Source organism: Oncorhynchus mykiss, chromosome 25, assembly GCF_013265735.2.
Source record: "Oncorhynchus mykiss isolate Arlee chromosome 25, USDA_OmykA_1.1, whole genome shotgun sequence".
NCBI lineage: Eukaryota > Metazoa > Chordata > Actinopteri > Salmoniformes > Salmonidae > Oncorhynchus > Oncorhynchus mykiss.
The window spans coordinates 5,487,222-5,559,310 of record NC_048589.1 but is presented as its reverse complement, the minus strand read 5'-3'; the positions used below and the strand labels follow the sequence as shown (position 1 = coordinate 5,559,310).

At 41.3% G+C, this 72,089-nt stretch overlaps 2 protein-coding genes and 1 pseudogene across 5 annotated transcripts; all 3 read right to left on the bottom strand.

Annotated features, from left to right (window-relative positions):
* Positions 1-9,898: 9,898 nt before the first annotated feature.
* si:ch211-266g18.9 (transforming growth factor-beta receptor-associated protein 1) lies at positions 9,899-18,064 on the bottom strand. Its single transcript, XM_021584358.2, has 12 exons — positions 17,938-18,064; positions 17,000-17,744; positions 16,389-16,583; positions 14,785-14,939; positions 13,348-13,430; positions 12,808-13,152; positions 12,644-12,701; positions 12,243-12,386; positions 11,964-12,104; positions 11,691-11,850; positions 10,973-11,394; positions 9,899-10,827 (listed from the first exon to the last, which is right to left on the bottom strand). The coding sequence occupies exons 2-12, from the start codon at positions 17,685-17,687 to the stop codon at positions 10,687-10,689; spliced, it is 2,532 nt and encodes an 843-aa protein (XP_021440033.2). The 5' UTR covers positions 17,688-17,744; positions 17,938-18,064; the 3' UTR covers positions 9,899-10,686.
* Positions 18,065-47,243: 29,179 nt separating this feature from the next.
* LOC110505253 (4-galactosyl-N-acetylglucosaminide 3-alpha-L-fucosyltransferase 9) lies at positions 47,244-65,915 on the bottom strand. 4 transcript variants are annotated; one of them, XM_021584363.2, is made up of 4 exons: positions 65,775-65,915; positions 51,296-51,358; positions 49,629-49,841; positions 47,244-48,699 (listed from the first exon to the last, which is right to left on the bottom strand). In XM_021584363.2, exon 4 carries the CDS (start codon positions 48,689-48,691, stop codon positions 47,603-47,605), a length of 1,089 nt encoding a protein of 362 aa, XP_021440038.1. In that variant the 5' UTR covers positions 48,692-48,699; positions 49,629-49,841; positions 51,296-51,358; positions 65,775-65,915; the 3' UTR covers positions 47,244-47,602. The 4 variants fall into 4 exon arrangements, with proteins under 4 accessions (XP_021440038.1, XP_021440035.1, XP_021440036.1 ...); XM_021584360.2 differs by lacking the exon at positions 51,296-51,358; XM_021584361.2 differs by lacking the exon at positions 65,775-65,915 and having other exon boundaries at positions 51,296-52,402.
* Positions 65,916-68,980: 3,065 nt separating this feature from the next.
* LOC110504174 lies at positions 68,981-71,603 on the bottom strand (annotated as a pseudogene).
* Positions 71,604-72,089: the final 486 nt, after the last annotated feature.

Here is a 72,089-nt window from a genome sequence, read left to right as displayed (position 1 = left end):
TACAATTATACAATTAGTGTGTGGAAATGTTGTGCTCTTAGTACTGTAACCTACTGCTGAACCGAGGAGGCGTACTGGAGACCAGGAGCGCTGAGCCGGCACAACTCATCCTGGCTGGATGCTCATTTTCGCACGGCAAGTACGGGGAGTTGGCACCGAGCGCACCGGACTGTCACTTTGTACAGCGCCATATTTTCCATTCCATCTTTCCACTCCATTTTTCTTGGAATAGAAACACCATAATATTAATCAAATTCATTAAGCAAAATTTCTTAAAATCAGTCCCATATACTATGTTCTTACAAAAAAGATGTTAAATTCTCTAGTACAGCCACTATTGAAGGCTATCAAGTGCTTCTCAAAGATGCCTTCTGGTGGTCAAACTAGCACTAACTAGCATTAATGGTTCCAGTGGTTGGCCATGCAAGCTGTGCTGCAGTACGCTACAACTTTTTCTTTTTGTGAAGAATCAACAACAAGTGGGACACAATCATGAAGTGGAAAGACATTTATTGGATATTTCAAACTTTTTTAACAAATCAAAAACTGAAAAATTGGGCGTGCAAAATTATTCAGCCCCCTTAAGTTAATACTTTGTAGCGCCACCTTTTGCTGCGATTACAGCTGTAAGTCGCTTGGGGTATGTCTCTATCAGTTTTGCACATCGAGAGACTGACATTTTTTCCCATTCCTCCTTGCAAAACAGCTCGAGCTCAGTGAGGTTGGATGGAGAGCATTTGTGAACAGCAGTTTTCAGTTCTTTCCACAGATTCTCGATTGGATTCAGGTCTGGACTTTGACTTGGCCATTCTAACACCTGGATATGTTTATTTTTGAACCATTCCATTGTAGATTTTGCTTTATGTTTTGGATCATTGTCTTGTTGGAAGACAAATCTCCATCCCAGTCTCAGGTCTTTTGCAGACTCCATCAGGTTTTCTTCCAGAATGGTCCTGTATTTGGCTCCATCCATCTTCCCATCAATTTTAACCATCTTCCCTGTCCCTACTGAAGAAAAGCAGGCCCAAACCATGATGCTGCCACCACCATGTTTGACTGTGGGGATAGGGTGTGTTCAGGGTGATGAGCTGTGTTGCTTTTACGCCAAACATAACGTTTTGCATTGTTGCCAAAAAGTTCAATTTTGGTTTCATCTGACCAGAGCACCTTCTTCCACATGTTTGGTGTGTCTCCCAGGTGGCTTGTGGCAAACTTTAAACGACACTTTTTATGGATATCTTTAAGAAATGGCTTTCTTCTTGCCACTCTTCCATAAAGGCCAGATTTGTGCAATATACGACTGATTGTTGTCCTATGGAAGGAGTCTCCCACCTCAGCTGTAGATCTCTGCAGTTCATCCAGAGTGATCATGGGCCTCTTGGCTGCATCTCTGATCAGTCTTCTCCTTGTATGAGCTGAACGTTTAGAGGGACGGCCAGGTCTTGGTAGATTTGCAGTGGTCTGATTCTCCTTCCATTTCAATATTATCGCTTGCACAGTGCTCCTTGGGATGTTTAAAGCTTGGGAAATCTTTTTGTATCCAAATCCGGCTTTAAACTTCTCCACAACAGTATCTCAGACCTGCCTGGTGTGTTCCTTGTTCTTCATGATGCTCTCTGCGCTTTTAACGGACCTCTGAGACTATCACAGTGCAGGTGCATTTATACGGAAACTTGATTACACACAGGTGGATTGTATTTATCATCATTAGTCATTTAGGTCAACATTGGATCAGAGATCCTCACTGAACTTCTGGAGAGAGTTTGCTGCACTGAAAGTAAAGGGGCTGAATAATTTTGCACGCCCAATTTTTCAGTTTTTGATTTGTTAAAAAAGTTTGAAATATCCAATAAATGTCGTTCCACTTCATGATTGTGTCCCACTTGTTATTGATTCTTCACAAAAAAATACAGTTTTATATCTTTATGTTTGAAGCCTGAAATGTGACAAAAGGTCGCAAAGTTCAAGGGGGCCGAATACTTTCGCAAGGCACTGTATATATAGGATTAGATGGCAGTGCAATTTCCTTTTTTCCCCATTTCCCATTTCCCTTTTTTGTGAACAAATGTGTAATGCACTTTCCAAACTGTGAAAGGCAGCAATGAGTAACAAAGTGTCGTCTTCTGGGAAATCCACACAAAGAGGTAAAAGATTCAAGTTTGAGCATGTCCGTTGACAGTTCTTTGTAAATTCTGATATAAGAACATGTGACAATAAAGAATTGTAAATAATATTGTAACGCCCTTAACCCAACATTGAGCAACCTTGTCATAACGGTTAAAAGTACTATATGAGGTGTTATTGCCTAACACTGACATAGTGTAACAGTGTTAGCACCAAGCGCTGTTAATTTAACAGTGTTAATTTAACACTGCAATGCGTGGACCCATATACACATTGGCCCAGAGTTAAATTTAAAACTATCAGTGTTGATTCAATACTGTAGATTCTGCTGTGCAGAAACACCAATGAGCTAGAGCTAGAGATGAGAAGTGGACATGAAACACGTTTGACAATTCAGGACCCATGTGGATCCCATTGCCTCAGGAATGGTTCTGTTGCTTTCAAAATTACTCATTGTAGATCCTCCAGCTCTCAACGACTTCTGAATGTTATGAAAATGATGGGTTAGGTACAGAATCTGATAAAACAAACAATGGAGGGCCCTATGCAAAACCGGTAGGGTGCCAGTAGGTGTCATTTGCCATAAACCAAGGCTTATTCTTGTATAAAATGGAGTCATTACATGTACAGTACAGACCATTAAGCTAATATCACTTAAGTAGCTGAGAAACAGATTTATGGCTGACTTCAGGACACGGAATGAACTAAAATGATTTGTTTATAACAGCTATTTCTATTTTTGTACAATTTATCCTGGCATGATCTCCGAAGAGATAAACATGGTCCATTTGTGGGAGTACACCTCAAATACAACTCACACTGCCATGGAATGATTTTTCCCCTCCATGTGGAAGGATGTTAACTTTCTCTATCGTCAATAGTTATAGTCATTGCTTAACCTTTTGAGTTCCATTTTTACAACTCCCTCCCTGACTAGCACCATGACTAGCACGAATCTCTTGTGAGATTAGCCAATATTCAAATAATAATATACCTAAGTGTTCCAAACTGATTTACAGTATATCACCTCAACATGGACAGAGGAAAATCCGTTCTTCGATACTGAGTCCTTGAGATCAACCCACCAGATGTGGCATACATGATAAAGCATAATATGTCTCGACACGGGAGGACTGGGTGGGTCTCCAGTGGGTCACACTACACATTTCCCAGAGTGCCACTTCTCCAAACCCAAAGTTAAAGAAAGCTATGGAAATTACAGAGTTGCCTTAGAAGGAAAAAATAGATACGTTTTGATCATCCTTAAGGCTATTTATTAACGTACTTACTGTGCTCAGCTATAGCATTAGTTTTGTCAGGGATAGTAGAAATGAAAGAAGATTCAATCCTAGGTTTTCTTGTAGCTTACCATTAATGCTACCAAGATTTGCAAATTAAGATTTGCCTTGTCTTTCAGTGATCACTAAGAGACAGAACAATTCATCATAAGAGACATGATGCAGTAATTGGTGGCTAAATGTCTAAAAATGGGTAGGATGCACACCATCTTATATTCATTCTTCACATGGGTTCCGCATAGGTTTTATTTATTTATTTAAATATATATATATATATATTTAACCTTTATTTATCTACCTGCTGTTACCAAATTGGAAACAACAGTTATTGTCCCTTTCCCTGTAACAGATCATATATGTGATTGGAATTGTTTTGGAACTGGAACAATGATTGGATTTGGAAAAGTGGAGGCTGCGAAGGGGAGGACGGAGTGAATGGAATGGCATCAAACACATAGAAACCATGTGTTTGAAACCATTCCACTTATTCTGCCCCAGCCATTACCACGAGCCAGTCTTCCGCAATTAAGGTGCTACCAACCTCCTGTGATTTGGAAATATATTGGAACAAACTCTGCAGAATTATAAAGTAAAGTAGAGCCATTAAAAATAGCTTCTAATAGCACAATGACTGAGAACCGCATTTAAACCTCAGATCTCTGACAGCTCATAGAGAATATGATTCTATACAACTAATCTAATACATGGATTGTAAAGACATTAGAAGAAATTAGCCTACAACAATAAAGGTGCATGCACAAACTAAAACAAAACAGTTTCATTTTCAGATGCAGAGTGCCTTTACATTTAGAAAAGCACAAGAAGTGAATGTTGTTTTTCCTCCTTCCTTTGTCTGTGGTGTGGATATGTATAATGGGAGACCAATGTCTGGTTCCTAACCATACTTTGCTCTATAACTGTTGATTTTTGCATCCATCCTGTTCCCTCATGTGTGAAATGACCGTCTGGTCTGGGCCATTTAAAGATCCAGGGCCAAACTCCAGGGGAGCTGTCGCCTGCCCAGACACACACGTGTAACATAGCACCAGATTGCATACACAGGCCATTAACAGCGGGAGGAAAAGCCATTTCACTCCAGTTAACTCCAATATCGAAGCAGTATCTGTCCTTACATACATACTTTTTTTTAATCATAGTGAGACCCATACCCCAGGATACTTTGTTGCTTATGTTGAAGTTGTTTTTTAAAAAACTGTTGCGGGACATCAAATAAAAAACATTTGTTGGGTTGCACAACCATTCAAAAACAACATTAGCATTATTCCAGGAGGTGTCTCTGAAAGGAGGGGAGTGGACACGGTCCCAGATTGACCCCTTGCAGGGTACACCCAGTGGTCATCAGACACAGCTGAACACAGCCGGTCAGTGAGCTTAACTAGAATCAGTGTTAAACAGAACCCACGAAGGAGGGAAACTTGCACAAGACCTAAAACACACGTAGAGCTCATCCAGGCCAGGTTTGAAACTTATCGACCATATCGAAACACACTTAGGTCTAATAAAAAGTGCAAGAGTAAAATGCCCTCCGTCCACGTGAAAACACTGGCGTTAACTGAAGTGTGGTAAAAACTCTTGCCAGATGTATGTCAGACTTCTGCTCCTGGGCACTTTTCCCAAAAACTATGAGCATAAAGAAATACTTGCACTTATGATTGGCCTAAATTACTTAATTGTGACAGAAATAGATACATGTCTCCTTCCTTCTAGCTCATTTACAAGTGTTAAAGATTATTCATAACAATACTCTCTATATTTACTGAAGCTGGGTTTTAAAATGAGGAATACTTGATGTCAAAGCAAACTCAGTGGTTGTAGAATTACACAGTATTTAGTGTTCAAACACAATGAGTTTTTATTTTTGAACAATTAATTTGCAACATAAATTAGTATTTCCTTAATATAGAGTAATTAATACTTTTATTTTCAGCCATGTCCATTTTCATAAAGTCTGCTGCCTAAGTGTCTTCAGAAATTTTTGTCAGATGTTACTATGGAATACTGAAGTATAATTACAAGCATTTCATAAGTGTTAAAGGCTTTTATTGACAATTACATGAAGTTGATGCAAAGAGTCAATATTTGCAGTGTTGACCCTTCTTTTTCAAGACCTCTGCAATCCGCCCTTAACTTCTGGGCCATATCCTGACTGATGGCAGCCCATTCTTGCATAATCAATGCTTGGAGTTTGTCAGAATTTGTGGGTTTTTGTTTGTCCACCCGCCTCTTGAGGATTGGCCACAAGCTCTCAATGGGATTAAGGTCTGGGGAGTTTCCTGGCCATGGACCCAAAATATCGATGTTTTGTTCCCTGAGCCACTTAGTTATCACTTTTGCCTTATAGCAAGGTGCTCCATCATGCTGGAAAAGGAATTGTTCGTCACCAAACTGGTTGGGAGAAGTTTCTCTCAGAGAATGTGTTGGTAGCATTCTTTATTCATGGCTGTGTTCTTAGGCAAAATTGTGAGTGAGCCCACTCCCTTGGCTGAGAAGCAACCCCACACATGAATGGTCTCAGGATGCTTTACTGTTGGCATGACACAGGACTGATGGTAGTGCTCACCTTGTCTTCTCTGGACAAGCTTTTTTCCAGATGCCCCAAACAATCGGAAATGAGATTCATCAGAGAAAATGACTTTAACCCAGTCCTCAGCAGTCCAATCCCTGTACCTTTTGCAGAATATCAGTCTGTCCCTGATGTTTTTCCTGGAGAGAAGTGGCTTCTTTGCTGCCCTTCTTGACACCAGGCCATCCTCCAAAAGTCTTCGCCTCACTGTGCGTGCAGATGCACTCACACCTGCCTGCTGCCATTCCTGAGCAAGCTCTGTACTGTTGGTGCCCCGATCCCGCAGCTGAATCAACTTTAGGAGACGGTCCTGGCGCTTGCTGGACTTTCTTGTGCGCCCTGAAGCCTTCTTCACAACAATTGAACTGCTCTCCTTGAATTTCTTGATGATCCGATAAATTGTTGATTTAGATGCAATCTTACTGGCAGCAATATCCTTGCCTGTGAAGCTCTTTTTGTGCAAAGCAATGATGACGACACGTATTTCCTTGCAGGTAACCATGGTTGACAGAGGAAGAACAATGATTCCAAGCACCACCCTCCTTTTGAAGCTTCCAGTATGTTATTCAAACTCAATCAGCATGACAGAGGGATCTCCAGCCTTGTCCTCGTCAACACTCACACCTGTGTTAACAAGAGAATCACTGACATGATGTCATCTGGTCCTTTTGTAGCAGTGCTAAAATGCAGTGGAAATGTTTTTGGGGGTTTTAGTTCATTTGCATGGCAAAGAGGGACTTTGCAATTCATTTCAATTCATCTGATCACTCTTCATAACATTCTGGAGTATATGCAAATTGCCATGATACAAACTGAGGCAGCAGACTGTGAAAATTAATATTTGTGTCATTCTCAAAACTTTTGGCCACGACTGTACACAGTAACTGCAGTAGAAAACTTTCACATGCATATGGTCGTTTACACACCAAACATTCTATTTCCATCTTCATATGTATGTACACAGTGGAAATTGAGGGTGGAGACATAGAGCAGGACAGGATGGCCAAATGGTCAAATTTATTTCAGGATGGCCAAATTCTACCCTTTGTGGTTTCCATATTCAAAATATCGGTCTGATCATTGAATTCAGTATGTCCCACAGAGTCCTCAATGTGGATTTACATTATAACTATTGCTGTCTATGGTTTTAAAGGAAATGGTTTAGACATACCACAGTGAACATGTGCATTGCGTGCTGTATCATGGGCAATGGTGTACTTCCTCAAACAAGTTATTGTATAATTTGGTTATTTAAACATTTTATTTACTTTATTCTAATTGGGGAATGTGTCTGGTGAATGGTCCTTAAATTGGAGTACTACACTGAGTCCACAGACACTGTTAGTATGCAATAAATATTACACACTGAGCATATAAAACATTAAGAACACCTGCTCTCTCCTTGACATAGACTGACCAGGTGAATCCAGGTGAAAGCTATTATCCCTTATTGACGTCACCTGTTAAATCCACTTCAATCAGTGTAGAGCAGGTATTCCCAAACTGGGGTAGGTACGCGCAATGCCGTCGGGGGTACGCCAAATAAAAATGTGATTCATATTTTAATTTTTTTATTTTTCGACACATTTTCAAACAGTACATTTATATTTTCCAACGGGATATACATTTGGGTGAATATTCTTCTCGCCTGAGTAGCCTCGTTTTACGGCCCAAAATGAAATTAAACCATCTACTGTTCTAGGAAATAACAACACAATGTCAAATACATGTATCCTAGTCAAATAATTAACATCCAATCACATCAACTGTTATTCTCTCGTGGAAAACCTTCACTCTTGTGCAGACATTTAGAAACGAAACATGACAATTTGAAAAATAAGCCACAGGAGTTTTTTGAGCAAGAATAAAGATGACTTTTGAGTATTAGGACATGTATAAAAGCAACAGACACCATTAATAAGAAGGGGCTAGACGCATTTTATATGGTGAGCTATCGAGTGGCTAGGACAGGCAAGACCCATATTATTGTGGAGGACTTAATTCTTCCTGCTGCCACAGATATGGCTGGGACAATGCTGGTGGAAAGGGCCAAAAAACTATACAGACAATTACTTAATCAAACAACACTGTTTCACAACACATCAGTGAAATGGCAGGAGATGTTTTTCAACAATTACTGCTTTCGCATACAAGCCAGTGAATTCTATGCATTACAGCGGATGAGTCAACAGACGTGGCGGGCCCGGCACAGTTCCTGGTATATGTCCGTTACGTTCATGGGTGGTCAATTAAGGAAGACATCCTCTTTTGCAAACCACTGGAAATTGGGACAACATGAGAGAATATTTTTAAAGTACTGGACAGCTTTGTGACATGAAATGGACTTTGGTGGTCAAGATATGTTGGTATTTGTACTGATGGTGCAAAAGCCATGACAGGGAGACATAGTGGAGTGGTAACTCGTGTGCAAGCAGTTGCTCCTGAAGCCACTTGGGTACACTGCAGCATCTACCGAGAGGCTCTTGCTGCCAAGGGAATGCCTGACAGCTTGAAAGACGTTTTGGACACTACAGTGAAAATTATCAACTTTGTTAAAGCAAGGCCGCTAAACTCTTGTCTATATTCTGCATCATGAAATTATATGTGCAGTGTTTTTACAACATACAGAAGTGCGATGGTTATCAAGGGGCAAAGTATTGACATGTTTTTTTGAATTGAGAGACAAGCTTAAAGTTTTCTTCGCTGACTATAATTTTCACTTGTCTGACCGCTTGCGTGATGACAAGGCTATGATTAAGAAGTTGGAGCTCTTTTTTTCTGCATTAGCAAGGACAACACACAGCTCTTTCCGTCATTGTATGATTGTTTGTGTGCAAATGAACTCAAGTTTACGGACACTGTCAAATGTGATATAGCGAAGCACCTGAGAGAGCTGGGTGCGCAATTACACAAGTACTTTCCAAAAACGGATGACACAAACAACTGGATTCGTTATCCCTTTCATGCCCTGCCTCTGGTCCACTTACCAATATCTGAACAAGAGCGCCTCCTCATAATTGTAAAAAATAGAATTTAATCAGAAGCCACTGCCAGATTTCTGGATTGGGCTGCACTCGGAGTATCCTGCCTTTGCAAATTGTGCTGTTAAGACACTGATGCCCTTTGCAATCACGTACCTATGTGAGAGTGGATTCTCGGCCCTCGTTAGAATGAAAACGAAATACAGGCACAGACTGTGTGTGGAAAAGGATATAAGACTGAGACTCTCTCCAATACAACCCAAGGTTGCAGAGTTATGTGCATCCTTTCAAGCACACCCTTCACCATTTTTGATGAACAAAAAATGTTTTATATGTAAGATCGCTAAATAAAGAAAGAAAATTATTGAGTATTATTCAATTATAATTTGTGCCCTGGTCCTTCAAGAGCTCTTTGTCACTTCCCACGAGCCGGGTTGTGACAAAAACTCACACTCATTCTTATGTTTAATAAATGTATCGTATAGTGTTTGTGTGGCAGGCTTACAATGATGGCAAAAAACAACATTTGAGAGTGCGTTGACCCTGGTGCTAGAGAGGGTACGCAGCTGGAGGTTGAATGTTTGAAGTGGTACGGGACTAGAAACATTTTGGGAACCACTGGTGTAGAGGGAGGGGACAGGTTAAAGAAGGATTTTTAAGCCTTGAGACATGAATTGTGTTTGTGTACCACTTAAAAGGTCAATGGGCAAGACAAAAGATTGAAGTGCCTTTAAACGGGGTATGGTAGTAGATGCCTGGCGCACCGGTTTGAGTGTGTCAAGAACTGCAACGCTGCTCGGTTTTTCACGTTCAACAGTTTCCTGTGTGTATCAAGAATTGTCCACCACCCAAAGGACATCCAGCCAATTGACACAACTGTGGGAAGCATTGGAGTAAACATGGGCCAGCATCCCTGTGGAAGGCTTTCGACACCTAGTAGAGTCCATGCCCTGACAAATTGAGGCTGTTCTGAGGGCAAAAGGGAATGCAACTCAATATTAGGAGGTGTTCCTAATGTTTAGTATAACTCAATGTGTTTGGACCAGTAAGATTGCAAATTCCCCATAAAACGTGAAACTAATGATTGGGTAAGAAGCAGACACAGTGCCTAGTGGAATTCGTCACACCCCTTGCACGGCTGTCGAATGTTGCTGCCTTAAAGGGATAGTTCATCCTAATTGCAAAATGGCATATTAGTTTTTTCCCTGTAAGCAGTCTATCAACAAGGTATGACAGCAATCCATGCTTTGGCTTTGTTTCCCTGACCACTGTTTCAAATGCTAACTTTTTAGCAATTGTGGCACAAATTCAATGCAAATAATTGGATTTGGGGCGGCAGGTAGCCTAGTGGTCAGACTGTTGGGCCAGTAACCGAAAAGTTGCTGGATCGTAATCCCCGTGGTGACAAGGTAAAAATCTGTCGTTCTGCCCCTGAACAAGGCAGTTTACCCATTGTTCCAAGGTAGGCCGTCATTGTAAATAAGGATTTATTCTTAACTGACTTGCCTAGTTAAATAAAGGTTCAATAAAAAAACAATGGTACCTATAATTATTATCATTTCCGCGCATTATGTCCAAATCATCCTAAAGTATCTAAAAATGGATTGTGTAACTGAATGAAGTTACTTATAGAGGATTATGAAGTGAAATTAGAAAATGCTAATATAGGTACCATTGACTTGCATTGGATTTGTGGAAGCTACTCTGTGTAGCTTCCACAGTTAGTGTGAACCAGCTCACCCCTAAGACTACACACAAACTCTGGCTCTGTGAGATCCTTCTGGCAGGTATTGCACACCAGACCCTTATCCAATTTCAGCATTCTTTTTGAGGCTTGGGCCTGAGGGGACAAGAGACGAATATGAATGCAATGCACAACATGTACTAATAAAACAGAGTCTACTTCCGCATTACTGAAACCCTGAAGATTCCCATTGTAAACAAAGCAAGTGCATCCCTGAGAAAATATTGAAGCGTGTGCTCACCCAAGTGTACTTGTGTCTAAGGAGTTCTACCTGGGCCAGGCCCCTCTCTACCCCTGCCATTCGTCTTTGATGGAAAGTCCCTCGAAGGGACCCCAACACGAACTGGGAGACCAGCTGAACAGACCAGGAATCCGGCAGAACCTGGAGGACTGTATCCAGGTCAAAAGCAGCAGCGTTGGCATTCAACAGGTCCACGGCCGCACTCGCTAGCTCATTGGAGCCCAGGTAGATCCGGAGCAGGGTGAGGAAAAGGGTGTGTTCCAGTTCCCTTTCCTGCCACCCAGCAGCCCTCCTGCAGTAGGCCCCTGCAACCTGGAGGTCTCTCTCTTTGTGGACCAAGGTCTGTAGGGCCTGATAGTGGTCACCAGCTCTCCCGAGCAGGATGGCCTGCTCGGTGTGCAGGACTGTCGGCTGGATGGCCTCTGTAATATCAGTCATACTTATATTATTATAAAACAATAATCACATACACTATTCAATCTAACCTGGGAATCAGGTTTCGAGAGAGAAGAAAAAACAAATATGAATGATGAATGAATAGAAGTTTATTAAGCTACATCAATCCGAATGAATATAGAGTTTAGTAAGCTACATAATTCTTAGAGCAACAAGAGTAATAATTCTATTTATCCTGTTAAGTAGTTTTGATTAAATAGTTAGGTGAGTAAGGACTTCCTACATTCATTAAGCATGATACATTTTCATATGACTCACATACCATGTACTGTCATGGTGTCATAGAGGGAAGACTGCCACAGCAACTGTTGCAGTTTATCTCTGGTCATTCCTCCATCTGAATCCGTACCCTTTCCATTCTGTAAGGCTCTGAGTATATGGGTGACATATGCGGTGGCCAAAAGGGTATGATGCTTCTCCTCCTGAGAAATGATAAAAAGGGGGGGATACAAATATGTGCCTTTAATTCATTTCAAACAACAGTTTAATATGGGTAAAAGTGGTGTGGTGCTATTGATATACTGGTGGTACCAACCTTGCTTTTCAAATCATGGACCAGAAATTCCAGGAACAACATCAAAGCTAGAGAGTAATTCTTTAAAAAAGTGAGGACATCCTCCTGTGCAAATGTGTCTTGGTCTTCTGGATCTCTTTTTGTGAAAATCTGGATTCCAACCTTAAATGTTACAGTAAAGAAATTACACTAAAATCGGTCAACATGAGGTATAGTTCCGATCAAATAATGATGTTATTTATTATAATTATAATATTTTTTATACTTTTCTACAGTTGCGCTATATGGATACTCAGATACCTCCTGGTTTCTTTGGAGAGCCCAGTCTGCAAACGTCCAAACCACGTCTCTCTGTTTTAGTCGACTGAGAGTTCTCACAATGTGCTCATACACATTTGAACATGAGCTGTCTTCATATTGCCCATCAGTAATTTTCACCCAAGTCTGCAACATCATAAGGACTTTAAGTTCTACCCGAAGTCAACCAAGGTCAAATAACATTTGTGATGACCGTACTTTTACACATCTTATTTTCAGTATGGTCTGAAATCCTAATTTAAGCAGAAACTACATTATATCATTGTTCACTGTCTTATAACACAAAGATGGTACAAAGTAAGATACAAAGAATATGCTATTGATTAGACTGGCTAAAATAAATGCAAATCATCTATTTATTGAATGCTAAACTCAGAGATTACCTGGATTGCTTTGATATGGTGACCATGACTCTGGTAGAGTAATCCAAGTGTGAAAAATCTGAGATGACAGTATAATGAAATTATAGCAGTATTATATTAAATGAAGCATTGCAAGATTCAAATATGTTGTTCTCAGTTTATACTGAACAGCCACCCATTCTCACCTCTTGTGCAGCTCAAGGAGAGGCACACATTTGTCGATTGAGCAGGAATTGGGAGAGGACACAAGTGCATCCAGGTCTACTCTGTCACCTTGCTCTGTGTACATTCTCAGTTGTGCAGTATCAATATCCTCACTGCACTCAACTCCCTGCTTCGTCCCTCGAACCACCATTAGGAAATCGCCCAGGAAGTCTAGATACTGTTGAAATGTGGTCCTGTCCTCTTGCCGTAGTGCCAAGAGCTCCTTTGCATTGTTCACTTTGACCAGCTGGGAATGAAAGGTCTCACAGAGTGGTTCCATCTCTGGATACAAGCTGATGAGTTCTCTAGGGTCCAACTCCCCTTTGCTGTCAAAAACAGGAATGAATGATTGAAACATTATTGAAATATTTCAACAGACAGCAGAACTAATAATTCAAACTGTTATAACAAAGCAATACATAATGCTAGTGACATGATCTACTTTTACTATGATTGAAGGTAGTTTCTTTAAATTTAGGGGTCCATACTGAAAATAAGATGTGGAAAAGGACTGTCCTCACATAAAAAGTTCTTTGGCCTCTGAAAAAGACCCCTGGTAGAATTTAATGAATCCATCCATGCAAGTGATGATCTTATGCAGCTCCTGTCAAATCAAATACAACATTTGTCAACTCAAATAATATCACTTATCTTCTAAGATCTGGTACATATTTACAAATAAGCATATTTTAAATCAATTTATTTTTCTCAAGTCACTGGGGCTGAAATTAATGTATTTGCAACTAAATCTTACGAGCAACACGTTAATGTATGTCTAAATTTAGTACCCACAAACCCAGATTTCAAAGCTTTCGAGACAGACAAAGTATAATGAAAAAGTCATGAACAGAAGGCATATTCATTCAAGAATACTCAATTCAACCCTCAACCTATAACTTGAGAATCTACCATGATTCCAACAAATCTCTGATACCATCTGTTGCCTTCATCATACACCATGTGCAGCTCAATAACTGATGAACATGATTACCCCGATGAAATATTACATTATATACCATGTTATGAGGGTATTCATTTATTTAATGTTGTCTACACATCAGTTATAAAGTTGTAATATAGAATAAGGTTCTGATGCAATTTTGAACTTGTAGTCTTGTGGATTAGGCTATTGTAGTATGTTTGATTTGATTTGGATCTCTTTTAGTCCCCATTTGGACTAATCTTCCAAGAGTCCTTAAACATTAAAATACAATTTATAATACAAACACACTTTCACATATAAAAAATATTGATTCTTCATCTACTATAGTCCCACAACATTTCTATATACTATATTTAAATTGTTTTAAAATAATGTTTAAATCTATATATTGAAAGGTTTCTAGTTTGCTCAGTTAATTTATTCCATTCCTTTATTGCTCTAAATCGAAATGTTATTTTGCCTATTTCTCTTTTCTGTCTGGATAACACATGGTGGACAATCTATTCCTAGTATTTACGGAATGTCTGTCTCTTACCAACTGAATACCGTTGTGAATAGAACTTGGCCGTTTTAAATGATGTATATTATAAAATAAAATAATAATGTTGTTTTTTTCAATAACTTGTCGATTGATGACCAACCAAGAACACGGCGCATGACTGCAACAGAAGAACCATATCTCCACCTTAAAATAATCCTTGCTGCTTTATTCTGCAGTCTCCTAACTTGTGAATATGTGAATAGTTGGATTTGTTTTTGTCTTTATTTTCTAGGATGGAAGAGTCAAGGAAGATGAGAGATTAATCATCTGTTAAATTTGTTAAAATCTGTGTTTTACCTTGTAAGAACCCTTGGGTACAAGAGCTTGCATTGTTTGGGTTCGACTTTCCTTTCATTTTCAAAGTCATAACCATGTTTGATTAATTACGTGAGAGTTGTAGTTCTTATTCTTGGTGTTCAGTTAGGCAATTTGATTCAGAGTCAAAAGGAGATCCTGTTTATTGTCAGTGATTACCTTGTAAGAAACCTGTGGAAGATGAGCTTGAACTCCACCAAGCAGTCCCAGTGCCTCCTCCACTCTCTCATACCTTACCAGGGTTTGGATCTGCTCCTCAAATGGTACATGGGACAAACCGAGGATCTCTCTCTCCATAAAAACGTACACACCCTCTAAAGAGAGGATAACATTGACATGTTCTGACAGAAACCCAAAACAGAGTATTTGAACCAGAGTGGAAGTCACAGTATGCAGAATGACCACAATTAAACATTGTCATTGTCAATGTCATTGTCACTGACTGACTGACTGACTGAATGAAATGAATAAACATTTAAATGTGTTATTGGGTGGCAGCTTGATTGATTTGTTGGTCAAATACACTGTAAACCATTTCTTGTAAATTACTGCAGAAAAAGGTACAGTATGTTACCATACTGTATTTTTGCAGTATTCAATACTGTTACTGTGATCTTTTTTTACTATTGTTTTTATTGTAAGTAAGCAACTGGCTGCCTGTAAGTTACAGTAAAACAACAGTATAATGCAATACAGTGATCGTATTATGGTAATTGTAATGAATGAACGAATGGGTTAATTCATTAATTTAATTAATTGGGGGTGAAATGGGGTTTGTATTTTACAGTATTTTACCGTAATTACATTGAATTGCTGCAAGCAGGTTGGCTGCTAGGTAATGTGTTTACATATTACAGCATATCAAGGAATGCCAGTTTGGAAGCCTTTGTTAAGGCCTCCAGAAGTGCAAGTGATATAAGACCACAATTTGGTCATTTATATCACTTGCAATTCTAGAGGCCTTAACAAAGGCTTCCAAATAGTGACGGGGCTAAACAGACCAAAGGACATGTCAAATACTCAACCATTAAAGGTTTAAGATTTGCAGAAACTCCAAAATGTCGCTTATATACATTTAATTTATAGGACACCACTAGCACATTTCAGTTAAATTGGTACAGCACTCTTGGAACATCACAAGGCACACAAGGCATGCCTCAAAATATGTTAATGAGCCAGAAACAACAATACCATGCACCCACTAGTGGTCAAAAGGTTTGGGCGCTCCAAAATACTGTACTGTACTTTTTTCTGTGGGGTGGAAGTTACAAGCCATTGGAAATGCAGCACCAAATAACATATTTCTTACATTAAAGAATGTACTTTGATTTTGTCAACCATTATACCGTTATATTTTGAAAATTCACAAATACAGTCAGTAAGTGAACTGCTACTGTATTTTGTATAGCATATTTTATGGTAATGTCCAAAATACGTAAAATATTTCCCAGACGTTGAATATTTTCACATAATGCTATGTTTTTTTTACGGTAATCTACTGTATTCAGTTTATACAATGATTTAGAGTTTTTATTTTATTTTACCTTTAGGCAAGTCAGTTAATAAGAACGAATTCTTATTTTCAATATTTTCAATAGGAACAGTGGGTTAACTGCCTTGCTCAGGGGCAGAACGACAGATTTGTACCTTGTCAGCTCGGGGATTACGATCTTGCAACCTTTCGGTTACTAGTCCAACGCTCTAACCACTAGGCTATGCTGCCGCCCCAAGAGTGATAATAACAGGATGGTTTTACAGTGTACCTGTTGTTGAGAGTAGGCCCCTGGCCCTAAGCAGAGGCACAGTCTGTTTGAGATGCTGATCCACCATACTGTAGACATAGAGAGCCTGAGGCTGCAGGGCCAGGATGTAAGGGTAACACACCACCGCTGCCAACAGCTCCTCAGACCACTGCACTGGAGGCCGCTGGCATATGCCATTCTTCATGACAAACATGCCTGTGGAAAATAAATAATAGTACATCTATACAACAAATATCCTATAGATACGTAAACTGTACCAACCAACACGTTATTTTAAATAACACATATTAGCCACTCATTTTGTAGTTTATAACGATATCTTACAGTAAATGTGTAAAAACAGGAAATCTATACTTTTCCCAGCAGTGGATTTGTATCCTTCTGTGTTCACTGCCGTGATGAACGGCGATATAAACATGACCATTTATTTGAAGCTACTAGTGTGTAGTTGTTTATATTATGTACAGGCACAATGCTTGACTATAAAATCAGACAAAGTAGCTGTCTATAAGGTGTCTGCGTCTGGTGTGTTTGTCCACAGGCATTCTTTTGAAGGGCACAGAGCATGTGCTGCGTGCGAGTGTAATTGCTTTCATGACAGCAGCTCTTACCCAAGGAGCCGGGCCCATTTAAAAGGAATTCCCCTTTTCCTGCGGTGCTCACAATGATATTCTGCCTGCTCAGGTTGTGAGGGAAGAGATCAATGGTGCTTCCACTCTTGTGGTCGTGGAGGAAATACCTGTCACTGGTGGCCACACACAAAGTGTTATCATACACAGCTAAGGCCACAGGTTCCTGGGGTAGAGACACCTCTTTAACACAATCCCATCTCTCCACCCCCACAACATGGATCCGGACCACTCTGCTCCTGCTAGAAGCTGTCACCAGCTCCACACACACAGACTGCGATGAGGTTGACAGTGCCGATTCACACACCTCAAAGAAAGACACGTGTTGGATCCGCTTCAGGAAAGGAAGGGGTTCTAGGGAGAACATGTTTAGGGCGCTAACGGAACGATCCCACAGAACCAGAAGGTGATTGAGAACTGGTATCACCCTTAATTGGGTGACTGGGCTGCTTGAGCCTAGCAGTTTCATCCTCCCCTCCCGAGGACTTTGACTGGAGTCCTTCGTGTCACTGCTGCTGGGTAGGATAAGGTGTTGGACCAATGAGTCTTTGGTTCCAATGTATATATTTCTGTCATAACACTCCAGGCTATGGATGCTGAATTTGTCTTTTTCTTTAGGGTTGGGAAGTTTTTCATAGACTTGCACTTGAGTGAAGGCTTTCAAACTCATTGCTGCTGTATTTGTTGATGTATGCCGATGCTGTTCTCGATATTAGATTAGAATACCCTAGACAAAAAAAATAAAGCAAATCATGTTTCATCAATGATCTACAACTGAACCCAAAAAAGTTGGAAATGGAAATGTATTTCACCAATGTTGTCACACAGACAATAATGTAAATCTATAATCAAATGAAAAAGTATATTCACGGGGTTTAGATGAACATCTATTCATATTTATTCTAATAAATTGTCCATACCTCGATCTTGTGTTGTTAGAAATCCCTTCTCATGTGAAGTGTAGTTTGACCTCATCATGTGACTCCCATCCTGAGAGGAAGTCTGTGTCAGCCTTTTACACCACTTATTCTCAGCCTAGGAGTACAATTGCACAATGCCACCACAAGTTAAACCATAAAACAGTTTTACAAGGATGAAAACAATCTGTGTGTTGAGGAATTATATTTTGACGTGCCACAAAACCTCAAATGAATTGTAGTGTTTGGTTTGTGGTCAGTCGCAAATGTGTCAGGAAACAGTAGGTGAACAATTCAGTATGAACTGGGGTATGTTTAGTATGGTGCAACATTCAGAATGTTATAGAAATGTAACAGGCCTTTCTGTAATATGGGAAAGAAAGTGCTCTTCCAAGATGTCATGTTTATTTGAAAAGTGTTTCAGCCTTTTAAATAAGCCAGAGAGGACTTATAACTTTTCTATGTACAGTATACACTGTTGTCTATTTTGCAGCAAGTTTAGTGCACTGTGTGTGTGACCTGACATAATTGGTTACGTCCTCTGGGTGGCATCATTGCTACAGGTTTCTTCCCAGAAACAGCCCTCAAAATCTTTGGTACAAAGGACAAAAGGGCATGATCACATACGTTTTATTAATTAAAGCAAAGCAGTGTCATTCATTTAACACGACAGATACATTCAATTTTAGGCATACATAAAAGAGGGTCACATTTTTTAGTTGAACAAAAGATTGTCACCTTATTTGAACTACTACAAAACAACTACTACATTGATGTACAACTACTACAATGATGAACACATAACACGCAAACAGGACAGACTAATGTGCAGACAAAATTATTGGGGTCAACTACACCCCTTTGTCATGTAGATCATCACAAGTTAAATTGTTCTGTGAATTATACATTTAACTTGGCAAACAATTCTATTACTTCTCTTGAAAAGGGAAGCTACAGGTGGACATCAAAGGGTCCTGTCCTCAAAATCATCACACTAGCAATGAAACAACAACAACAATAAAACAATTAAAGGTAAATATCGTGACCATCCTCTGTCACTTCTTGCTGGGTAGGGATTTGTTGTGGTGTTTCAGAATACGTTGTAGTAGTAATGTTTCGAGTGTGGTGCGACCATTTGCTGGATTGTTACAAGGTCATAAGGTCGTGACCTCACCCACTAGAGACACGGAGCACTGCATGCAGGTGAAAGACTCACTGTACCGCTGGTGCTCCTCAAAGGAGATGTACTTGGTTCCTTGCCAGACCTGCCACACAGATTCAGACACAGATATGCACACATATAAACACACCTACTGTATCAGCACAGCACACTATGCAGAATAATGCAAGCATAGACAGACACACACTTACAAGTACACACATATGATGTTACAAACACAAACACCAAGAGACAACATGTGATTGCCTGGCATCAATAGAGAATATTCATGGAAAATCTTAGCCTGGAGGGTGAGAAAATAAATGACAATATTTGTAGGGTGACTCACCGGTGACCAACAATTTACGACATTTGGAATGAGATTGACGTGAGGTAAAGAGTTCCTTGGTGCCCTGACTACCTAGTTAATTACATTTACATGATTAGTTTAATCACATAATATTGATTAGATTTCACATTTAATGATGCGAAAGACATGACAGTGGTGTGTGAAGTGGTTTAAACTACAACTCTATCAAAGGACAAGACTACACCACGTGGCACATTGGCTTCACGGCTGGAAATGGTTCAACTCAGAGACTATCGATTCACTACAGAATAAATGAGAAATTCTAGACGACACAAATTACTAGGCTACAGGTAGAAATTACATAAACCTAGGACGAGAATACAGACAACCGCCGAAGCATCTAATCTATGGGAACATTTCTGAAGGGTACTCTGAAGTATCCATTCTACAACCACAAAAGACTTTATGACTTCAATTAATGTTAATCTGAGACTCTGATGAACCCTACAGGACGATCAAGGATTCCAACAGAGAAGACAACAACGACAACAACGTAAATATATATACATTGTAATTATTCTTGAATGAGCAGCCGTTCATGTGCAAAGATTTAGCAATTCAATGAATATAATAATAGACTGTGTGCAATGAATCCATTTTTTTCTTTCCCGCTCTTTCTTAGCCCCACCCCTTTCATTTTGTCTACCAAGCTGTCACATCGGCTTAGCCCACTAGGGACTTTTCTATCATTGTTAGTAACCAATATCTACTGTTTGTTTGTTATGTACTTCTGAGATTATTGAGTTAGTTAGTAAATCAATAATTAAGCCAATTTGTATATTGCTGAATGATAATTTATACTATGGTTCGTGCAGGTAACCAATCATTTTACGATGTTTGGAATGAGAATAACAAGGTAATAATAATAATAATAATACATTCATGACAATGACTAATCGATCAGATATTAAAATATCTGAAGAGTTATATTCTGAATAATATAGCTCTGTAAATCGACATTTTCCGTGGTGCCATTAGTTTAATCACGTAATAATAATTACACATAGAGTATTGATTTGATAAAATCTTCACATTTAATGACATTACAGGCATGACATAAGTAATATGCCTAAGTCCAGTTACAGCTTGTTATGATCAAGTAGAAACAAAAAAAGAAGTGTATTTTTCATTGTTTATTTGGTGGCATTACAAATGTGAATTCATATTTACAAAACATTTTACCAAACAAAAGACATTACAAAGTAACCTTTACTTAGGCATGTCATTTAAGAACACATTCTAATTTATAATGACAGCCTACCCCAGCAAAACCCAGATGAAGCTGAGCCAATTGTGCACCGCCCTATGGGACTCCCAATCCCAGCCGGATGTGATACAGCCTGGATACGAACCAGGGACTATAGTGATGCCTCTTGCACTGAGATTGTTGTTCAATTTCTTCAACAGATGATCAGGTTTATATACAGATGAAGTCAGAAGTTTACATACACTTTAGCCAAAAACATTTAAGCCCAGTTTTTCAAAATTCCTGACATGTAATTTCAGTTAAAATGTATTTGGCTAAGGTGTATGTAAACTTCCGACTTCAACTGTATATTCGTCTTAATTTCAGCACCAATTGGTCGATAAAAAAATACTCTGATCTTGTATATTATACTATAAAATAAATAGTGGTTTGATTCATCCTGAAAGTTGACATATTAAATTGTTCAATCCATGAAATATTGGAAGGTGAGAAGCGAATATGGGTGGAACAGTAGTCCTATAAATCACTCACATCCTCACTAATCATGTTACTGTGATGACAATGGTCCAGTCGTTGTGAACCGTGTGCCAGGCTCCAGGTTTAAACTACTACATATGGTCTGCGTTGCAAAATGATTCAAATAGGCTACATGTCCCAAAATATTTCACAACTTGTAATAAGTTAGCCTAATATGATTCACTATTACTAGCGATCTTCGGGAACAACCACATGAATATGACAGAAAAAAGAAATGTAAACTAACGGCATGATGGAAAATAACACTGAAGTGACAGTTATACATTAAACATTTATGTGGGTGTAACAGACGGTGGCTGCCGATAGAGGGTAACATTTAACACAATACAAATTGTAAAAAATACAGAAGCATATACACTGTTCAAAAGTTTGTTGTCAAGTAGAAATGTCCTTGTTTTTTAAAGAAAATATATATTTTTTGTCCATTAAAATTACATCAAATTAATCAGAAACACAGTTAAGACATTTTTCATGGTGTAAATGACTATTGTAGCTGGAAACTGATTTTTAATGGAATATCTACATAGGCATACAGAGGCCCATTATCAGCAACCATTACTTCTGTGTTCTAATGGCACATTATGTTAGCTAATCCAAATGTATAATTTTAAAAGGCTAATTGATCATTAGAAAACCCTTTTGCAATTATGTTAGCACAGTTGAAAACTGTTGTCCTGATTAAAGAAGCAATAAAACTGGCCTTCTTTAGACCAGTTGAGTATCTGGAGCATCATCATTTGTAGGTTTGATTACAGGCACAAAATGGCCAGAAACAAAGAGCTTTCTTCTGAAACTCGTCAGTCTATTCTTGTTCTGAGAAATGAAGGCTTTACCATGGGAGAAATTGCCAATAAACTGAAGATCTCTTACAACGCTGTGTACTACTCCCTTCACAGAACAGTGCAAACTAGCTCTAACCAGAATAGAAAGAGGAGTGGGAGGCCCCAGTGCATAACTGAGCAAGAGGACAAGTACATTAGTGTCTAGTTTGAGAAACAGATACCTCACAAGTCCTCAACTGGCTGCTTCATTAAATATAGTACCCACAAAACACCAGTCTCAACATCAACAGTGAAAAGGAGACTCCTGGATACTGGCCTTCTAGGCAGAGTTCCTCTGTCCAATGGTTGTGTTCTTTTGACCTTTTCTTTTTATTGGCCAGTCTGAGATATGGCTTTTTCTTTGCATCTCTGCCTAGAAGGCCAGCATCCCAATGGTAGCCAGTTAGCTTGGGTGGTTTACTACTGTTGTTAATTCAGTATGCTCAGATCAACCCTACTCCTCGGTCAAGGCATCCAGTGTGCACCAACGCTCCAAGAGAGAAACACTCTGAATTTACGAACGGAAAATCTGACAATGCTCTGAGTTTACGAACACCCACAGCACACTCTGGCACTCCAGATTAAATTTACGAACACACCCATAGTATAGCCAGCCTTTAGTCTTGAAATCTTTGGTTGTTTAGTACATGGGCTCACATGTGAATCCTTAAATAGATGGGTGGGGCTAAAGCTTAAGAGGGTGTGAACAATGCTGAATGGGTGTAGACAAAGAAGAGCTCTCCAGTAGATACCAAGATCCTCAAAAGGTTCTACAGCTGCACCATCGAGAGCACCACTGCCTGGTATGGCAACTGCTCGACCTCCGACCTCAAGGCACTACAGAGGGTAGTGCATACAGCCCAGTACATCACTGGGGCCAAGCTTCCTGCCATCCAGGACCTCTATACCAGGCAGTGTCAGAGGAAGGCCCTAAATATTGTCAAAGACTCCAACCACCCAAGTCATAGACTGTTCTCTTTTTTTACCTGCATTTTTGGTTAGGGGCTTGTAAGTAAGCATTTCACTGTAAGGTCTTCCTACACCTGTTGTATTCGGCGCATGTGACTAATAACATTTGATTTGATTTGAAAATATTCAAGGGCCATTTTCTCAAAAGTGAGGTACAAGTTTATCAACTTTCAAAGCAGAATTACTTTCCCATTGTTCCTCAACTGTAGTGTATGATACACGAGATCTTCAGTTTCTTGGCAATTTCTCACATGGAATAGCCTTAATTTCTCAGAACACGAATAGACTGATGAGTTTCAGAAGAAAGTACTTTGTGTCTAGCCATTTTAAGCCTGTAATCGAACCTACAAATGCTGATGCTATAGAAACTCAACCAGTTTACCTTCTTGTGGGCCGGTGGCAAGATTCGGAAGTTCGGATGACTGACATGCCCAAAGTAAACTGCCTGTTACTCAGGCCCAGAAGCTATGATATGCATATAATTTCTAGCATTGGATAGAAAACACTCTGAAGTTTCTAAAACTGTTAAAATGATGTCTGTGTGTATAACAGAACCTATATGGCAGGCAAAAATCAGAGGATTATCCATCCGTAAAAAAACAAATTTGAGCTGACCACCCATTGAAAGGATTGTTTATGGGAAAATCAAAGGAAATCCTCCCAGATTGCAGTTCCTATGGCTTCTACTAGATGTCAACAGTCTTTAGAAAGGGAAAGGGTTTCAGGCTTGTTTTTTGAAAAATGAGCTAGAATTTGTAGTTTTTCAAGGTGGCTCTCATTTTGACTGTAGTCTTGTGGGGTGCGTGGATGAGGGTGCGCACTTCATTATTTATCTCCGGTATTGAACACACTATTCTCTGTCTTAAATTTGATTGTTTATTTACATATTTGGGTACCTGAGGATTGATTAGAAATGTTGTTTGACTTGTTTGTATGAAGTTTATTGGTAGCTTTTGGGATTCCTTTGTATGCATTTTGAACGAGTGGAACAAGTGGATAACTGAATCAAGCGCACCAACTAAACTGACTTTTTTGGGATATAAAGAAGTACTTTATCGAACGAAACTACCATTTGTTGTGTAGCTGGGACCCTTGGGATTTTAAACAGAGGAAGAAAGTCAAAGGTAAGGGATTTATTTTATTGCTATTTCTGACTTTTGTGATGCCTCTGCTCGTTTGGAAAATGTTTTTAATGCTTTTGTACGCGGGGCGCAGTCCTTAGATAATCGTGTGATATGCTTTCACCGTAAAGCCTTTTTGAAATCTGACAAAGCGGCTGGATTAAAAAGAAGTAGCAGCAGCATAAAAACAAAGGGGAGGTTCAATGTAAATAGTCCGGGTGGCCATTTGATTAGCTTAGTTGTTCAGCAGTCTTATGGCTAGTAGAAGCTGTTAAGGAGCCTTTTTGTCCTAGACTGGCGCTCCGTTTCCTCTTGCCGTGCGGTAGCAGAGAGAACAGTCTATGACTTGGGTGACTGGAGTCTTTGACAATTTTTGGGGCGTTCTCTGACACCGCCTAGTATAAAGGGGCGGCAGGTAGCCTAGTGGTTAGAGCGTTGGGCCAGTAACTGAAAATTTGCTAGATCGAATCCCTGAGCTGACAAGGTAAAAATTGTTCTACCCCTGAACAAGGCAGTATACCCACTGTTCCTAGGCCGTCATTGTAAATAAGAATTTGTTCTTATTTGTTCTTAAATAAGGTCCTGGATGTCAGGAAGCTTTCCCCCAGTGATGTACTGGGCCATACGCACTATGCTCTGTAGCGCCTTCCGGTCAGATGCTGAGCAGTTGCCATACCAGGCGGTAATGCAAGTGGTCAGGATGCTCTCGATGGTGCAGCTGTAGAACCTTTTGAGGATCTGGGGATCCATGTCAAATCTTTTCAGTCTCCTGAGGGGGTAAAGGCGTTGTCGTGCCCTCTTGACAACTGTCTTTGTGTGTTTGTTGGTGATGTGCTTGGTGATGTGGACACCAAGGAACTTGAAACTCTCAATCCACTCCACTTCAGTCCCATCGAGGTTAATGGGGGGCTGAAAGGCCCTTTTTCCCCTATAGTCCACGATCAGCTCCTTTGTCTTGCTCACATTGAGAGAGAGGTAGTTGTCCTGGCACCACACTGCAGGTCTCGGTGATCAGGCTGTGATCAGGCTACCACTGTTGTGTCGTCAGCAAACTTATTGATGGTGTTGGATTCGTGCTTGGTCACGCAGTCGTGGGTGAACAGGGAGTACAGGAGGGGATTAAGCACGCACCCCTGAGGGGCCCCAGTGTTGAGGATCAGTGTGGTAGATGAGTTTCCGTCAGGAAGTCCAGGATCCAGTTGCAAAAGGAAGTGTTTAGTCCCAGGGTGAGTGCTACGGGTAATCATTTCGACAGGTTACCTTCGCTATCTTGGGCACAGGGACTATGGTGGTCTGTTTGAAACATGTAGGTATTACAGACTCAGCCAGGGAGAGGTTGAAATTGTCAGTGAAGGCACTTTGGTGAAGGCCAGTTGGTCCGCGCATGCTTTGAGTACACATCCTGGTAATTTGTGTGGCCCCGCGGCTTTGTGAATGTTGACCTATTTAAAAGGTCTTGCTCACATCGGCCAAGGAGAGCGTAATCACACAGTCGTCCGGAACAGCTGGTGCTCTCATACATGCTTCAGTGTTGCTTGCCTCAAAGCGAGCATAAAAGGCATTTATGTACTCTGTTAGGCTCGCGTCGCAGGGCAGCTCACGGCTGGGTTTCCCTTTGTAGTCCGTAATTGTTTTCAAGCCCTGCCACATCCGACCAGCGTCAGATCCGAAGTAGTAGGATTCAATCTTAGTCCTGTATTGAAGCTTTGCTTCTTTGATGGTTCGTATGAGGTTATAGAGGAATTTCTTATTAGCGTCCAGATTAGTGTCCCACTCCTTGAAAGCGCAAGCTCTAGCCTTTAGCTGGGTGCGGATTCTGCCTTTAGTCCATGGCTTTGGGTTAGGAAATGTACGTACGGTCACTGTGGGGACGACGTCGTTGATGCATTTATTGATGAAGCCGGTGATGGGGGTGGTATACTCCTCAATGCCATTGGATGAATCCCAGAACATATACCAGTCTGTGCTAGCAAAACAGTCCTGTAGCATAGCATCCGTGTCATCTGACTACTTCTGTATTGAGCGAGTCACTGGTACATCCTGCTTTTAGTTTTTACTTGTAAGCAGGAATCAGGAGGATATAATTATGGTCAGATTTGCAAATGGAGGGTGAGGAAGAGCTTTGCTAGCATCTCTGTGTGTGGAGTAAAGGTGGTCTAGAGTATTTCCCCCCTCTGATTACACATGTGACATGCTGGTAGAAATGAGGTAAAACAGATTTAAGTTTGCCTGCATTAAAGTCCCCGGCCACTAGGATGAGCATTTTGTTGTTTGATTTTGTTTGATTATGGTGTTGTTTGATTATGGCCTTATGCAGCTCGTTGAGTGTGGTCGTAGTGCCAGCTTCGGTTTGTGGTGGTAAATAGACGGCTGCTAATAATATAGATGTGAACTCTCTTGGACGATAGTTTGGTCTACAGCTTATCATGAGGTATTTTACGTTCACTATTTTACGCTTAGTCTATGAGACAAGGCTGATAAGACTGGTGGAATCGTTCATAGAGGGTTCTCTGCAATGGGTTCTACCTAGCACCAAAAAGGGTTCTCTATGGGGGAAACCGAAGAACCCTATATGGTTCTTCTCAGCACCTTTTTTTCAAAGAGTGTAGTTTTTCATGTACAGTATATACACAGGAAGGTCAGTGACTGAGAGGAATGCATCTTATGTTATGGGCTTTTCCTCTGCTGTCTACTCCACAATTCTCGCTAATGTACATAATTAGAATGTAGCATCACTAGTTGGTCGATGTTTAGTGGGAGGCAGACACTATTATATTTACTTTGTAATGTGCTGAGTAAAGGGGACTGTTGAAGAATCTTTGTCAGATAGCAGAGGTTTAATTAGTCTTGGCCTGTAGTATTCATGTGAACCTTATCAGCTTAATATAATGTTAGCTATCATGTTTGCTAACTTCACAAGTTTGAGGACGCAAATACTAATTATACTCAGATGGACTCAAAGTCACAAATGCTGCAAAAGTTGAGACTGTAGATCCAACTACACTTGAACTATTCACACACTTCTAAAATGTGTTGCTTTCATTGGCATGTCTTTCTGTAATGTAATGTACAAAGACAGAGTAGATGTGGCCTATATTTATGAGCAAACAAAAGGGCACAGATCTCATGCTGTGGACTGGCTTAATCTCACAGTGGTTGTGAAATAGCACTTCTGTGTTAACACTACTAAACAAACATTAACACATTGAGGTTTGCTAGTTGAGCACTATCTGTCAGACAACAAAGCGGCTGCATTGGCTTGAAAAGTGATGTGTAATTTCTATTGAAATCCAGCCAGAGTGGAAAAACCCTCTCAGTAACGGGTGCAATAAATGTATGTTATTTACCGACATCCAAAAATTGGAACTGTTAATTTAGAAGGACTACGAGGGTACAGGCATTTGACTGATGAGACTGCCTGGAACATCTAAACCGGAACAACCATCTCAGTAATGGGTGCAATAAATCCAACTACAAACAGATTGGATTCGTTTGGAAAAATATGTTATCTATGGCTGCATTAGGCCTTGAACAACGAGGCTTCAAGAAAGTGTGATTATTTTACTTTGTTGGGTACATTAAGGTGGTGACTTGTTGGGGAGGTGGAGTGATGTTTCACATTGAGGCACAAAGCTTCCCTGCAATGAGCCTTATAGTTGCCTGGTATGGTGATGACAGGATAAGTGGATCCATTGGGTTGAGATGGGGCTTGTTCTAGTGGTTAATGAGAGGCCTCACACAAACCTGTTCCTCAGAGCCAGGCGATACACTTTTTCCGCCATGGAGACCCAAGGTCCAGGCTCTCAGCCAAGTACTCTGCCTAAACAGGATAGCCTCAAAGGGAGTGGGCAGGGGACAAGTAGGAACAATCGCAAACTCTGTGATCTAGCAAAACCTTACACCTCTTCAGGGCTAATCTGTGAGTGCCTGTGAAATTGGTTCCCACCCACTCTTGCCAAGTGAGTCATCGTAAGACAAGACCTGTTAGCGAGCCAGACATCTGATCCCTTCTTCTAAGGAGGAGTTAAAAGCTGTAACACGTTGAATAGAGTAAACATCTACTATTATATATTTTGACAATGAGAGTAGGGTAACAATGATTACATACAGTAATCATGCAGCATGCATCTGACAGGTTTGCTGGTATAGCACGTCATCAATCAACTATTTCTTGATTGATGAAGAAAAAATCTACATGTTCAACCAGAGTCAAGGAAAATGGCTGAGAATAGAAGGATCCTCAAAAAGTTCTACAGCTGCACCAGAGAGCATCTCGACTGGTTGAATCGTCGCTTGGTATAGCAGATGCAAAGCGCTGCAGGAGGTGGTGCGGACAGCCCAGTACATCACTAGGGAAAAGCTCCCTGCCATCCAGGACCTCTATATCAGGCAATGTCAGAGGAAGGCACAAAAAATTGCAAAAGAGTCCAGCCACCCAAGCCATAGACTATTCACTCTGCTACCTTCCGGCAAACGGTACCAGATCAACAGGTTCCGAGACAGCTTCTACCCCCAAGCCATGAGACTGCTAAATAGCCAGACTGCTATATAGTCAAGTAATGCTACCCAAACTATCATGACTGACTATCTTGCACTGATACACACACTCACTAGACTCACTTTGCCTTCAAAGTATTCACACCCCTTGACTTTTTCAAAATGTTTTTTTTTTTTGTTGCAAATATGTTTTTTTTGTACAAATACGAGGTATTTGAGGTAGGGTAAAGTGTCTAGGCATTAGGACAGATAATAACAGTGAAATAAAGAACAGAGAAGCAGCAGCAAAATGATAAATAAAATTGTGTGTGTGTGTGTAGGTGGAGGTGTTACGGTGCGTGAATGAGGACCCAAAAGCGAATTAACTTAAACAGAGCTTCTTTAATTACCAAACATAGGTAGGCTCAGACGGACCGGCAGATTCCGACAGGACAAGACAAGGTTACAGCAAACATGACGACAGTCTGGTTCAGGCATGAAACACAACAAACAAGAATCCGACAAGGACAGGAACAAAAACAGAGAGAGATATAGGGGACTAATCAGAGGGAAAAAGGGAACAGGTGGGAAAAGGGGTGACGAGGTGGTTAGGAGGAGACAAGGCACAGCTGGGGGAAAGAGGGGGAGAAAAGGTAACCTAACAACGACCAGCAGAGGGAGACAGGGTGAAGGGAAAGGACAGAGACAAGACACAACATGACAGTACATGACAGGAGGCACATTTATTTAGTTTTGGCACTCCCTGCATATAGCTCCATTCTAGTGTATTTTATGTTATTATTATTAAACTCTGCATTGTTGGGAAGGGCTCGTAAGCAAGCATTTCACTGTAAAGTCTACACCTGTTGTATTCGGAGCATGTAACAAATACAATTTTCTACATTTTTTTTTTTTACAATTCTGTGTTGAATTGAAACAATAGCTGTTGATGACTTCGCAACTGGTATTTAGGCCTAAATGGCATCATTGATTACATATGACTGATATGGTTCTATTTAATTTGCTCTGTGAAACTTATCCTTTGAAATTACTTCCATAGCCACAGTGAATCTATTACATTGTTAAGTGGAGATCATTCAACAATCATTCTCACAATTGATAATAGTCAATGACAAATATCATGGCTGGGCTTGGTTAAAACCCTGGATGGGAGATCAGAGGTTAGCTGTAGATAAATCAGGTGCTGCTGCCCAGCCTTTTTTCTTTCTGATAGTGGATATAATGTTGAAGATCTGATGTTGTTTAAAAGGTACAATTTCAACATATTTTATACAAGAGTTGTTGATGCTGAAAATTGGTTACCATGATGACATAACCCCGTGGTTTAAATTTTTACCTATTTTCCGCGTAGATTCCATGCCACATGACCTTGACAAATTACATTGAATCAACGTTGATTCAATCAGTTTGTCACCAGTGGGGTGACTCTTTTAATAAAAAAAACGTGTCTCTGCAGGCCTTTTATTTGAAAGACAGAGTGGTTTAAGGATCTCTACAGATCGGTGTCCCATCCGTTTTGTTCAAGAACTTGTTGCGTTAGATAGCAAACGTGTCCACACTGGTCTTGGCACGTGTTCTCTAGCCAGCTCAACAGCTTGCTGATAAGCCTACAGTGTGGGTAGTTTACCTATATTATGAGATTATTATGGATAAGAGCAATATTTTTATTTGTCAAACAGCAGCCAAGCATCAATCATCATGTCACCAGAATAAGACCCTCAATATTTATTGGAAAGGAGCATCAAGCTTATCATTGTGCACTTTCACCACCATGTGAAGTTCATCATAACTTATGTAATCTGTAGCCTAATAAACTGTATGGTTTGTATGAGTCATAGTGGGAGGACCGCTCAACATAGCATGACATACCATAGGCCCACCCACTTGGGAGCCATGCCCACCCACTGGGGAGCCAGGCCCAGCCAATAAGAATGAATTTGTCCCTACAAAAGGGCTTTACAGACAGAAATACTCCTCTGTTTCTGTCTGTCTGGGTGTCTGGTCTCAGATGATCCCACAGGTGAAGAAGCCAGATATGGAGGTCCTGGGCTGGCGTGGCTACACGTGGTTTGCGGCTGTGAGGCCGGTTGGACATACTGCCAAATTCTCTAAAATGACATTGGAGACGGCTTACAGTAGAGAAATTAATATTAAATAATCTGACAACAGCTCTGGTGGACATTCCTGCAGTCAGCATGCCAACTGCACGCTACCTCAAAACTTTAGACATCTGTAGCATTGTGTAGTGTGACAAAACTGCACATTTTAGAGTGGCCTTTCATTGTCTTCAGCACAAGGTGCACCTGTGTATTGATCAATCTGGTTAATCAGCTTATTGATATGCCACACCTGTCAGATGGATAATTTCTTGGCAAAGGAGAAATGCTCACCAAAAGGGACGTAAACAAATTTGTGCACTAAATTTGAGAGATATAAGCTCTTTGTGCGTATGGAACATTTCTGGGAACTGTTAAGGATCAGGGTCCCGTTAGCTGGACAACTTCCGGTGAAACTGGAGGGAGCACAATTCAAATCAATTCTAATATTTATATTATATTTGAAACATTTAGGTAAATATAAGTGTCTTATATTTGCTGAAAGCTTAAATTCTTCTTAATCTAACTGCACTGTCCAATTTACAGTAGCTATTACAGCGGAAAAAATGCCATGCGATTGTTTGAGGATGGAGCCCCACATCAAAATATTTTCCCACTGGCACAGGTTTCATACATTCACAAATAACGATTAAATATTCACTTACTTTTTGCAAATCTTCCTCTGATTTGTCATCCAAAGGGTCCCAGCTATAAAATGTAGAGTCGTTTTGTTAGATAAAATACTTCTTTATATGCCAAAATGTCAGTTCAGTTGGTGCCATCGATTTCAGTAACCCACTCCTTCAACTTGCAGTGAAAGGAATCCGAAAATCTACCCCTAAACTTAGTTTCAACAAGTCAAAATACGTTTCTATTTACTCCTCAGATACCCTTAAATGTAATCAAACTACATCATTTATTTCGGAAAGAAGTATGTTCAATAGGAACCGACTTTAGCAGGTGCATCATTTCTTCAGGGCGTCCCCTGACACGGATTTCCAAGACTGTGTCCTTCTACAAAAACTGTTCTTTCTTATTTGTTTTTCAAGTTACAAGCCTAAAACATTGAACATAGACTGCTGACACCCTGTGGAAGCCATGGGAATTGCATCCAGGGAGCTATTTTACAATATGGCCTTTCTCTTGCATTTCTAAGAGGATGGTCTCTCAAAAAAAAAACATTTCCGGGTTGGTTTTTCTTTGGATTTTCTCCTACCATATCTATTGTGTTATATTCCCCTATATTATTTTAACATTTCTACAAACTACAAAGTGGTTTCTTTCCAATGGTACCAATTATATGCATATCCTGGCTTCAGGGCCTGAGCAACAGGCAGTACTTTGGGCACATCATTTAGGTGGAAATGGAGAAAAAAGTTGCCTAGCCCCATTTTACATGTTGCGTTTATTTTTGTTCAATGCAAATATAAACAATATTGGTTAGTCTGTAAGAAATTGTAACCTCCATTTGTATGCGAACGATACTGTTGTGTATTCTGTTGCTTAAGGTGGCCAGATTTCTGAAATTAAAACCGGGGACATTTCCAGTTCGGCGGTTAATATATCATTAAAATATCCAATGTTACTATCTATGAAATAAAAAAAAGGGGACAATTCCAGTTTCATGTATTTAGTAGTGCTCCAAATTCGCTCCATTCATTAAAATCAACATCTATTTGTTGGACTACCTGGACCTGCCATTTGGTTTTTAAGGTTTGAAACCAAACTATTTGAATTAAAAGTATTTTAAATTAACAACATGAAAAGGTTACTGTAAGAAATAGAAATAGGCTAAAATGTTGAAATAGGCTACATGTTGTTTTAATTGGCATATAAACACTCTTTTAATAGGTCAGGAGCCAGAAAGGTAGCCTAAGAAGGAAAGAAAATGTATTATTTTGGCTATGTTATTAGCCTATTTCAAGGATGTAGCCTATAAAGAAATACATTGTGAAACATTTGAGAGTGCGACACACTAGGCTGGTAGGGACATTAAGCTCTCCGCAATTAAACAATATTTTGTTGTATTAAATCATTATAGCCAACAAATTACACATATGGGCTTTCACTTAGAATGAAATGCCTTGTTAGGCTCAGTCTACAGTGCCTTTGAATTCATTTTTAGAAACACTAGTTTGGCTTCAGGAGAGCAGGCCAGCAGGGCTTGCAGAAGAAACAAGAACAAATTGTTATTTACAATGAAGGCCTACCCCGGCCAAACCCGGACAAAGCTGGGCCAATTGTGCGCTGCCTTATGGGACGGATGTGATACAGCCTGGATTCAAACCAATGACTGTAGTGACGCCTCTTGCACTGAGATGCAGCGCCTTAGACCGCTGCACCACTGGGGGTGCTAAACACCGTTCAGGCCACTCTTGCCAGGCTGGGCAGGGATGCAGAGTTTTTGTTTTATTTTCTATATGTAGGCCTAAAGGTTTTTAGGCAAAATAACCTTATCAAAACGGAAAGCTCCTTGAAAGAGGTAATATGTTAGGCCTATTGGGCAAAAATCAATTATAGCCTATTGTATAGATAATATAATATTTAAGAGATCAGATTTGTTGTTTATACTGTACATACTTTGCTACAATGACACACTTAGCAAGCTACCTACTTGTTCCTTTCTGTTAGCATGTGCACATAGAAAGTACACCATGCTTTTGGGATACATCTTTTTTTCAGATTCCATTATTATTTTTTGTTGTGGACACTGTATCATTGCACTCCCACTCTTACGCTTGGTCCTCCTCATAAGTCACCTTGATTTTGCATGTTTTATCAGTTTCTTTATGAAAATATTTAGCAAACTCCATGACAATAGGTAAAGCAAGGGGTTATAGCAGCACACAAGTAGCCTACAATTGCATGCTGGGATGGTAATGCCCTGAGCTCAAAGTGAGCGGTACTGGAGAAAAATTGGAGCGGGTGAGAAGGCTGGTGCTCAAGCCTTTGGGAAACTCGCTCACCACTCCAGTCAAATTGGGCACGATCCCGCTCACATACTTTGGTCAGGAAGAGGTTGAAAATGCGAGTGAAGACACTTGCCATCTGATCAGCACATGCTCGGAGTATGCGTCCTGGTAATCCATCTGGTACGGCGGCATTGTGAATGTTAACCTGTTTAAAAGGACTTACATCAGCCAAGGAGAGCGAGATCACACAGTCGTCGGAAACAGCTGATGCTCTCAAACTGCGAAGCGAGCATAGAAGGCATTTAGCTTGTCTGGTAGACTTGTGTAACTGGGCATCTCGCAGGTGGGTTTCGCTTTGTAATCCATGAGTACTGCCACATCCAACTCAGTCTTGTATTGACGCTTTGCCTGTTTGATGACTCGCCAGAGGTCCTAGTGGGAATTCTTATAAGCCCTCTTGCACAAACTTCAGCCATACCTTACTTCATTGTTAACCTACTGGTAAGAGCTACCAGTCCCGTTGTCAGGGATGTCTAACTTTGGAGATCCCTTCGATCTCCACTTAGGGTTAGGTACATCTGCTTTCAGTGTGTTTTTCTTTGCACCTTACTTGTGTGATAATCTCCTAAACTCTCTACAACTGGATGAATTGGTGCCTCTAGGGCAATTCAGCCAGCTGAATGTGGAAGTTTTTACTAAAGAATATGTCTAAGAGCCGGATCTTGTAGGTGAACATTGGGAGCCAGCTGGCATATCAGAAGAGCCGAATCTATATGAATAATTAAAATATTTAAATAAATAGATTTACCTAATTCGGAAAAAAAAAATATAATAATATAGGCCTAAATGCTCAAGCGCACACACATTCGTTCTGACTGTCTGCTGCTCAGACTTGACATTTTTTATTTTTTATTTCACCTTTATTTAACCAGGTAGGCTAGTTAAGAATAAGTTCTCATTTAAAACTGCGACCTGGCCAAGATAAAGCAAAGCAAACAACAACACAAAGTTACACATGGAATAAACAAACACACAGTCAATAACACAATAGAAAAAAACAAGTCTATATACAGTGTGTGCAAGGTAAGATAAGGGAAGTATAAGACAATAAATAGGTCATAGTGGCGAAATAATTACAATTTAGCAATTAAACACTGGAGTGATAGATGTGCAGAAGATTAATGTGTAAGTAGAGATACTGGGGTGCAAAGGAGCAAAAATAAATAACGGTATGGGGATGAAGTAGTTGGATGCGCAGATAACATGCGCAGTTATCTGTGAGCTGCTTTGACAGCTGGTGCTTAAAGTTAGTGAGAGAGATATGAGTCTCCAGCGTCAGTGATTTTTGCAATTTGTCCCAGTCATTGGCAGAAGAGAACCGAGAGGAAAGGCGGTCAAAGGAGGAATTGGCTTTGGGGGTGACCAGTGAAATATACCTGCTGGAGCGCATGCTACGGGTGGGTGCTGCTATAGTGAGCTGAGATAAGGCAGGACTTTATCTAGCAGAGACTTATAGTTGACCTGGAGCCAGTGGATTTGGCGACGAATATGAAGCAAGGGCGAGCCAACAAGAGCATACAGGTCACAGTGGTGGGTAGTATATGGGGCTTTGGTGACAAAACGGCTCTCTGATAGACTTCATCCAATTTGCTGAGTAGAGTGTTGGAGGCTATTTCGTAAATTACATTGCCAAAGTCAAGGATCGGCAGGATAGTCAGTTTTACGAGGGTACGTTTGGCAGTATGAGTGAAGGTTGCTTTGTTGCGAAATAGGAAGCCGATTCTAGATTAAATTTTGGATTGGAGATGTTTATTGTGAGTCTGGAAGGAGAGTTTACAGTCTAACCAGACACCTATGTATTAGTAGTTGTCCACATATTCTAAGTCAGAACCGTCCAGAGTAGTGATGCTGGATGGGCGGGTAGGTGTGGCCAGCGATCGGTTGAAGAGCATGCATTTAGTTTTACTTGCATTTAAGAGCAGTTGGAGGCCACGGAAGGAGAGTTGTATGGCATGGAAGCTCATCTAGAGGTTAGTTAACACAGTGTCCAAAGAAGGGACAGAAGTATACAAAATGGTGTCGTCTGCGTAGAGGTGGATCAGAGAATCACCAGCAGCAAGAGCGACATCATTGATGTGTACAGAGAAAAGAGTCGGCCTGAGAATTTAACCCTGTGGCACCCCCATAGAGACTGCTAGACATCCGGACAACAGGCCCGCCGATTTGACACACTGAACTCTGTCTGAGAAGAAGTTGGTGACCAAGGGGGGGGGCAGACATTTGAAAAACCAAGGCTGTTGAGATTGCCAATAAGAATGTGGTGATTGACAGAGTCGAAAGCGTTGGCCAGGTAGATGAATACAGCTGCACAGTATGGTCTCTTATTGATGGCGGTTATGATATCGTTTAGGACCTTGAGCATGGCAGAAGTGCACCCATGACCAGCTCGGAAACCAGATTGCATAACGGAGAAGGTACAGTGGGATTCGAAATGATCGGTAGACTTTTTAGAAAGGCAGGGTAGGATAGATATAGTTCTGTAGCAGTTTGGGTCTAGAATGTCTACCCTTTGAAGAGGGAGATGACTGCGGCAGCTTTCCAATCTTTGGGGATCTCAGACGATACGAAAGAGAGGTTGACAGGCTAGTAATAGGGGTTGCAACAATTTCGGCTGGTAATTTTAGAAAGAGAGGGTCCAGATTGTCTAGCCCTGCTGATTTGTAGGGGTCCAGATTTTGCAGCTCTTTCAGAACATCAGCTATCTAGAGTTGGGTGAAGGAGAAATGGGGTGGCTTGGGCAAGTTGCTGTGGGGGGTGCAGGGCTGTTGACCAGGGTAGGGGTGGCCAGGTGGAAAGCATAGCCAGCCGTAGAAAAATGCTTATTGATTTATCGGTGGTGACAGTGTTTCCTAGCCTCGGTGCAGTGGGCAGCTGGGAGGAGGTGCTCTTATTCTCCATGGACCTTAGTGTCCCAGAACTTTTGGAGTTTGTGCTGCAGGATGAAAATTTCTGTTTGAAAAAGCTAGCCTTTGCTTTCCTAACTGCCTGTGTATATTGGTTTCTAACTTCCCTGAAAAGTTGCATACCGTGGGGGCTATTCAATGCTAATGCCGTATGCCACAGGATGTTTTTGTGCTGGTCAAGGGCAGTCAGGTCGGGAGTGAACCACGGGCTATATCTGTTCCCAAGTTCTACATTTTTTGAATGGGGAATGCTTATTTAAGATTGTGAGGAAAGCACTTTTAACCTCTCTTGGGTGGGGGGCAGTATTTTGACTTCCAGATGAAAAGCGTGCCCAAAGTAAACTACCTGTTAATCAGGCCCAGAAGCTAGGATACGCATATAATTGGTAGATTTGGATAGAAAACACTGAAGTTTCTAAAACTGTTAAAATTATGTCTGAGTATAACAGAACGGATATGGCAGGCGAAACCCCGAGGACAAACGATCCCCCCCCCCCAAAAAAAAAAATCAGCCTACCCCTATTTTCAATGTCTATCACTTTTATTATAAGGCCAAGTCCTCCCAGATTGCATTTCCTAGGGCTTCCAGTAGATAGTCTTTAGAGTAGTCTTTAGAAAGAGTTTCAGGCTGGTTTTTGGAAAAATGAGCCAGAAATTGTAGTTTTTCTAGGTGGCTCCCCTCTCACATATGGTGTCCAGGGCACAGCTTTGAGCAGAAGGTGGTCTATAGCAAGCAGCAACGGTGAGTGACTTGTTTCTGGAAAGGTGGATTTTTAAAATAGAAGCTCGTGTTTGGGCCCAAGCTGTGTTTGGGCACAGACCTGGATAGTAAGACCGAACTCTGCTGGCTACTGTATCTCTGCAGTAAATTGCAACTCCGCCCCCTTTAGCAGTTCTATCTTGATGGAAAATGTTATAGTTAGGGATGGACATTTCTGGGTTTTTGATGGCCTTCCTAAACCAGGATTCAGACACATCTAGGATATCCAGGTTGGCAGAGTGTGCCAAAGCAGTGAATAAAACAAACTTAGGGAGGATGTTAACAGGCATGAAACCAAGGCTTTTGGGGATGAGAGCACCTGGGGAATAGGAGTGGAGCTAGGCACTGCAGGGCCTGGATTAACCTCTACATCACCAGAGGAGCAGCGGAGGAGTAGGATAAGGGTACGGCTAAGGGCTATAAGAACTGGTCGCCTAGCATGTTTGGAACAGAGAGTAAAAGGAGCAGATTTCTGGGCGCGGTAGAATAGATTCAATGCATAATGTACAGACAAAGGTATGGTAGGATGTGGATACAGTGGAGGTAAACCTAGGCATTGAGTGATGATGAGAGAGGTATTGTCTCTCGAGACATCAATTAAACCAGGTTAGGTCACCGCATGTGTGGTGGGTGGGACAAGAGGGTTAGCTGAGGCATATTGAGCAGGCCTGGAGGCTCTACAGTGAAATAAGGCAATAATTACTAACCAAAACTGCAATGGACAAGGCATATTGACATTAGGGAGAAGCATGTGTAGCCGAGTGATCATAGGATCGAATGAGTAGCTGAATGGGCTGGAGACACGGCGATTCAGACAGCTAGCAGGCCGGGGCTAGCAGGCTAGCAGAAGGGCCTTAGAGGGATGTCACGACGGAAGAAGTCTGTTGTCGCCCCCTCTTGCGGTCACGTCGGCAGGCCAGTCATGATGAATCAGCAGGGGTCCGTGTAGTAAAAGGGTCCAGGCCAATTGGCAAAATAGGTATAGTAGCCCAAGAAATTGACTGATGGACCACTTCAACTAACAGTCCGGTATGCTCTAGACAGCTAGCGGGCCACAGCTAGCAGGCTAGCAGATGGGCATTCAGGGGATGTCGCGATGGAGTTGCCTGTTGAAAAACCACCTCGGGCGGATTATGTCGGTAGTCCAGACGGGATGGATCGGCGGGGCTCCGTATCGGCAATAAATGGGGTCCAGGCCAATTAGCAAATAGATATTGTAGACCAAGGAGTGGCTGATGGACCTCTTCAGCTATCCGGAGATATGGAGAAAGGGAGTCTGATAAACTCTGGGTTGAATCAGGCTGTGCAGACTGGCAGGAGTTGTCCAGGTTTAAGGTTAGCTGATGACCACTAGCAGTGGGTAGCTGACTACTATCTAGTAGCTAGTTAGCTGGCTAGACTCTGTTGGGGGATCCGGTTCTAAAGTAAAGAAAATAGCAGAGAGAGTTGCAGGAGAGTGTATTGAAGTTGGGGTTAATAAAAATCAAAAAATATATGCAAAGAAAAAAAAATAGAGCGAGAGGAAGTCCAGCTGTGAATACAACAGCAGGAAAATGAGTCGGAAGCACAGTAGTATTTTGGATGCATTTTAATAATGTGGACAATGTTAGCGCACAGTGTAGAATTTGCCAAAACAAAATCTCATATAAAGCCGGATCTATGCACAACCTACAGCGTCATATGCGAACTGTGCACCCAACTGTGAAGCTAGCTGTAGCGGAGCTTCGAGAAACTAGCAGGCCTGCTAGTGATAGTGGTGGAGCCAGCACCTCCACACGTGGAGATGTATCTACTCAGTCAAGTAGGCCTACTCCACGACCCACAGCAACGCAGTCTTCTATGGAACAGTTTATGCCAAAGTCTATGTCTGTAGCAAAACAAGGCTAAATTGATATTGCTCGTGGAGGACAGAGGTTCTTAGAAATGATAGCTATAGTCTAAATCCAATGTACACAATTCCAAGTAGGAAATCCCTTTCAAAATCACTTATTCCACAATTGTACGAGAGCACACAGGCTTCAGTGCGGGACCTGATAGTAAGAGATGCTCTGAAGATGATGAAGCCCACTGTGGACAAAGTTAAAGCAACTGTGGAATACTTCCACAGGAGCGCAGTAGGTGCTGAAAAACTAAAGTCTACACAACTCCAGATAGGGATGTCTGAGCTGAGGCCTAAAACAAGACTGCACTACAAGGTAGAATTCAACATGTTGAAGCGGTTTCCTGAGTCAAAGGATGCCATCATCTCTACCCTGGCCATTGTCAATGCACCTGTTGATGCTCTGACCCAAGAGGAATGGGAGGTGGTGGAGGAGGTGTGCAGAGTCCTGGAACCCTTTGAGCAGGTCACTGTGGAGATCAGTGGAGAAAGGTACAGTAAGCACTTATTCCTACATCATTATTTCATCCAGTATTATATATGTATATGATGCGAATGTAGTATCAGTAGACAAAACAGGAACCTGAACTAATAAGTTACTGTTCTCTCTTTTCAGCTATGTGACAGCCTCACAAATGATACTCCTGTGTAAGGGTCTGCAGCGAATCACAGCCAGCTGCCAGAGAGAAGCAAATGTAACCACAGGACATGTGACGGACACCCTTATGTTCATCAATGGACAGAAAGTTCCACAGAATGGTATCAGAAACCGCTGCAATTTGACCCCATGTTTAAGAAGTTAGCCTTCAGTGATGCCAGAGCGATTGATGAGGCTCTTCAAAGAATAACCTCAGCAGCAGGGAGGGACAGCCCCTCCTCCAAAGAACTGCAGATCTTCTGAGCTGGTGGAAGAACAAGGCCTCTGTCTACCCACGGCTTAGACTCTGCATAGCGGCCTCTGAGAGGGTAGTCTCGAAAACGGGACAAATAATTAAGAAGAAGAAACCGCATCAGCCCCTCGAAAGTGAGGCAGCTTGCATTTTTGAATGCAAATCTCTCATAAAAGCGAAATATGGGCAGCATCGCTGTGTGCTGCTGGCAATAAAGAAGAGAGAGAAGAGAGAGTAACGAGGGACCAGTTTAATGTTATAAGTGGGATGCTGCAGTTTTGTTATTTATTTTTCTTTCATATTGTTCAATATTCTATTATTATGTTGTTCAGATTGTATGTGTTTTGAAATGCTACATTTATATTCACTTTGTTTATATACATTAAAAAGTTATACTTTAAATGCAATTATTTTTCATAACAAACCAATGCATTTTTAAATACATTGTGTCTAAGGTAGAGTATGAATTAATTTAATAATTTAATTAGAATTGTTTTAACACCAATCGTAGTCAAAATATTGCAAACTGTTTGACTTGAAAAAATGCTAAACATATATTTTGAAATGAGCCGTTTGGGAGCCAAAAGAGCCGGCTACGTTTTGGTGAGCTGAGCCGAATGAGCCGGCTCACAGAAAAGAGTCGGAATGCACATCACTAATGTCAACACTACCACATATCAGTTAAATTGGTAGAGCACTCTCACAAACGGGTGGCAGAAATGTAGCCCCTTATAAGGCATGCCTCCATGTATGTTGATGAGCCAGAAACAACAATACCATGTAACCACTAGTGGTCAAAAGGTTTTTGGTGTGCCAACCATACTGTACGATACTATATTCTGTGGGGTGGAATTACAGAAAAATTTGAAATACAGCAATTCTTTGCACCATCATTTACAAAAGGTTGCCAGCATCCCACCATACTGTGCGGTGACAGTAATGTACTGTTAAACCAAAGTTAATTTGAAATTTAAGGAATCATTTACTGTTTACACCTAAAATCCCCGACTGCATTGCCATTTATGGCAATTTACTCTAAATAATTCATATGGAACTTTACTGTGAGTTTTATTGTATAATACTGTAAAAACAAGATTATTTTACAGTGTACAGTATCCACACTTAAGATTCATGCAAATCTTGCATTGAATTCTATCATGCTTATCTAAAGTTAGGGTTTGGCCCGCCGTGTCCAACTGAGACCATGGATCAATCTGTGTCAACTCTGCATGTTCGAAGGGATGATTGTGAATGCCAGAGTTCTAGTGAGGATCTTGGGTAACTAACAGCCAGAGAATTGAGGCGCTACCATCCTAACACTGGGCCCTTTTTTTTCAGGATCCTATACTGGTCTGAACATGTTTTTTTTTACAGGATCTAAACAGGATTAGCTAAAGTCTGGGATTTGGGACACTCTTCATTTAGAAGACTTTCTTATTGAAACCTTATGAACATAACATTTAGTCAATCTGGCACATTGTCTTCCAATCAATATGTAACGTATATGAACAACTTAAAACGTATTTTCTTTTATCGATTTCTTTATTTTCTTGACACTAAAACACATCTACAGTTCAACACAACATTTGGCAAAATACAATGATTTGGCAAAAACCTTGTAATGATTGATTCAACATCTCTTCCAGTAAACTGGCAAAAAATGAACATTGTTCAATTAGGATTCGGCAAAACATGAAGAATGCACTTCAATGTCCATGACACTAACTTTGTGCCAACTTGAATAAGAAACACATCCTAAGCTGCTCTCCTAATACACTCACTCACAGACTTGAAAAGGGAGAACAGAATTTGTGCAAAGAAAAAGAGAGATCAGAGAACAAACCTTTTGCGACAGATCACCACCACATTGAACCTCAGTTTCATTTCTGTACAACAAAACAGTTTCATAATCATCTTCTGGGACAGTTCATGAACTCACAATAGCTCAATTTGAGACAGCCACCAGCACAATGAGTTACACATGAATAAAAGTTATACATCTCTGCTGAATTTCTAAAAGATGGTTGAAATAAGGTAATGTCACAACAGGATTAGCATCTAAGCCAATAATTGTCTGCATTCTCCTTTGTGTAATTGTCTCACTGGTGGAAAAATGTCCTTCCCACAACAGTATTACCACTGTCTTCAACACTGGCTCTCCGGTTTAAGTGTCTCTTTTCCCCCCATCATTCATGAGCTGCTTTGAAGCACCAACATTATTCAAAGCTGAATACACTTGAACGTTAGCGACTGAAATATTACAAATACAAAACATACACTATATTATGCTACAGTGTTTAGAATGCCATTTGACGGTCTTGATTGACTGTATTTTATTGCATAATTTGAAAATATGATTGGTTTATACAACTATGACATAGCCAGAAGATCGAAGCAAGGCAATGCCAGTGGCTGAGCTGAAGAATACAATCTTTTTATTAGCTACAATCTGTGGCTGTAAAAATGTAGTGGTCTGCTGACACTAATAGGCTATGCGCTGTCATTTTATTTTACTAGCAAGTTATTTATTAATATCTACCTCTGCAAGTTGGGCTCCCGAGTGGCGCAGCTGTCTAAGGCACTGTATCTCAGTGCAAGAGGTATCACTACAGTCCCTGGTTTGAATCCATGCTGAATCACATCTGGCCGTGATTGGGAGGTGTGATTGGGAGGTACACAATTGGGCCAGCGTTGTCCGGGTTTGGCCGGGGTAGGATGTCATTGTAAATAAGAATTTGTTCTTAACTGACTTGCCTAGTCAAATAAAAAAAAGTGAATCTATTAGCCAGTAGTTGTTGGCCTATTCACTGGGCATTATTAGCTAGTGAGAATTAGTGTTAGCAATTTGCTTTCCAAACTTAAATAGCTATTAATGGACAAGCTAACTTAGTTGGAGTATAGGTCAACTCTGGGCTCCCGAGTGGTGCAGCGGTCTATGACACTGCATCTCAGTGCTAGAGGTGTCACTAATGACCCTGGTTCAATTCCAGTGTGTATTACAACCGACCGTGATTGAAAATCCCATAGGGCGGAGCACAATTGGCCCAGCGTCGTCCGGGTTAGGGTTTGGCTGGGGTAGGCTGCCATTGCAAATAAGAATTTGTTCTTAAAATGACTTGCCTAGTTAAATAAAGGTTATAAAAATGGACCAACCAAGGGTAGCCTACATATTACTGTCAGCTGCCTACAATATCAGCTAGATTGATTGACTTTGCTGTGCAGCTCACCCTTGACTGGCGGCAGGCTATAATGCACTGCTGGCGCAGCTCTGCTTCAGCCTTTGGAACTAGGCTATGTCACAGCGGTATAAACCAATCACAGACCGGAACAGTGGAACAAAAAGCCATTTGTTGAACGGCCTTCTTAAATCTTTCTACACTTGTTTTTAAAATGAAAGTTACAGAATTCCGCTTGTCTACCTATAGGCATTGATATGTGTCAGTGGACTAGTTTGTTTGAAGGATGGAACACACCATTACGAATGTCGGCCGTGCACAGTACTCTAGATCATCTTCTGGGAGTCAACAAAAGGTGACGTTTGGACATGTAGAGGCTATGATTGTTTTTTTCCCCCTACATAGTCTATAAGAAAAATACGTATTTACCCTCTTTATTCAAATGGTCCCACACAAAAATGAAAGCAGCCTGATAGTTGTTTACACCGTTTGCTCTAAGATTCAATGGTAACCCTTTAGGTGACAATATCTTTGAAGGTTGCATGTATAACTTGATTGAATGCGTATCGTGGAAGATGGCGCAAGTTGATATTTAAAGGCAATGTCACTGTGTTTGCGGAGACTGCATTCATGGTAAAACGCTGTGTATGTTCGGCTCAAACGGAAATGACCTTTACACTTGAATTGCGCCATACTGCGGATCTTCTGCGAAATGGATTGAATCAAGCCCGAACTTGGCTTGAAAGCACCACCAGCAGCACTGCATTGGTGATGTAGCTTTTTGGTAGCGCAGCTTGCTCAAGGTGTTTCAAGAGGGTTGTCGTGTGTTGCGAGGCAGAGGTTATTTTCTCGGTGTGAGCTGGAGGAAGTGGCACGGCTTAGCAAGCACAGTGACATCCATTACTCCTACATAAAGCATTGATAACAGCATAAGAAACATTCATAACACATCCATTAAGGTATAAGTCACATTTATAAAAGACCTTCCATAGTGCATTCGTAAAGCATCCACAGAAAGAACTCAACATTGGGAATGGTGGTAGTTCGGAACACTGAAATGTCCTTAATATCCTTAACTTTTAAATTCAACTTCTCAAACCTTTTATTATTACTTTTATTGATTGCATTTTTACATGTGTTTGCAAAACATATAGCCAGATACTGTAAACATCTGGTGTATTTCTAGAGCATGTAAGCAACAGAAGTTATATTTCCCATTCGGTTGACCGGTCAGTCTAACTCTGAGGTTCATATATTTGAGGATCAACTGCATGTCATTAGTGACATTAGTCCACAGTTAATTATTGTTTCATGACAAATATAAACATTTTCTTATTTCATGTTTTGGTTGATCACTATCATTTACATTACGAAATAGTATATGGTAAGTAAACCTTGTGTTTTTTACATTTGGAAAGCAAAAGGAAATGGCTAAATTGTTTTTAACAATTGCCGGTGACAGTGTTCTGTTTTTGGTAAAAACATCAGAGGTAGGATATTATTTCAGACCATTTCAAGAATATGCTTTATGCTGGCTATGGATATTTGGAAATTCAATTCAAAGTAAGCGAAGTATAACAACGGCAACATTCATGATTACTTTGTAGTGATACATAATAATGCTCTACAGGGAAGAAAAATATGTGTTCTGACAAAAATGTATTTGTTCATGTGACTTTTATTTTCACATTTATCCTGTCATGTGACATACTATTCAATAATGACTATATGAATGCACTCTGAAGGTCATTAGGGTGCCGATTTCATGAACATTTTATGAATCGTTTATGTATGCTGAATGGTTTGTGTATTCAACCTTCAACGAAAGAGATACACTGTATTTGAACTGTACATCATACCAGCATCATAATAAACAAACATGACATAATGACAGGTATTATGATATACACTATCGTTCAAAAGTTTGGGGTCACTTCAAAATGTCCTTGTTTTTGAAAGAATACACTGCACTCCTCAATACACTGCATTTCTGATCAATTTGATGTTATTTTAAATGGACAAATATTTTCTTTTCTTTAAAAAACAAGGACATTTCGACGTGACCCCAAACTTTTGAACTGTAGTGTACATAATGTACATACTACCTCAGGTCATTGTGTGGTGTTTAAGTTCAAGGTTGGAGGTATTTTTGGTATAAAAATGTAAAAAACAAATCTAAGAAAGTTAATAGCATTTTCAATCTTTCACAATGAAACCACAGATGTGTGGGCAGATCCAAGCTTGAATAGTTATCCTATTTTTCAAGCACTGAAATTTGCTCAAAGGTTAAAAATATACAAGTGAATATTTAAGACAATGTGGCTAGATGGCAATAGACAAGCCCACACAGATAAGCATATGGTTCATTATTCATGTCAAATGTGTGCTCTCATCATTGTACCACAATAGGCGTAAATATTTGAGAGCAAAAACATTCTAAATTAAATTGGATAATGTTCGCATTGTAAGTAAAATATTAATGGAGCATATGATAGAACAGCAATGCATTTAATGTGATAATGCTCACTAAGAAACCACTATTAACATAATAGTTATCTATTTTTTTATTTATCTTCCTTTCCTTCTTTCTGCACTGTATTACTGTACATGCATGATCAAAGATGAGTGTCAGTGTGTTTTGCAGTGCAAATGCTACCTTCAAACAATACAAATGTCAATTTTTACAGTAAATGACACAATTTACAATTGAATTATTTTCATGTGTTCAATAAAACACTGCATAGATGACTGTATCACTAATACATATGAAGGTCTATCATAAAATGCCTCAATTGAATAAATAGTACATATTTTAATTGACAACTATTTCTTCAATTTCAAAAATGTATTGTATACTGCCATAAGAAAATGTCATGCCAGCCCGATTCCCACATAGCAAAACAGTTACAGTACATCATAAAAAACAAAATAGCAGCAAATTCACATTCAGAGATTAAACACCTATATACACAAAAGTATGTGGACAGCCCTTCAAATGAATGGATTCTGCTATTTCAGCCATATTCGTTGCTGACAGGTGTATAAAATCGAGTACACAGCCATGTAATCTCCATATACAAATATTGACAGTAGAATGTCCTTACTGAAGAGCTCAGTGACTTTCAACGTTGCACTGTCATAGGATGCCACCTTTCCAACACATCCGTTTGTCGAGTTTCTGCCCTGCTAGAGCTGCACCAGTCAACTTTAAGTGCTGTATTTCGTTTTTATTAGGGATGTGGAAACGTCTAGGAGCAACAACGGCTCAGCGGCGAAGTGGTAAGTCACACAAACAGAGTGCTGAAGCGCGTAGCGGGTAAAAATCGTCTGTCCTCGGTTGCAGCAGTCACTACCAAGTTAAAACTGCCTCTGGAAGCAAAGTCAGCTTAAGAACTGTTCGTCGGGAGCTTCATGAAATGGCTGAGCAGTCGCACACAAGCCTAAGATCAGAGAGGTGTAAATATTACCTCCATTGGACTCTAGAGCAGTGGAAACACGTTCTCTGGAGTGATGAATCACGCTTCACCATCTGGCAGTCCGATGGACAAATCTGGGTTTGGCGGATGCCAGCAGAACGCTACCTTCCCGAATGCTATAACTGTAAAGTTCGGTGGAGGAGGAGTAATGGTCTCAGGCTGTTCATGGTTCGGGCTAGGCCCCTTAGTTCCAGTGAAAGGAAATCTTAAGCTACAGCATACAATGACATTCTAGATGATTCTGTGTTTCCAACTTTGTAGCAAAAGTTTGGAGAAGAACTTGACTGGCCTGCACAGAGCTCTGACCTCAACCCCGTCAAACACCTTTGGGATGAATTGGAATGCAGACTGCGAGCCAGGCCTAATCGCCCTACATCAGTGCCCGACCTCACTAATGCTCTTGTGGCTGAATGGAAGAAAGTCCCTGCAGCAACGTTCCAACATCTAGTGGAAAGCCTTCCCAGAAGAGTGGAGATTATTATAGCAGAAAAGGGGATCCAACTCCATATTAATGCCCATGATTTTGGAATGAGATGTTCGACGAGCAGGTGTCCACATACTTTTGGTCATGTATAAAAGTGAGATTTTATGAAACAAATATTAAATGCATTGCAAATGACAACATAAATCATGATTGAATTGAAATGCAAGAGACAAATTAAGGCTGAGCAAATCTGTCTGGCATCAAAATAAAAAAAGAGAATGGCTTATTTGGGCCCCTATAACCAGTGAGAAAAACATGTTGGAACATTGTCATTGACAATGTCAAATACATCATGACTGAATATATTTTAAAGCAATGCCTCCAACTGCAAAACAACAATTTCATGGCCCTTCAAGGCATTCCACCCCAAAACCATTTATCAAGGTTATTGAATGCCTTGTACTCCTTGTGCCTTTTGAGATGATCACAAGCGAGGCATGTGTGTTCGGCCCAGAAGTATGCCTTTTTCACTTTAAAGTGCCGTCGCCACTCAAAGTATCTGAGATACATTTCCTCATTCCTGTCCAAGAGCAGGAGATAATCAGCCAGCTCCTTGGGTGAGGTGAAGTCATCCACATGGATAAAGGCTTCCCCCTGGACAAAGTTCTCGTAGTTCTGTCTTGGGGGACCTAAAACCACAGGCACCGTCCCTACAGAGAGTGGGTTATACAGTTTCTCTGTGATGTAGTCTTTGTGAATTGAGTTCTCAAACGCCAAGTAGAATTTACAACTGGCGATGGTAGGAAAGTATTCTTGATCTGCAATGTACTCTCCAAAGGCTTGTCCATAAGCGTGAACCTCAATATGTTTATAGAGCTCATTGTAGTACTTCACTCGCACGTGATCCTGGTTCCAGTTGCTGACAATCCAGCAGATCAACTTGCTTTTGCTCGGTGGCACGAAATCCTCGTCCCCTTGGGCCGTCACAATCGACCCATAAGGCACTTCGATATCAGCATCCTGACGATAGTTCAAAGTTAAATTGAACAAGTTTTCAATACCGGGCAGCTGAGAGGAGTGGGATGGTGACTCTAGGTTCATCCATATCCACTTTTGGAAGGAGGGACGCTGAAGGGGGGGCAGGTTGGAGAGATCAGTACAGATATCCCTGTGATGTATGACGACCCCATCTGACTTATTATATAGGTTCCGATCTGCTGTGATGAAACAGCCCTCGATGTTGAACAGAGAGCTGCAGACACCCAGGTCATAGGTCTGTCCAAAGGGCCAGAGCCAGACGAGTACAGTGGTAAGGTTTTTGTCACCCTTGGTAGAGAAGAGATTTTTAACTTGGATAGTGGATGCGGTTGACTCTACAGGACCTGATAGCCAGCTAGTTGACGGTTTGAAGTACATCAAAACCAGAGTCACAAAACAGCCCAGTAGAAAGGTGCCAAGTAGAAATGGTCGTAGAATTCTGTGGAAAGATGCAGATGGCATACTCTGTCCTATAAAGATACGTAAAAAAAAAGAAAGAAAAGAAATGACATTAAACTCAAATCAGTAAATTCCTTATTTAATCAAAGTTACTCTTTCCAGTGAATAAAATGGAAGACTGTGCGAAATCGGCTACAATTTTCCCTAGAGGCCTGATGACACATTTTCAAGATTGTTTGTAAACAGTATATCTCGTGGCATCCTTGCCTCGTACAGTATGAAAGGGCCAACCACATTAAGATAATGGCTTTTATGTTATTTTGTCACGTCCAATTAATAGTTTGGCAAACATTTTTGTCATGGCTCGTGCAGAGTGAGGCAATTTGTGAACAGAAACACTAGATTAGCTCGCCCGGTTTATAGAGTAGGTGGAGTTTGCAACTAGGAATAAATAGAATAGTTCCAAACGTGAAACTCCGCTGGCCAGGGTAGATCAAATGTGCCTTTCGACAACCAGCAATAACCAATGGATATAAACAAACTACGGTACGAAAGGTACGGGGCAAATTACTGAAAGTGTACTTGCATCATGTTGTGTAGTTTGGTTTGAATAAAGACCGCAAGACGTGGAAGCTTGAACGTACAGTGTGAGATGCTTGGGCTCGTTTGCGATTGGTGAAAATGTATTGCCTCTCGCTGGCATACATTGCAATCCTATAATTATAATCCAGATCTTCCATCTGTAGATGCTCATACTATCAACAAACTATCTGTTGATAAGTAAGTGCTTGCTAAGGTTATGGTTAAAATAAGGTTTAGGTTAAGGGTTTGTAGATAGTTAGTTGACATGTTAATGATAGTCTGTAAAGCATCTACAGATGGACTATCCAAATAAAGTGTTACCTATAATAATGATTCAATCAAAAAGGTAATGTAACATTGAATATGCATTATAGAATTTTACTAGGAGTTACGAAATAAAAAAATAACTATTCCACACCTGGTAGATCTGACTGTGTGCTGAAATCCAGGCAAGGAAAGAAGTCATGCAATCCTGAAGGTGCAGTTTCTACATTGGCTCAGCAATGAGATTGCCCTTCTCGGTGAAGTAGCGTTTGAATGAAGTGTTGCTGCACACAGTTGGAATAAGGTCCTTAGTCGTCTAGTGAATTTGGTCTGATTTTGAGTTCCCAGGTCATCTCATTGATGTCTCCTTAGGAAAGAGAGAATAAGTGAGGTTACAATAGTTTGTTAAAGAGACAATCTTCAGTTCAAACAATACTCCACTACTGTTTTTGGGATAGAGCTGGAGAAATTCATAGACGGCGCTATGGATGCGAGGACTGACCATGAGATCATAATTATAGTTTTAATCATGTTTTGAGGCTATACAGTGTTTATTTACGATTACAGCGTTTACAAACAATGGAGTAAAACAAGCTTGTATTTGTAGCAATCGCAGATTGCTCCTTTAACTCCCTAGAGTCGATTTGACTCACCGGTACAAAAAAAAAAAATCACCATAAAAATCTGTCAATTTAAGCTAGAGATATGTTTTTTTTGCATTGAATGTGTACACTAATGGAAAGGGGAGATTCTCACGAACACGATGGCGTGTCCATTTTGCTCTGTCACAGGATGATTCTGAAGGTATCTGATACCGGTTTTAAAAAATGAATGGAAGTATGAAGGTAGTTTTGTGCCTACCCAAATTGGTAGAAACACTTAAAAACCTAGTTTTTTAAGTATTTTTTTGCGTTTCTTTAGGCTATAGTAGTAAAAAGCCAAATTCAATAATTTATCCACATTTTATTTATATCCCAAATCCCCAAAAATCAAAATCAAATAGCTCAATGATCCATAATATGACCACCTTAAAACAATGTTATGTCAGTTGAGACCCCCCGCCATGGCTTAGAATTGTAAAAATGAAATGACAATTAAGGCTATAGACTTGCACAACTGAAATAACTTGCTTACATTACTTTACATGTGTGACTGGCTTGATACTGAACTTCATTAATATCAGTGATGCAAGACAGTGTTAGCCTATTTAGTTAAAGCAAAGGTATAAGTTCCGGGAGCTAGCACAATTCTTCAGGTCTCAGGCATGGATACTCATCACACATGCATACTGGTAGTTCAATTAAGCACCTACTCCTCCAATACACATGACACTCCGAAAAATACAGTATTAATATCTTAAGATATGTCACACATCAATCACACGCATATGAGAATTATGTTATCTTAAGGCTAAGAGGAAAGTGGACACGTGACATATGCTGGCCCATATTTTTATTTAATCTTAATGTAACTAGGCAAGTAATTTAAGAACAAATTCTTATTTACAATGACGGCCAAACCCGGATGATGCTGGACCAATTGTGTGCCGCCCAATTGGACTCCCAATCACAGCCGGCTGTGATGCAGCCTGGAATCGAACCACGGACTACAGTGCCAGGGGAGGTTTAAAATGTCAGTGGCCACTTGACAGTTGGTCCACGCGTGCTCTGAGCACACGTCCTTGTAATCTGTCTGGCCCCGCGGCCAGAGCGTGCTCACACAGTGGTCTGGAACAGCTGGTGCTCTCATGCATGCTTCAGTGATGCTTGCCTCGAAGCAAGCATAAAAAGGCATTTAGCTCGTCTGGTAGGCTTGACTCACCGGGCAGCTCGCGGCTGACAGTTCTGTATTTCAGCCCCTTTTCAGGTGTCCCAACGTTTCTTTCTACAAAAAAACATATTTTTGTCAGCAACACGCATGAATCGCCAAATGTCATTTCACTTTTTGGTTCATCAAATGGTGTGATTGCTCTTTTTAGTGGATGAACATACGCAGGTAGCCTACTTTTTGAAGTGGTGTTTTTTTAAATAAGATAACAACGTGACGTCTGGTTGTATTCATACCCAATTAAAAAGGTAATAAAAAAATTCAACAATACATCTGCCATGCTGATCCTCAACACGGGGGCCCCTCAGGGGTGTGTCCCTAGTCCCCTCCAGTACTCCCTATTCACCCATGACTGCGTGCCCAAGTACAACTCCAACACCATCATTAAGTTTTCTGATGACACAACAGTGGTTGGCTTGATGACCGACAACGATTAGACAGCCTATAGGGAGGAGGTCAGAGACCTGGCAGTGTGGTGCCAGCACAACAACCTCTCCCTCAACGTGAGCAAGACAAATGAGATGATCGTGGACTACAGGAAAAGGAGGGCCGAACACGACCCCATTCACATCAACAGGGCTGTATTGGAGCGGGTTGAGAGTTTCAAGTTCCTTGGTCTCCACCTTACCAACAAACTTTCATGTTCCAAACACACTAAGACAGTCGTGAAGAGGGCACGGCAACACCTTTTCCCCACCAAGAGACTGAAAAGATTTGGCATGGGTGTCTAGATCCTCAAAAAGTTATACAGCTGCACCATCGAGAGCATCCTGACCGGTTGCATCACCACCTGCTATGGAAACTGCTCAGCATCCGAATGTAAGGCACTACAGAGGGTAATGCGTATGGCCCAGTACATCACTCGGGCCAAGCTTCCTGCCATCCAGGAACTATATACTAGGCGTGTCAGAGGAAGGCCCCAAAAGTTGTCAAAGACTCCAGTCACCCAAGTCATAGACTGTTCTCTCTGCTACCGCAAGGCAAGCAGTACCGGAGCGCCATGTCTAGTTCCAAAATAAACAGCGGGGGTGGCCATTTGATTATCTATGCATAGTCACTTTACCCATACCTACATGTACAAATTACTTCGACTAACCTTTACCCCCACACATTGACTCGGTACCAGTACACCCTGTATATAGACTCTGTATTGTTATTTTATTGTGTTAATACTTTATTTTATTTTATTTAGTAAACATTTTCTAAACTCTTTCTTTAACTGTATTGTTGGTTAAGGGCTTGTAAGTAAGCATTTCAGTGTAAGTTCTACTACACCTGTTGTATTCGGTGCATGTGACAAATACAATTTGATTTGATACAATGATTATCTACACTCAGTGCTTGTTCAGTCACAAGCTGGTAATTAGGTGAACTATTACAATTTTTGCAACCACGAAATGGCGTAGTGATTTCTGCATCTAGCACCTTTAATAACAAACGTGTATGTAATCTGTAAATATAAATCATATGTGAAATCACAAAGATGTTTAGCCACAGAGAAAATTCTGAATCTTGCCTGGCCACGGCTGGTTGAGATAATGAGGGGGCTGGGACATTGACGAGAAAGAGAGTCCATTCTGTCACTCAAGGCTTCTCTGTCAAATGGCACACCCTGCTCCCTGCGGATATAGAACTCACCAGTTTATAGTCCTGAAACCCAGAAATTAGTTACCTCTGGTTCGTTCAGCCATCTCTACGGGGAAAGAATAGTGTTTTGTAATTAACACTAAAAATAAGGTCTGAGGTTAACACAGGCTTAGTAGATATTATACATTTTGTTCTATGAGATAATAGCAGTCAGTTAAAATGACCTTTGAATTATAAAGCCTTTATGTGCTTTTTACAAAAAGACACCATTTCTATTTCTCTCTATTTGAAAGATCCATAGCTTGATCAAAGACAAAAATGCCTTGAACATTGGACTTACTCATATTTTCATAATGGACAACATGCTAAATGTAGCTACAGCTTTTAAAAACATTGTTGTCCTGAATTCAGCTGTAGGTATCAACACAGCTCTGTCTTCAGTGGCAAAGGCAGTCTGGTTGAAGTCCAGTGGGAAGGATTATTTTGAAAGTGTTTCAGTCTGCCGTGAATCATAAACCCTAATGGTACACAGGTAAGAGTCTACAGTGGAAATGGCAAGCTAGCTACATGTGCATACGTTATTGGCTCAACTGTATCAAAAAGTAGTTTTCATTGCTACGTAGCTAGCTAGTTAGATACAGGTATAGTCAGCTGGCCAGTTGCATTCTGCTGTTATTGTTGATTGTTGATGTATTCTTTGTCATGTTTAACTTACTAGCTACCGAAAATAGCCACTGTGGTGTGAATGGTAATTGATTAGCAAGTTAATCAAATCCCTTGTTAAGTGATAGGGACACATGTTACCTAAATTGACTAGCTAGCTAGCCATGATGAAATTATGGCTAAATACATTGGATTATACAGTAGATTAAGAGGTCGTTTTTTGCATGCTCAACTAGCTGGTTAGTTAGATGAATACAGTGGGGAGAATGTACAGTGGGGAGAACAAGTATTTGATACACTGCCAATTTTGCAGGTTTTCCTACTTACAAAGCATGTAGAGGTCTGTAATTTCTATCATATGTACACTTCAACTGTGACAGATGGAATCTAAAACAAAAATCTAGAAAATCACATTGTATGATTTTAAGTCATTCATTTGCATTTTATTGCATGACATAAGTATTTGATCACCTACCAACCAGTAAGAATTCCGGCTCTCACAGACCTGTTAGTTTTTCTTTAAGAAGCCCTCCTGTTCTCCACTCATTACCTGTATTAACTGCACCTGTTTGAACTCGTTACCTGTATAAAATACACCTGTCCACACACTCAATCAAACAGACTCCAACCTCTCCACAATGGTCGAGACCAGAGAGGGTGTAAGGACATCAGTGATAAAATTGTAGACCTGCACAAGGCTGGGATGGGCTACAGGACAATAGGCAAGTAGCTTGGTGAGAAGTAAACAACTGTTGGCGCAATTATTAGAAAATGGAAGAAGTTCAAGATGAAGTTCAATCACCCTCGGTCTGGGGCTCCATGCAAGATCTCACCTCGTGGGGCATCAATGATCATGAGGAAGGTGAGGGATCAGCCCAGAACTACACAGTAGGACCTGGTCAATGACCTGAAGAGAGCTGGGACCACAGTCTCAAAGAAAACCATTAGTAACACACTACCCAGTCATGGATTAAAATCCTGCAGCGCACGCAAGGTCCCCCTGCTAAAACCAGCGCATGTCCAGGCCTGTCTGAAGTTTGCCAATGACCATCTGGATGATCCAGAGGAGGAATGGGAGAAGGTCATGTGGTCTGATGAGACAAAATATAGCTATTTGGTCTAAACTCCATTCGCCGTGTTTGGAGGAAGAAGAAGGATGAGTACAACCCCAAGAACATCATCCCAACCGTGAAGCATGGAGGTGGAAACATCATTCTTTGGGGATGCTTTTCTGCAAAGGGGACAGGACGACTGCACCATATTGAGAAGAGGATGGATGGGGCCATGTATCGCGAGATCTTGGCCAACAACCTCCTTCCCTCAGTAAGAGCATTGAAGATGGGTCGTGGCTGGGTCTTCCAGCATGACAACGACCGGAAACACACAGCCAGGGCAACTAAGAAGTGGCTCTGTAAGAAGTATCTCAAGGTCCTGGAGTGGCCTAGCCAGTCTCCAGACCTGAACCCAATAGAAAATCTTTGGAGGGAGCTGAAAGTCCGTATTGCCCAGCGACAGCCCTGAAACCTAAAGGATCTGGAGAAGGTCTGTATGGAGGAGTGGGCCAAAATCCCTGCTGCAATGTGTGCAAACCTGGTCAGGAATCGGTCATATGGACACCGAAACACATGGAGACATTCTTTTACTGTATCAGAGGAGAAGTGAACCTTTCCAACCATACCCTGTTTATGGTTCAACTCCTCAAATTGCGGGCATAGCAGACACTATTAAAATGGATGTACCAATGAACATTCATTCTGCAAATTGCATGCTCGGCTTTTCTAGCACGTATTCCGGTACAACGTATCACTAGCAGCATCTTTGTTAAATAATGATTGTTATACTAGCTGTTTAGTCTGTTTTATAAATGTGCAAAAAGCATAAAACAATTATACAAGAACCAGGGTTTACATGAAATGTTACATACATAGCTGGACAAGATAGAAATGGACACAGGGACGATGCGCACAGAAGAAGAGAGGCCACGGACAGACAGAGCTGAAACTTCATACTTGACATGTATGATGACATCCTAGACAGAGCTGAAACTTCACTGCTTGACATGCATGATGAAATCCTGGTTGAGAATGAAATGACTGAACAAATGAACAATGAAACAGCACAGCATGTAAGTGAAAGAAATAAGGTTTTCATTATGTTTTACTGGTAAAGGGGACATATACGTAAATGCCCACAAAATAACTTCTTGGTTAGTGGTGTGTGTTTGTAACCTTTATTTAACTAGTCAAGTCAGTTAAGAACAATGATCGCCTACCCCAGCCAAACCTGGACAACGCTGTGCCAATTGTGCGCCGCTCTATGGGACTCCCAATCACGGCCGGATGTGATACAGCCTGGAATCGAACCAGGGATTGCAGTGACGCCTCTTGCACTGAGATGCAGTGCCTTAGACCGCTGTGTGTGTGTGTTTGTGTAACTACTTAACTGTCCTAGAATGCTTAAAAGGATGCTGAAATTTAAAATATTGGTTATCGGTATCTTTTTTTGGCAAGGAAAATATTGTATAATGGTATCAGCCAAAAATGTCATATCAATGCATCACTAATCTAAAATATTGAAAGGAAAAATGTGTGAAAACAGACCAAGTGTTGGCAAAGCCTGCTACATTATTAGTGTATGTGCATTATGCATGGTTCTGGTTCATTTTGTTACAAAAAGGTCATTTTTATAGACAGAAGTGAAAGCCAGGTCAGTGATTCATGTGCTTGAAAGCAGAATCCAGATGCATCGGATGTAGTGATCACAATATAGTAGCCATATCTAAGTTCCAAAGGCCGGGCCTAATATAGTGTATACATTTTGTAGTGATTCGTATGTTATTGATGTAAATAATATTTGAGATGGTATTTTGTTTTTACATTGGATAGAAGTAGAGACTCAGAGCTACAAAATGGTATATCATGCACTTCAGTTGAGGAACAATGGGAAAGTAATTCTGCTTTGAAAGTTGATCAACCTTTAACCTCACTTCTGGGAAAATGTCCCTTGAATGTTTTTGGTACCTACTGGAGAGCGCTTCTTTCTCTACACCCATTCAGCATCGTTCACACCCTCTTAAGCTTTATCCCCACCCGTCTCTTTAAGGATTCACATGTGAGGCTATGTACTAAACAACCAAACATTTAAAGACTAAAGTCTGTCATCCCAAGTGTGTCTTCGTAAATTTAATCTGGAGTGCCAGAGTGTGCTCTGGGCATTCGTAAACTCAGAGTGTTGTCAGATTGTTCGTTCGTAAATTCAGAGCGTTTCTCTCTCCAAGTGGGTGCAAATATGTCATCAAGGCAAAGGGTGGCTACTTTGAAGAATCTCAAATATAAAATATATTTTGATTTGTTTAACACTTGTTTTGGTTACTACACGATTCCATATGTGTTATTTCATAGTTTGTCTTCACTACTATTCTGCAATGTAGAAAATAGTAAAAATAAAGAAAAACACTGGAATGAGTAGGTGTGTCCAGACTTTTGACTGGTACTGTACCTGTGGGAAGCATTGGAGTCAACAAGGACCAGCATCCCTGTGGAATGCTTTCGACGCCTTGTAGAGTCCATGCCATGACAAATTGAGGCTGTTCTGAGGGCAAAAGGTGCAACTCAATATAAGGAAGGTGTTCCTAATGTTTGGTATACTCAGTGTAGTTTAATGTACACTTCAACTAGTATACCATTTTAAATGATTTATGGACAAACTACAGCAACACTTTGTTTTATTAAAAATAAATGTCCCGAGAATTTAATCCAGATGCATTTCGGTAATGAGAATTTTGGTTGAAAAATGTACAAAATTCAGGCGAAATTGTAAAATATACTTAAAAAATACACTTTCCCAAAAACATCTTATTCCTCAGAATCATAGTTGATTTTTGTAGATCATGGTTTTGGTAACTCAATTTGCTACATACATTTTAAAGCTGGTTTCATGAGAATCATACACTTGCATAGAAGCATCACTCCAGCATATCACACCTGTAAGGAAAGATATCACAGACACAGCTGTTATTTTTGAGAATATACAAGAACTCAATGCAAATGGGTCTAACGTAATATCATGGTTTGTGATCACGGATGCTTATGAAACAAGTATTTTTTGATAGGGCGAAATAATTTCTCAGCTGTCAGGATGCAATCTTCCTGCATGTTTATGGACCAAGTACACTGTAGATCAGCACACGTGTGTCTGTGTGCGCATTCTTACTTCTCAAACTATGGGCAGATTTGAGTCATTCACACAGAATGTATCACGTTTTAGGAAAGACCCAGATGCAGACAGTGTCGAAGTAATAAATTATTAGAACAGGGGGCAGGCAAAACAACAGGTCAAGGGCAGGCAGAGGTTAGAAATCCAGTGTGGTGGGACAAGGTACAGGACGGCAGGCAGGGTCAGGGCAGGCAGAATGTTCAAAACCGGGAAAACTATAAAACCAGAACATTAGAAAAGACAGGAGCAAGGGGGAAAACGCTGGTAGGCTTGGCGAACAAAACAGACTGGCAGGTATAAATACACAGGGGATAATGAGGGGAGATGGGAGACACCTGGTGGGGGGTGGAGATCAGCACAAAGACAGGTGAAACAGTACCCCCTCTAGGGGCGCCACCTGGGCGCACGCATACCTGGTTGACCGGGGTATCGGCGTTGGATATCCGCGATGAGGCCTGGGTCCAGGATGTCCCTAACGGGGACCCAGCACCTCTCCTCCGGGCCATAACCCTCCCAGTCAACCAGGTACTGGAATCCCCTTCCCCGAGGTATAGTCTTCAGGATACACCTCAAAGTGTACGCCGGTTGGCCGTCGATCTGACAGGGGAGAGGGGTGGGCCTGGAAACAGGAGACAAAGAGCTGTGAGACATGGGTTTGATTTTTAGAAACATGGAAAGTGGGATGTATACGGAGGGTATGGGGCAACAGAAGATGAACAGCAGTGGGGCTAATGTGGGGAAATTTTGCAGGACTCCGCCCGGAGGGGCAGATCCCAGGTGGACAGCCATACCTTCTGCCCGGGGAACCTGAGATCTGGTGGCGGTCTGCTTGTCTTCGATACCTGGAGGTGGTCTTAAGGGCCAACCAGGCTCTCTTCCAGCAAGGAAGGGCGTTGCGGACATATTCGACCCACTCTAGTTGCTGGCTCTAGGTGGTGGGGTCAGCGGAAACCAGGCAGCGAAGAGTCGTTTCCAAGTCTTGGTTGGCTCGCTCCGACTGCCCGTTGGACTGGGGGGAAACCCGGAGGACAGGCTGGCCGACGACCCAATGAGCATGCGTAACGCCTTCCAGAACCTGGATGAGAACTGAGGACCCCAGTCGGAGACCATGTCTACGGGAGTCCATGAATCCGGAAGATGGCCCAGCTCATGGTGCAGCACGTCTCTTTGGGTAGCTTTGGGAGAGGAATGAGGTGGGCAGCTCTGGAAAACCGGTCCACTATTGTAAGGATGGGGGTGTTGCCATCAGACGGGTTAAGGGATATGTGAGACCAGGGACAGTGAGAGACAGGCATTGGTTGAAGAAGACCAGCCGGAGCTTGCCGAGGAGTCTTGTTCTACGCACAGACCGTGCATGCGGCGATGAACGTGGAGACATCCAGGACCATTGTAGGCCACCAAAAGCGTTGTCGCACAAAGTCTAGGGTCCAACGGGAGCCTGGGTGGCAGGCAAGCCTGGAGGAGTGGGCCCACTCCAGGACCAAGGAGCAGACAGCATCAGGCACAAACATCCGGTTATCTGGGACCCCGTGGGGTTCAGCTGGGAACGCTGTGCCTCAAGGACCTGCTTCCTATTCCCCAGCTGAGTGTCGTCGCCAGACACAAGGTAGGAAGGAGGGTCTTGGGGTTCGAGTGTGTAGCCACGGGGCTATAGTGGCGTGACAGCGCATCCGGCTTGATGTTCTTGGATCCTGGTCAGTAGGAGAGGGAGAAGTTGAACCGGGTGACAAACAGGGACCACCTAGCTTGCCTGGAATTGAGATAATTGGCTGTGCAGAAATGGAATCCAGATGGAATTCGCACTTCTCAGCTTTCACAAAAAGCTGTTTCTGGTGAACCTGTCGAATGTGGAGCACGTGTTCTTTGGCGGAGCGGTAGAAGACGAGGATGGCGTTGAGGACAAACCGGTTCAACATTCCGGAGAACATCATTAACCAGAGACTGGAACACAAGCTGGGGTGTTAGTAAGGCCAAATGGCATGACCAGATATTCGTAGTGACTGCTGGCCGTGTTGAAGGCAGCCTTCCACTCTTCCCCTTCCCGTATCTGCACCAGGAGGTAGGCGTTCCGTAGGTCCAGCTTGGAGAACACGGTGGCCCCCTGGAGCGGCTTGAAGGCCGAGGAGATGAGTGGTAGCAGGTAGCGGTTCTTCACCGTGATGTCGTTGAGGCACCGGTAGTCGATGCACGGGCGCAGGGTTTTGTCTGTCTCCACAAAGAAGAACCCTGCGCCGGTGGGGGAGGCAGAAGGATGGATGAACGATGCAGCTCAGTCCTCAGTGTAGGTCTCCATAACCTTGGTCTCCGGACCCGACAGATTACAGTTGTCCCTGGGGCAGATTGGGGCCTGGGCGAAGGTCAATCCCGCAGTCATAGGGTTGGTGCCACGGAAGCGAAGTGGCCCAGGCCTTACTGAACACCTGCCGGAGGTCCTGGTACTCCGGGGCAACTTTCGAGCCCACAGGAAGATGTCACGGGGCAGGCTGCGCTGACTTCAGACAATGGGCATGGGAGGATGGGCTGCACCAGGAGTCCAGTCTATGATGAGATTGTCGTTGGAGCCAAGAGAATCCCAATACCACTGGGAACCTGAGGAAACATATTAATCAACATAAATTGGATTGCCTCGCTGCGGTTCCCTGACACTCGTAGGTTGATGGGAGTAGTATTGTGAGTGACCCGGCCTATAGAGCACCCTTCCAGCGCTCTAACATGCATGGGAATGGAGAGTCCTTCAGTGATTCCCGAGATAACTAGGGTGACGTTGGGTTCACTCGGACATGTAGACTTCGGGGGTCTCCGGGATTCTTCAGAGGCGAGGTGGGAATCGACGGCGAACAACGGGGACAGGGCACAGATTCCCTGTCCCTCCTACGTTCTCGAAGCCGCCCATCGATCTGGATGGTCACAAGGCTATGAGGGAGTCAAGGTCTATGGGGAGCTCCTGGACTGCAAGTTCATGTTTGACCACCTCCGATAATCCGTGAAAGAACATCTCGAACAATGCTTCCGGGTTGCAGGCACTCTCAGCCGCCAACATGTGAAAATCCACCACGTAGTCTGCCACACTATGGGAGTCTTGACGCAGCCTGTCTCCCGGGCAACAGAGAATCAAACATCTTCCGAACTTCCACCATTAACTCCTCTAGACGGAGGCGGACGGCGGGCTGTTGCTCCTACAACACCATAGCCCAGGCAAGTGCCCTCCTGGACATTTGCGTGTATGCTATCCTCGAGCGGTCCGAGGGAAACGAAAAAGGCTACAGCTCGGAAATGAGGGAGCAATGGGAGAAAAAACTCTGGCAGGTTCCGGAATCTCCAGCGTAGCGCTCCAGAGGAGCTAAATGGGGTTCTTGGTACACTGGGGTAGGCTGGGAGATTACGGGTGTGGCCCGCTGCCCAGTGGGGAATCCGCGGAATTGCTCCAGCAAAGTCTCGAAGTCTGGTCATGGCGTTCTGCCAGGGTATGGAGTCCCTCCATAAGACATTGCAGTAACTCCTCGTGTCATCCAATGGTGGCTCCTTGCAGGGAGACAGCATTGTGAAGCTAATCTGAGTCTGCTGGGTCGGTCATGGCCAGTTCGTACTATCACATTTTAGGAAAGACCCAGATGCAGACAGTGTCAAAGTCATAAAAGTTAATAACTAGAACAGGGGGCAGGCAAAACGACGGGTCAAGGGCAGGCAGAGGTAAGGAAGGTACAAGATGGCAGGCAGGCTCAGGGTCAGGGCAGACAGAATGGTCAAAACTGGAAAAACTAGAAAGCAGGAACTTTGGCAAAGACCGGAGCAAGGGGAATGCTGGTAGGCTTGACGAACAAAACGAACTGGCAACAGAGAACACAGGTATAAATACGAAGGGATAATGAGGGGAGATGGGAGACACCTGGTGGGGGGTGGAAACAAGCACAAAGACAGGTGAAACAGATCAGGGTGTGACAGAACGTGCATCGTCGTTTCATCTTTTTTTCCTACCCTCGCTCTCCTTGTTAGATTTTATGCCAAATTATAAACAAATCAATTGGCTATTTCAGCTATCTGTCAAGCAATGGGCAGGTTGTAAACTTGATCCTACTGCTATGATTGGATAGAGCGAGGCTAACTCCGCTCCCTTTCACATCTCCTCATATCACTTGCTGCTGTTTACTGCCACTATGAGAAAAAGCTCAATGGCGATGACATTTTCTACCCAGCCATAAATGTGCATAATATCTAACAAAGAGTGCTAGGGTTGTAAAAAATCTGAAATGACGATGCACGTTCTGTCACACCCTGATCTGTTTCACCTGAGTCTGAATGACTCAAATCTGCCCATAGTTTGAGAAGTGAGAACGCATACACGTGCACTGATCTACAGCTTTCTTGGTCCATAAACATAAAATAACATTTGTAGGTAGCTAAACCTATTACCAACTTTTTATTTAGGCATTTTACAATGCTTCCTTCTTTCCCTATAACACCAGTAAATAGCTAACGTTACACTGCAAGTCAGATGACTCGTTGCCGAAAATGGTGCATGTTCAAAATGATAACCAGCTAACATTAACTAGCTACGTTGGCTATTAGCTCATACCTGATATTTTAGCACCATGTTTATCTAGCCAGTTAGCTAAAATAGAAACTAATATACAGTTGAAGTCGAAAGTTTACATACACTTATGTTGGAGTCATTCAAACGTGTTTTTCAACCACCCAACAAATTTATTGTTAACAAACTATAGTTTTGGCAAGTCAGTTAGGACATCTACTTTGTGATTGACACAAGTAATTTTTCCAACAATTGTTTACAGGTATATTAATTCACTGTATCACAATTCCAGTGGGTCAGAAGTTTGCATACACTAAGTTGACTGTGCCTTTAAGCAGCTTGGAAAATTCCAGAAAATTATGCAATGGCTTTAGAAGCTTCTGATAGGCTAATTGACATAATTTGTCCATTGTAGGTGTACCTTTAGATGTATTTCAAGGCCTACCTTCAAAGCCAGTGCCTCTTTGCTTGACATCATGGGAAAATCAAAAGAAATCAGCTAAAAGATATTATAGACCGAAGAAGAACGCCAACACCATCTCAACCATGAAGCACGGGGGTGGCAGCATCATGTTGTGGGGGTGCTTTTCTGTGGGAGGGACTGGTGCACTTCACAAAATAGATGGCATCATGAGGCAGGAAAATTATGTGGATATATTGAAGCAACATCTCAAGACATCAGTAAAGCTTGGTCGCAAGTGGGTCATCCAAATGGACAATGACCCCAAGCATACTTCCAAAGTTGTGGCAAAATGGCATAAGGACAACAAAGTCAAGGTATTGGAGTGGCCATCACAAAGCCCTGACCTCAATCCTATAGAAGATTTGTGGGCAGATCTGAAAAAGCGTGTGCGAGCAAGGAGGCCTACGAACATGACTCAGTTACACCAGTATCGTCAGGAGGAATGGGCCAGAATTCACCCAACTTATTGTGGGAAGCTTGTGGAAAGCTACCTGAAACGTTTGACCAAAGTTAAACAATTTAAAGGCAATGCTACCAAATACTAATTGAGTATATGTAAACTTCTGACCCACTGATGAAATAAATAAAAGCTGAAATAAATAATTCTCTCTACTATTATTTTGACATTTCACATTCTTAAAATATAGTGGTGATCCTAACTGACCTAAAACAGGGAATTTTTACTAGGATTAAATGTCAGGAATTGTGAAAAACAGAGTTTAAATGTATTTGGCTAAGGTGTATGTAAACTTCTGACTTCAACTGTGTGTTATATTTGAGATTCTTTAAAGTAGCAACCCTTTGCCTTGAGAGCTTTGCACACTCTTGGCATTCTCTCAACCAGCTTCATATGGTTGTCACCTGGAATGCTTTTCAATTAATATGTGTGCCTTGTTAAAAATGTATTTGTGGAATATCTTTCCGTCTTAATGTGTTTGAGCCAAGCAGTTGTGTTGTGAAAAGGTAGGGGTGGTATAAAGAAGATTGCCCTATTTGGAAAAAGAGCATGTCCATATTATGGCAAGACAAGCTCAAATAAACAAAGAAAAACGACAGTCCATCATTACTTTAAGATGTGAAGGCCAGTCAATACCGAACATTTCAAGAATTTTGAAAGTTTCTTCAAGTGCAATCGCAAAAACCATCAAACGCTACGATGAAACTGGCTCTCATGAGGACTGCCACAGGAAAGGTAGACCCAGAGTTACTGTACCTCTGCTGTAGACGATAAATGCATTAGTGTTAACTGCACCTCAGATTGCAGCCCAAATAAATGCTTTATAGACTGTTGCCAATTAAAAAAAAGAAAAAAAAAGTATTTAATAAATTTTAGAATAAGGCTGTAACACAACAAAATGTGGAAAAAGTTAAGGGGTCTGAATACATTTCGAAGGCATTGTATGCAGTTTAAGGTGAGTGTAATCATGTTGGCCATATTGGATTCAGGATAAAATTGATTCACACCAACAGCCTTTATAGGCATGAGTGTTGCAAATCTCTGAACAATATGCCTAATTTACAAAATGCATATTTACAGGTGATTTATCCTGCATCAAATGTTATTATGGCAGCCATATTTAATTTTATTTTGGAAGCCATATTGGATTTGAGACTAAAGATAAAGATCATCTGTGATTGCGCCTTTGATTTAATTGCAAGACTAGGGGCTAAAGATCCAAAAACTTTGATGGAACCTTGCACTCCCAACATTTTAATTCTGATGTCTGTGCCCACTTGTTTTTCTTTGGCGCTACAACATCAAAAAACGTGTAACTATATGCCTTTCTTTCAGGCACGGCCATACAGCACTGAATGCGAGCAAAGTTGTCTATTGAACAGCTATGAACTATTGTGTCTGTGTTTACAGTTCTATATTTCCATGATTAATTTAGATTTCCTAATGCTGTTTGTGTGTGTAAGTAGACAGCCGACTACTTGTAATCCACATTTGAGCAATATCAGAGCTTGCAATATTGGGTTACGTGAGTTTATGTGGCCCAACCCCCTCCAGCCAGTTTAGGTTTGTTTTCAGTAGAGCAGATTACAATGGCCACAACATCAAAAACATGTGTTACTGTATGGACCATACAGCACTGATTGAGAGCAAATTTGACTTGGAAAGTTGTCTATTGAACAGCTATCAAAAAGTGAAGTCATCATAAATATGAATAGTTGATATTTCCGCATATTGTATCTGTGTGTTTACTGGTCTATATTTCCAACTTGCTTTTAGATATCCTAATGTTGTTTGTTTCTGTATGTAGGGCAGACTATTGACTACTTGTACTCTACCTTTTAGCAATATCAGAGCTTGCAATATTAGGTTACGTGAGCTCAAAAAAAAATAATAGGTAGGCAAATGCTTTAGTGGGGTGTATGCAATGGTCTTGTGCAGGCTATTGAATTTATTCGAGGGCGGAATAAAACTGATCCATTTGCAGGCTAGCTATTAGAATAATTCCCTAAAAAAATTCTCCTTTGGTTTATAGGCTACACTAGCAGAAGCTGGTATAAGAGCAGTATCAAAAGTGAGAATGGATTTTTAGCCAGTGCAACTGAAGGTCATTTAAAAACGTGATGTAGCCTACACTCACTTGCAATGAGTGTCATTCGTCATGATGCAGCATTGTGTTTAACTGTTTAAAACATAAGCAATTGTTCAAATGTAGCCTTATTAGATTGGCTACCTATTCTCTCTGGTTAACAAACGCCCTTTTACGCACCAACACAGGTTCATATCACTGTTGGCCGTAAGCATATTTGAGAATACTACTCGTTATCCTCACGCATCAAGAGGCACATTGAAGGATAACGTCAATGACCTTAATACAAATGTGTACATTTCGCAATGCATCATTTTAATCCAAAATTGTGACTTGAACGAGATGACGAGATATACGCATTTCGTATAATTTTTTATTGATGTTTTATTTTTAATTAGCTAGCACAGAATGTCTTGCGAAACCAGGTACCACTGTTCTGACATGGAGCGGAGAAAAAAAATACATTTTACTCACCATCTCGACAAGCGTTTGTTAAAATATGCATATCTTCCCATTGGCTTGCCAGGTCGTTCCCTCATACCATCCTACATGCCGAAAACGTTAAGGATGTAAATACACTGCGCCGGTGGCAATATTTGCAGGAATTGGCCAAGATGTATGTAAATACACTGCGCCGGTGGCAATATTTGCAGGAATTGGCCAAGATTCATGGGAGCCGAAACCCATATCGTTTCCACGATTTTGCAACGGAGGGCTATAAAAATACACATCTAATGCGACCTGATTGCCAAGGTTACCAGAATTAGAAAATGACTGTTAGGCTATTGTTAATTCACAAAATATGATCAAATGCAACGTTTCGTTAATATAAGGACGCAATGTAAGGCATGTGATGCGATGTGGGATAATTCCCCACTGGCTGCCCATGCGCTACCTTGTCCCTATTTACCAATAAAGCAGCTGTACGCTGAAAGCGTTTTCGCAAAACCGAATGTAGGTAGACTAGCAGAGATTTTAGTCGGGCGTGCATGCTAAAAATGATTCGGGCTATTGATTCAATTGAATGTGATTCATGCGTTCCCAATCTGAATTAGGAATGATTGTGCAATATTGCCGCTGCTCATACAATTAGCCTATTTGTTCGCAGGTGATGTTTTCCAAGTAAATGTTCAAAATTACAAATACAACATAGGCATTGCCTATATCCAAACCCACGTTCACATATTTGACAAGATTCGTGCTTTATTTGGTAGACAATTTTGAATAGTCTAATCCTCTATCTAAATTGTCTTGGAGGTACATTAGTCTACAGTGCACATCACCAGAGATTATGTTGATGTATCCTGGTTGATGATTTCAATGACAATGTTTGCCCCTTTTGTTGCATTTCCTATATTTAAAGAAAGCTTATGGAGGAGAAGGATAACTCTGAAATGACACATCACATAAGAGTAGCCTAGATGTTCTCAATGTTGATTTAATGGTATGTTCCTCAATTTTAACATAATCTTCAAGCTAGAATCCTTAGTTGATACATATATTTTTGGACATACATTATATATATATACCCACTGATTCTTAAATGTACAACTTGCCTCATTAACTTAGTTCAACTGTTTACCCCATCAGAACCCAAAATATGAGCTTGTTTTACTCTAATGTTTGTAAACAATGTAAATGTAAAATAACGGTATAATTTTTGGTATCATGGATGATAGCTCTGTCTATGAATTTGAGAGTGGTTACATTACTCCAAGCCTATCTCTCAGCTTTTCACCAAAACAGAGGAGGGTAGACCACTTTGTTATTGTTTCAATTAAGGACTCAAGCTTTAAACTGTGTAGTCATTGGTATGTATATGACAATTTGATTTATGAGGTACATTCACATTATTAAACATTCTCAGTGTCCTGTTAAATAGTGATGTGATCGAAAAGTAAGTATACAATGCTCTGACGTAAGAACTGTCACATCATGGTGGGTTGCACATAACCAGGTTACGCATTCCCTGGACTAAGAAGCATATTCAATTCAGACCCTCCATTAAAAGTACTTTTTAGTCAGGAAGGGGTTTATACGGGGTAGGCCCTAGGTAGGCAACGGCCCAAATATAATTTAAGTAAACAGTTACACATTAAAGTGCAAATCATCATAATCATATGAAGCAGGAGAAATATCACATAATTCTATACTTCTGCACATAAGGCTGACTTTTTATTTGTTAGCATGTTAATGTAACTCCGCAGGATAAAAAGTGAACATAGGTTTTCTGTCACACTATTGTTGTCAAATTCTACAATCTATACTGTGTATACCTGGCTGATTAATGCAATATGTGTGAAGTACATTTCTGGTCAGATTAAACAATGTTACACACTCATTCTGGCTATCTCTTCCTCTCACTGCTAAATATTGCTGCTTATTTGCGAGTTCTCAAAATAGACAACAGGCTTGTTGAGTAAGCAATCTAGGTGTCACGCCCTGGCCATAGAGAGGCTTTTTATTCTCTATTTTGGTTTGACTAGGGTGGGCATTCTATGTTATTTTTCCTATGTTTTGTATTTCTTTGTTTTGGCTGGGTATGGTTCTCAATCAGGAACAGCTGTCTTATCATTGTCTCTGATTGAGAACCATACTTAGGTAGCTCTTGCTCACATGGGTTTTGTGGGTAGTTGTTTTCTGTTTCGTATCTGTACCAGACAGAACTGTTTCGGTTATTATTTTTGTAATTTTCGTATTTAGTGTTCAGTTGCTAATAAATTAATTATGAACATGTACCACGCTGCACCTTGGTCCTCACCTTCTTCCACCAACAGCCGTTACAGAACTACCCACCACAAACGGACCAAGCAGCATGGTGAGGAGCATCAGCGTTATCTGGAGAAATTGACATGGGAGGAGATACTGGAAGGCAAGGGACCCTGGGCACAAGCTGGGGAGTATCGCCGTCCACAGGAGGAATTGGAGGCAGCAAAGGCTGAGCGGCAACACTACGAGGAGTTGGCACAGCGGCGCAAGCACGAGAGGCAGCCCCCAAAAAATGTTTTGGGGGGGGCACATGGGGAGTGTGGCGGCATCAGGTTGGAGACCCCGTGCTTTCCGGGGCGAGCAGGTGACATGTCAGGCCGCGTGCTATGGGTGATGCACACTGTGTCTCGGCCGAGCATTCACAGGCCGGTGTGCTCGGGGCCAGCTTCCCGCGTTTGTCGGGTGGAAGCTGGCATCCAGCCAGAATGTGGGGGGCCAGCTATGCGGTCGAGACCGCCAGTGTGCCTCCACGGCCCTGTGTATCCGGTGCCTAGGCCAAGGAAGAGGCCGCCTGTATGTCTCCCCAGCCTGGTGAGTCATCAGCTTAATCCCAGAACCAAGTCTCCCTCCAGTCCGGATCTGCCAGAGCCTCCCTCCAGTCCGGATCTGCCAAAGCCTCCCTCCAGTCCGGATCTGCCAGAGCCGCCCTCCTGTCTGGAGCTGCCCTCTACGAGGGTCTCCTTTAGAGTCAGGTTTTGCGGCCGGAGTCCGCACCTTTGGGGGGTGCATACTTAGGTAGCTCTTGCCCACATGAGTTTTGTGGGTAGTTTTCTGTTTCGTATCTGTACCAGACAGAACTGTTTCGGGTATTATTTTTGTCATTTTCTTATTTGGTGTTCAGTTGCTAATAAATTAATTATGAACACTTACCACGCTGCACCTTGGTCATCACCTTCTTCCACCAACAGCCTTTACACTAGGTCAGTCTGGCTTGTTTTTGTAATTGCCATCTCAATCTGGGTTCCCTCATGCCATTCATTAAATTACGTTATAGAGATATCAGCACCTGCATCTAGGACTGCACGCAATGCCTTTTCATAGTACTTCACGTTAATGCGGTTGCATGTATTCTGGAAATTCCAAGGCCTAATATTGGTGTCAATATAACCTGGCCCCACACTTGGAATGAACAACAGGTTGTTGTCTTTACAGAATGGATTCCCAACTGCGGTAAGTGGAGCCATAGGAAAGACCTATTAGTGGCAAAGTGTAAACTCCGTTGAAACCTGAGGTGACTATATCCCTCTTGTTTCTCTTCAACGAGGAGTCCTATGAAGATGCCCTCCTAGGGAGTATCTCTAATGCTATTGCTTTCAGGTGTTTCAGATGTTTTTCCCACTCTTCTGAGTTGAGTAGATCTGAATCGTACATGTAGAATAGTGGAAGAAACTTTCCAGTGTTCTATGCCTGTAGAATGCAGAGTGCTCACCATCTCTTAAGATAGAATGACACAATTACAAATAAAGTACAATTTTACACATGGGTCTACTTAAAAAGGTGAAGAATTAGACAATCTGCTTGAGTTAGACATTGGACTTCAATCATAGACAAATCCATGAAGCTGAGGTAGTATTTCATACATCACCAAGATAAGGTATTACTGAACAAATACATGAATTAAGCTGGTTTTCAGTTTTTCACAATTCCTGACATTTAATCCTAGTAGAAATTCCCTGTCTTAGGCCAGTGGGTCAGCAGTTTACACACACTCAGTTTTCAGCCTTTTCAGTTTTGCCCACAAATTGGCTATAGGATTGAAGTCAGGGCTTTGTGATGGCCACTCCAATACCTTGACTTTGTTGTCCTTAAGCCAGTTTGCCACAACTTTGGAAGTGTGCTTAGGGTCATTGTTCATTTGGAAGACCCATTTGCGACCAAGCTTTAACTTCCTGACTGATGTCTTGAGATGTTGCTTCAATATATCCACATAGTTTTCCTGCCTCATGTTGCCATCTATTTTTGTTTCATCAGACCAGAGGACATTTCTCCAAAAAGTATGATCTTTGTCCCCATGTGCAGTTGCAAACCGTAGTCTGGCTTTTTTATGGCGGTTTTGGAGCCGTGGCTTCTTCTTTGCTGAGCGGCCTTCCAGGTTATGTCGATATAGGACTCGTTTTACTGTGGATATAGATACTTTTGTACCTATTTCCTCCAGCATCTTCACTAAGTCCTTTGCTGTTGTTCTGGGATTAATTTTCACTTTTCACACCAAACTACGTTCATCTCTAGGAGACAGAAATCGTCTCTTTCCTGAGTGGTATGACGGAAACTTGTGGAGGTCTAAACTTTTTTTTTTAGGTCTTGACTGATTTCTTTAGATTTTCCTATGATGTCAAGCAAAGAGGCACTGGCTTTGAAGGTAGGCCTTGAAATACATCCACAGGTACACCTCCGATTGACTCAAATGATGTCAATTAGCCTATCAGAAGCTTCAAAAGCCATGACGTAATTGTCTGGAATTTTCCAAGCTGTTTAACGGCACAATCAACTTAGTGTATGTAATCTTCTGACCCACTGGAATTGTGATAGTGAAATAATCTGTCTGTAAACAATTGTTGGAAAAATGACTTATGTCATGCACAAACTAGATGTTCTAACCGACTTGCCAAAACTATAGTTTGTTAACAAGAAGTGTGTGGAGTGGTGTAAAAATTGTTTTTAATGACTCCAACCTAAGTGTATGTAAACTTCCGACTTCAACTGTATTTGACATTGGAAACGACTTACTTGTTTCATCTCTTCCTTTGTATGGTTCAATGTGAAAAGCAACCTGTGTAGTAGACATAAATCAATGGCAATCGGGACAAGAGGCATTACATTTGAGTAAACAAAAAAATGACTTAGGACACATTTTTCTTAGCTTTGTTTTATGATATTTGTCAAAGAATAAATATGTATGAGCCATGCTTGCTTTTTTTTGCATTATCATACGCACCTGTTTTCATCCTAAATGCCAGGTGGGTACCAGGAAACAGCAAGAACACATTCATGCACAGACTAAGAAATCCAACTGATGATGAATGAGATTACAAACTTGGGTCTTGTCCATAGAGGGGTGAATTGTTGAGGGGTGATTTTACTCAAATGTAAAGTAATTTTAAAAAAGAGGCTCCATTACCAACATCAGAGAATTACCAATAGCTGCCATTCACAGTTGCTTAATGTGAGCTTCAATAACAAAGGGGTCCCAGGAACTAAAAGCTCCCAAAGCAGGATAGAAGAAGGCTCCAATGTCATCTGGTGGGCTGTCTCCCCCTCTTGGCTATCTTGCTGCCACCTTTGAGTCCCAGTGTGGCAGAATAGGGTGGTGCCAGTGAATGTACTTTTCATCAAAAATGTGTGTTGCCATACCATGTGTAGTAAAAGGCATGCAAATCAAATCAAAGTTTATTCGGCACGTGTTACAGTGAAATGCTTACTTTACAGGCCCTAACCAACAGTGCGATTTTTAAGTAATTGTACCTTGTAGTTTAAAGCAGGGAATTGCCCGAGGGCAGCCTCCATGTTCTTGACCCTCTCGGGGGTCTGTGTCATTCGTTTTGATTAGTGCTGCTTCAGTGATGACAATGTCAATGTTACTATGGATTTGAATGTCATTTTTTCCAGGTCCCTTGATATTAAGGAACAATTTGAGACCAAATGGACTTCCAAAATTTAGAATCTTGTGGTGTAAAGGGCTTTAAAACAACTGTTAACATGAATATGAGCCATACCAAATCAATACATGTCTAAACCTTGCCATTCTTATGTTAATGCTTGTTGTGATCCACTGTCAATTCTTATGTTTTTGGGCTTATTGTTGGCTTTGAAATTTGGCTGCTGAATGTTGGTTCATCCTACACATTGAAATATTAAAAATAAAAATGTTGGCTACTTATCCATTTATGATCGGTCAGAAGTAGCCTACCGACAACTGAAATGCAAGTGACAGAATTGCTACCCCCAATTTTTGAAATTCTAGTTTGTTACATTATTATTAACTTGTTATGGCTTGGGGGAAGAATTTCGACATCTGGATGA

What these genes read in the sequence shown, in the direction of transcription:
- si:ch211-266g18.9 (XM_021584358.2), bottom strand. Translation starts at nt 17,687, where the DNA reads ATGAGTTTGAAAGCCTTCACTCAAGTGCAAGTCTATGAAAAACTTCCC. An exon ending in AAATGGGCCCGGCTCCTTGG is followed by an intron (nt 16,584 to 16,999) that starts GTAAGAGCTGCT and finishes TATTTTCCACAG; the next exon opens with GCATGTTTGTCATGAAGAAT. An exon ending in CTCCTTGAGCTGCACAAGAG is followed by an intron (nt 12,702 to 12,807) that starts GTGAGAATGGGT and finishes CTGTCATCTCAG; the next exon opens with ATTTTTCACACTTGGATTAC.
- LOC110505253 (XM_021584363.2), bottom strand. Translation starts at nt 48,691, where the DNA reads ATGCCATCTGCATCTTTCCACAGAATTCTACGACCATTTCTACTTGGC.